General features: G+C 31.4%; 7 protein-coding genes, 1 long non-coding RNA gene and 1 other non-coding gene across 14 annotated transcripts; 3 read left to right on the plus strand and 6 right to left on the minus strand.

The window, feature by feature from the left end:
- Positions 1–919: 919 nt before the first annotated feature.
- Positions 920–1,643, plus strand: LOC103497119 (copper transporter 2-like). The gene has a single exon (XM_008459206.3). It carries the CDS (start codon positions 989–991, stop codon positions 1,565–1,567), a length of 579 nt encoding a protein of 192 aa, XP_008457428.2. The 5' UTR covers positions 920–988; the 3' UTR covers positions 1,568–1,643.
- Positions 1,644–9,804: 8,161 nt separating this feature from the next.
- On the minus strand, positions 9,805–12,508 carry LOC103497120 (uncharacterized). Of its 2 annotated transcripts, XM_008459207.3 has the most exons (5): positions 11,746–12,508; positions 11,365–11,643; positions 11,048–11,264; positions 10,463–10,573; positions 9,805–10,307 (listed from the first exon to the last, which is right to left on the minus strand). In XM_008459207.3, exons 1-5 carry the CDS (start codon positions 12,055–12,057, stop codon positions 10,180–10,182), a joined length of 1,047 nt encoding a protein of 348 aa, XP_008457429.2. In that variant the 5' UTR covers positions 12,058–12,508; the 3' UTR covers positions 9,805–10,179. The 2 variants fall into 2 exon arrangements, with proteins under 2 accessions (XP_008457429.2, XP_008457430.2); XM_008459208.3 differs by lacking the exons at positions 9,805–10,307; positions 10,463–10,573 and adding an exon at positions 10,580–10,863.
- Positions 12,509–25,040: 12,532 nt separating this feature from the next.
- LOC103497122 (uncharacterized) lies at positions 25,041–25,982 on the plus strand. Its single transcript, XM_008459209.3, has one exon. The coding sequence runs from the start codon at positions 25,168–25,170 to the stop codon at positions 25,705–25,707; it is 540 nt and encodes a 179-aa protein (XP_008457431.2). The 5' UTR covers positions 25,041–25,167; the 3' UTR covers positions 25,708–25,982.
- Positions 25,983–26,317: 335 nt separating this feature from the next.
- On the minus strand, positions 26,318–31,031 carry LOC103497123 (uncharacterized). Its single transcript, XM_008459212.3, has 7 exons — positions 30,367–31,031; positions 30,083–30,261; positions 29,270–29,357; positions 28,880–28,992; positions 28,694–28,772; positions 28,548–28,613; positions 26,318–26,513 (listed from the first exon to the last, which is right to left on the minus strand). Exons 2-6 carry the CDS (start codon positions 30,203–30,205, stop codon positions 28,597–28,599), a joined length of 420 nt encoding a protein of 139 aa, XP_008457434.1. The 5' UTR covers positions 30,206–30,261; positions 30,367–31,031; the 3' UTR covers positions 26,318–26,513; positions 28,548–28,596.
- Positions 31,032–41,120: 10,089 nt separating this feature from the next.
- Positions 41,121–41,202, minus strand: TRNAS-AGA (transfer RNA serine (anticodon AGA)). The gene has a single exon. It is a non-coding gene; the product is annotated as a tRNA-Ser (tRNA).
- A 768-nt stretch (positions 41,203–41,970) lies between these two features.
- LOC103497124 (protein THYLAKOID ASSEMBLY 8-like, chloroplastic) lies at positions 41,971–45,354 on the minus strand. 2 transcript variants are annotated; one of them, XR_539336.3, is made up of 4 exons: positions 44,518–45,354; positions 43,396–43,786; positions 42,522–42,588; positions 41,971–42,291 (listed from the first exon to the last, which is right to left on the minus strand). XR_539336.3 is itself a non-coding variant. In XM_008459213.3 (3 exons), exons 1-2 carry the CDS (start codon positions 44,893–44,895, stop codon positions 43,397–43,399), a joined length of 768 nt encoding a protein of 255 aa, XP_008457435.1. In that variant the 5' UTR covers positions 44,896–45,224; the 3' UTR covers positions 41,971–42,291; position 43,396. The 2 variants fall into 2 exon arrangements, 1 of the variants encoding a protein (XP_008457435.1); XM_008459213.3 differs by lacking the exon at positions 42,522–42,588 and having other exon boundaries at positions 44,518–45,224.
- A 20-nt stretch (positions 45,355–45,374) lies between these two features.
- Positions 45,375–48,730, minus strand: LOC103497125 (uncharacterized). Of its 2 annotated transcripts, none has more exons than XM_051080398.1 (4): positions 48,520–48,730; positions 48,231–48,336; positions 46,896–47,022; positions 45,375–45,941 (listed from the first exon to the last, which is right to left on the minus strand). In XM_051080398.1, the coding sequence occupies exons 1-3, from the start codon at positions 48,629–48,631 to the stop codon at positions 46,944–46,946; spliced, it is 297 nt and encodes a 98-aa protein (XP_050936355.1). In that variant the 5' UTR covers positions 48,632–48,730; the 3' UTR covers positions 45,375–45,941; positions 46,896–46,943. The 2 variants fall into 2 exon arrangements, with proteins under 2 accessions (XP_050936355.1, XP_008457437.1); XM_008459215.3 differs by lacking the exon at positions 45,375–45,941 and adding an exon at positions 46,632–46,771.
- A 2,814-nt stretch (positions 48,731–51,544) lies between these two features.
- Positions 51,545–53,640, minus strand: LOC103497126 (metal tolerance protein B). Of its 3 annotated transcripts, none has more exons than XM_008459217.3 (2): positions 53,537–53,640; positions 51,545–53,057 (listed from the first exon to the last, which is right to left on the minus strand). In XM_008459217.3, exon 2 carries the CDS (start codon positions 53,013–53,015, stop codon positions 51,843–51,845), a length of 1,173 nt encoding a protein of 390 aa, XP_008457439.2. In that variant the 5' UTR covers positions 53,016–53,057; positions 53,537–53,640; the 3' UTR covers positions 51,545–51,842. The 3 variants fall into 3 exon arrangements, with proteins under 3 accessions (XP_008457439.2, XP_008457438.2, XP_008457440.2); XM_008459216.3 differs by having other exon boundaries at positions 53,390–53,569; XM_008459218.3 differs by lacking the exon at positions 53,537–53,640 and adding an exon at positions 53,128–53,366.
- Positions 53,641–67,731: 14,091 nt separating this feature from the next.
- On the plus strand, positions 67,732–68,689 carry LOC127144445 (uncharacterized). The gene is made up of 2 exons (XR_007816084.1): positions 67,732–68,061; positions 68,563–68,689. It is a non-coding gene; the product is annotated as an uncharacterized LOC127144445 (long non-coding RNA).
- The last annotated feature ends 3,063 nt before the right edge of the window (positions 68,690–71,752 follow it).

The following is a 71,752-nucleotide window of genomic DNA, read 5'->3' on the forward strand; positions in this document are numbered from 1 at the left end:
CATTTAGACATAAATAACAGTTAAAATATTAATTTAACTTAATGAATTAAGCTAAAAAATTCTATTTTTTTAGTATAAATTGTAGTAAGAATTTGAACACGATCTCGGTTGAACTAATTAATTTATCGTTGGTTTAGAATCAATAGGGAAGAAGTCCCATTAATTTAGAATAAATAGACTAAAGAAGAGAGGTTTAATGATGAAATTTATTCCAAAAACTATTGTAAATTTTTTTATTTGAATGTTATGTTTTTAGTATAAAATTATGTCCAATTATTTTTCTTTGAATTATCTTTCGATAAACTTTCTACTTTCAATTAAAAGAATTATAAGAGTCGAAACAACGACAAGTGATAAAAGGAGACGAAAAGTGTGGAGGGGGAAAATGATAAATATTAATCTAGAACTAAAGTCTATTCCAAACAACCAATTAGCTAAAATATATATATATATATATATATATATATATATATATATATTTATATATATATATATATATTTATTTATAAAAGGTCAATAATAATATAATAAATAGAGATTAATTATGTGTTCTTAATTAAAGAATCAAAACATAAATGAAAGAAAGAGGGCATGAAGCATGCTATTTTATCTTCATCTTCTCATAGGTCAACCATGATATATATCCACTTCTAATTTAAGTTTTATTATTAAAAACTAACTACAAATTAGAAAACTATAGTATATATGTCATGAATATTTTTCTGAATTTTTTACTAAATTTACCAAATTAAAATGTTAATATAAGGAAATAAAAAAAGAAAGGAGTAATTAACCCTTTTAAGAGAACAAAAACTCATTTTTTTTCTTGTTTGTACTACAAATAATAAAAGAAGTACAAATACAACAAGCATTAGTACAACAATATTATCTAAATTAAAATTCAAAACTTCCATTTATAGCTATAAAATAAGTGAATTGGATTAATCATTTCTCTCAAAGTCAACAAACAAACCAAAAAGATTGCAAAATGGAACAAAAAACAACAATCTTAATTCTTTGTTTTGTAATTTTTCTGTCCGTCTTTTCCAAATCCAACGCTACCAATGTTCTTTTTCCCACCCACGACGGCATGCACATGGACTCTCCGCCGCCGCCGATGTCTCCGACGAGCAGAGGCTCCGGCGACGACCTGCACACTCACGACATGATGTCACCGGCAATGCACATGACTTTCTTCTGGGGAAAAAACACACAAGTTTTGTTTTCCGGCTGGCCCGGGGACCGGTCCGGCATGTATGCAGTGGCGCTGATGTTCGTCTTTTTGCTAGCGGTGGCGGTCGAGTGGCTGTCGTGTTGGCGGGTGATGACGGAGGCAGGGCCGAGAAATGTGGCGGCCGGAATCGTGCAGACGGCGGTGCATGGGATAAGAATGGGGATTGCGTATTTGGTGATGCTTGCTTTGATGTCGTTCAACGGGGGCGTTTTCATCGTCGCCGTCGCCGGACATATGGTTGGGTTTTTGGTTTTCGGAAGCAGAGTTGTGAAGAAGGAGAAATCATCGGCGTACGATCAGGGAAGTGCCGATCTTCCATCTAGGGTTTGCTGACCAAATTATATATTTGATCAAAAGTTACATGTGAATTTTACTAATTTTCGTTATTTTTTATCTAATATTCTCTTCTTTTTTTTCTAGACTTTTTTTATTTGATATATTCATAGGGTTTTGTTGAGTTTTTTTAAAAATGAAAGTAAACATTTATAGAGTCCAAAATTAGGTTATATTTGATAAATATTTTGATATATACAAGCGATTTCATGTAACTATTTTGCTTATTTTGCCTTTTTTTCCTCTTTTTTTTTTCCCCACATTTAATCAATTTATTAACGTCTTCTTTTGCTAAAAAAATATCAAATTTGAAAGTAAACTTAATTTGTAAATAGAGATGGTTGATACCAAAATTTGGTCAAAGAAATTACATTACCTTATTCTTGCTCCAATGGTAAATCTATTATAACTTTCGAGAAAAAAGTTAACCTTGAAAGGAAAGAGGAGAAAAGGCTTAATTTGGTGGCAAAATTAGATGGAGAAAATCATATAAAATATAAAACGAACATTTTCGTAAGAAATTGAGAATATTTATGGTTTTTTCAAATAAGACAGACACGACGGAAGTTGATATTTTATAATAAAATCTATAAAATAAATAAGAAAATAAGAAAATTATTTTTTAAAATTTCGTGGATAATTTAACAAATATGAGGTAAGTTATATTACATAAACACTTATAACTAGTAGCAATTCAGGGTTAGTATCTCAAACAATGTACAATGAGTGACATATGACACTTTGATACTAAACAACTATATAATAATATTTATGATAGATTTTAATTTATCTTCATACAATCTATATATATATATATATTAGTGTATATATAAAACTAATGGCAATTCAGGTTTATGTCAAATTTTACAATATTTATAATTTTTTTTATATTATTATTATTGTGACCTCTTAGGGTTATCTATAAGATTTAGGATCTTAGTAATTTTTTTTATTTTTTTATTTTTTTTATTTGGAGATCTATGTTACACATATCCTCTTTCTTCTATATCCATATATGTTCTAATGAATTAATTATATGGATCTTAATTTCTTTTTTATTGAAAGATAGTGACTAATATATTATAGTTTATCCAATCTAAGCCCACATACCCACTTATTAGATTTTAAAATGGAGTGTGAAATTCTCTATTTTGTTTATCGTTTTTATTTGTTTAAAATTAAATTCTACTTTCTTTTCCTGTCTTACAAAAAAAAGAAATAACTTTTGTAAGTTTAGTTTTTCTAATTTTCAAAATTGACTTGATTTTTCTAAGATCATTAATAAAATACAACAAAGGAAAGAGAGTTGAGTTGAGGTAGAAATAATGTCTTTAAGATTAATTTTTAAAAATAAAAAACAATTAAGATTAATTTATTTTTATATATTTATTAAATTTGTTTTTGTAGGGGAGAACATTTTAGAAATCCCAAAATAATGACAATATTGTTGATGGAAGGATTATTCAAAATAGGGTTTAGGGTAACAAAACTTAACCTTGAAGGTTTTGTTAAATGGTGAATTTGTAGATTTAAGGGAAGAGTTCATAATGAAGAGAAATGAGTGGTACGGGTACCACTCGTTCTGTGTATTTCAATCTCTACAAATTTGTATTTAGTTTTCATTTTATTAGCTAGATTATTTTTTATGATAACAACATTTTCTTTCTTGAGTATCTTCATTTTCAAGTGATTAATTTTTTTTCAACTGTTGTTTAAAATTAAATCAATAAATAGTTCTTAAAAAAGGAATGCTACGTGATTGTTAGACAATTCTACTTTGCCATCGTTAGAAAAAATGAATTAATTATATGACATTAGTTTTCTATGCTAAATTCTATAAACTTTTAGAAAAGAGAGTTGATGATGGAATAAAAATACAAATCAAGAGACGTGGCAAAAACAAAGTTTTTCTTTTATAAATGTACATATAGGTATTCTTAAAAGCATGCATGACAATTGATGGGATTTCATAATTCACTACTAAATAGCTATCAATTAAGGATGTATTGTCATTTTCTATTGTTGTTTGTATGGACCTTCGAATGTGCTTTCATGGATTTACATATTAGACCAAATTCAGAAACCTCTCTATCTAATTAGCTTAGTCTTGGATGGATAGATTGATTAGAAACTCGACAAATAATGAAAATGTTCTAAAGTGCAATTTTTATATTTCAATATCAACTTGAAACGTTGATAAGATGTAAACGATTTTCTAGAGATATAATTTTAAAACGAACACATCTAAAAAAGTTTAAAATAACTAAGATAAATAAATAAATAAAATAAAAGGAGAGAAAGAGAAAAGAAAAGTCTTACCTTGAAACTCTAGGATTAATTGAATGTTATTCAAATTGTTTGCACACTTAGGATGTAGAAAAAGGGGTTTTTATATCCATCCAATCCTCAACTAATTGATGTCATTTAAGAATTTCTAAAGTTTTATTAATTATATTAGTTAACCGATTTAGTTATTAATTCTTTGCATTTAATAGTTAGGATAAACTTTTCAGTTTGCTTAATGCTAAAAACTATTCATTAGTTACAAATTTATAAGAGGAAAATGAATTATTCATTATTTTCAATTTAAAAGTTGGATGGGCTTTGGGTTCTCTTGAACTATAAATTGTTCATGAGTTACAATTAATTTAATAAATACATAAGGTATTTATAAAATCCTCTCCTTCATTCTTCAATTACCATAAAAATAGAAAAGTGAAAAGACAAAATTGCTACCAATGCAATAATAGAAAATGATATAGTGGAAGGGCAAAAATGTCATAAAAATTTCTCCTCATTCAAGTTTTTATATATACTATAGATGGATGTATCCAACTTATGAAAGTTATATCGAAGATTAAATATTAACTAAAAATTGTGTCTCCATCTCATACTTATTTTAAAAAAGAGCTACTGAAATGAATAGTTTTCCGAAATTGATTTTTAACGATAATAATCCATTTTATAATAAAAGATTAGGGAAAAAGAAGACAAAGTTAAAATATCGAGAAAATAACAAAGCTTAAAACTAATTACAAATATAATAAAATTTACCTTTGATCCATGTAAAATATAACAAAATTTGCTATTGGTAAGTTTTGGACATTTTACATAGGGAAAAGATACATTTTGTGAATATATAACTAATTTTGCTGTGCCATTACTCTCACTTGATTGCTCTTTGTTAGGTAACTCGTTCTAGCCTTGGGCTTGCTTTGGTTTATAGTGTCCTAATGTATTGGGCCAGCCCGTGTATAGGCCCATCGCCAATTCTTGTGTATTTAAGTGTGTTAACCTAAATATACTTATACTTATATTAACAAACTTCTTCTATTGTTAATTTATTTTATCAAAAGGGAGAATGGAGGTTGTATTTGGTGACCTTATAAGATGAATATTTATAGAAAAAAAAAAATCTATTACTTTCATTTGTTACGTGACAATTTATCATTTATTTATTTTGTGGATTCTACATAATTTTTAAATGTTACTATCGTAGTCAATAATGAATAATGGAGGAAGGTATGAAAAATGTTACTCTCCCACACAAAAGAATCTTTAAACTTTAAATATGTTTCATCTAACTATGCCCTTCTACTCTTTAAATATAATGATATAGTTGAGGTTGCAAATGATGATCCAGAGACATATATTAATGCTATTGGAAGTTAGGAAACTCATTATAGAAGAAAGACCATAACTAATTTCTTGTAAATTAGAAGAAATGAGCAACTGTTCTCCACTGGAACTTAGAAGAAATGTTATAGTCGGATTAAAAATACCCAAAAAGATTTTTGCAAAAGAAACCGATAGAAAAGACAAAGGATTGGAGAAGAGAACAAAGAAAATCAAAAAAGACTACGGATATGATCAGATGATGATAAGATCATACAATTCAAAATTTATTTTTATGTTTTTTAAACGAAACACTTAAAAATGTATTTCAAACACACACTCGTAAATACAATATATATTGAATTATAACAAATTAACTCAATTACATCATATACACTAACAAACTAACCAAAGTAAAACATAATATGATTAATATATAATCAATAAACTTTGTTCCAATTAAAGGGAAGAGAAAAAAAAACCCCAATTTGATCAACTAGAATATATATACACCTTTGTGACTCTAAAAGAAGTAAGTAAACTCTTATTCCTAAAACACTTACTATAACGACAAAAACCTCTTAATTGGCATTAGAGTACACGTATAGTTAGTGTCTATCTTATATGTGTCCTTAAATTTAGGCTAGGTCATGTCATTCTCATATGCTTTATTGTCTATTTTGTAAAGTTGGAGTGATTCGAGATCTTTTTAAATGCTTTGAAAGATTTAAAATCATGGAACTAATCAAACTTTTTTTTGAGCAAAATCATACCTGAGAAGCAAGGAACAAAGACCAAGAAAAAAAACAAAGGGCAAGAGATAAGCCCCATACAAAAGATGATTAAAAAGTAGAAAGGTTAATAGCAATAGTGAAGGCACTATAGTTTGTAAAAAGCGGAGATTTGCTAGCCCAAAGACTCGAAAGTGCACGAATATCTTTTCAATTCAATAGAACTTAAATTGAGCAACCAAGATTCGATATATTTAAAGAGAAACATCTCAAAACAATAAGTTTTAGAGAAAAATAACTATAAAATTGGAAAGAACAAAAAATTTATATAGTGGTCAGATCAAATAGAGAATATATATATATATCTTAGGGATTCCTTCAAAATATATATACATTCGTAGACTATGTTGAAGAATAAAAATCTAAAGGAATGTCAACTTTGAGGTTATCAAAAAGAGCATATAAATGTGAGGTTGGTGTATTGTTTACGTGTATATACCATCACTTTTAATTTTTTGGCCAACCAATATGTATATATATCCAAAGTGTATATGATATATCTTTTAAACTATTATGTTTTGGATCTCTCCCACATCATGAGATTATCTTTTGCTAGATTTGTTCAAGTTGTGAAAGAGACCATTCTTTTCTTCTTCTTCTTTCTGCTTTATGTACAAAGATAATGACATTTTCTCTTTGTCACATTGTTTTCAACTTTAACCCTTTTCATTAGTACAATATTACAACTAGGGTCCTTTATATGCTTTCACTTCTCATCATGTCGAATATATATGTGAGCAATATGCATTTGTAGAGAAAACGGCACGATACGTTGACGTCTATGTAGGTTTTGATACCATACTAAACAAGTGTGAAAACCAGTTGGTAATAAGAAGAATCACGTGCGTATCTTATAAAGATTACGAAGGTCTCTGTTCTTTTTTATGTATATATAGGATCTTCAACTATATGCTCTCTCAAAGTAGTGTGCCTATTTGGATATATCATTCTTTTGATCTACATCGAACGTTCGTTTGGACTTAATTTAATTTATAGGCTTTGAATATAATTTGCATAATGAACATGAGGTTTCATTTCACCACACCGATTAATGACAATAATATGAGTAATTGGTGTAGCATATTACAAAGACGTTACTGCCAGTATTTCTATTTTTCTAGTGATTTGGGATCCTCCTATACATGTCATCTCAATGGAATTGAATCAATTTAAATTATTAGAAAACACTTTAAAAGACTACTATCCTTGTTTTTTTTAATCGATACTTGAAAGTGATTCAATATCTAATTTTACACTTCTAATACAGTTGAATTTCAATTATTAAAAACATTTTCATGTGTTATTTAATTTTTTAAATAATAAAAGTTATTTTAAGACCATTTCAAAATCACACCCAAACTTGACATAAAAACCTCTTAAAAGTCAATTTAAAATATATAGAGAGAATGATTTCAAATATGATATAAAAACTTCTAAAAAGTCGAAAAGAGTACAAAGATGGAACTAATTAAAGGTGAGGAATCAACAAAGGGACTATTGCATCTCTTATTTGGTACAAAAATGTCGACATTTATTTAAAGTTATTGTATCGACTGTAAATGTAAGATTATCAATGTCATAATTGGTTTTCTCATGATAATATAATAAATGTCGATAATGAATAATTATTAACAATCATAAATTATCATTGTCAAGTTTACTATAACATGTGTTATCAACACAATTCAAAGTGGCTTATTTATGTAGCGTTGCATGAATTGATGACGTTATAAAATGTCAAACATAATGAATGTATAATGAGATTTTTTTCATGTCCAAAAATATCTAAAATATGATATTTTATTGTCAATAATGTATATTTGAACCACGAAGAACATTTTATGTCAACAAATATTCTATCGCAAGACATTTTTATTGTAACAAAATTTTATATTTACGACCCTTTTGTATTGTCAATATATCCTTCATGATTGTATCAAATACGTTCACAATCTCCATTTTTCTAGCATTTAATTTTTTATTTAACGTTTTTAAAAAACCACAAAAATTATTACAAGTATTTAATCGATTTTCATAAAATTGACCTCAAATAATAGTATTAAATTTACATCGATATATGATATTTCTATGTTTCCATGAGTTTGATATCAATACGAAGGGTGAATCAATATTTCCATTAAATCGTAGAAAAGCCCACGAAACACAAAGAGTAAACATCAAAAAGCCACTAATATAAATATAATATAAATAATAGACATGTTTCCTGATTCATAAATAATAAAATATTTATTTACCAATTTAAACTTAATATTTTTTTTTTTTGTTTTTATAATTTTTTCAAAAATACCTAATGAAATCAACGTCTTATAGTTATTTTCATAAAATTAAGATATCAGATATTTTTAACCATATGAAACAAGACTAAGAAAACAAGAGCCAAAATTATATTTTTAACATTTATTTTAATACAAAAGCGTGAGATCAAAACACTTTCCACCTCTTAGATACCTCTTTCTAGTACAATAGAAATAGATGGTATTTTGAACCACATATGTCTCACGAGGCTAACGCACGTGTATTTAAACTATTGTTGATTTTGATCTTTTATTCATATAATTATGCTCGAGTTGACAATATTTATAATATATATACATTTTTTTTTTACTAAAACAACTTAAGAGTAGAGAGGAATTTTAACTCTTCGACCTTAAGGAAAATGGTATATATACATTTCTAATTCTTAAAGTTTGATTTAAATTGAATTCGTTGGTTCAAGTTTTCAAACTCAACAATTTTATCCCTAACATTTGAAGTTAAGAAGTCACCTAATTTTCATTGAAAATTTTCTTAATTTGTGGAATTACTATCTTTTTATATAACAAACAAAGTAAACTTCTACATATTTTTTTTAATTCTTATGTTCTCCATCCCTCCACCCAACCATCTCACGTTCTCATGACTGTCATCACACCAAACAATGTTGACTTTCATCGTGGATTGTTTGTATGTTTGTGTGTTAGATTGTCGATACAGCAAAAAAAAAAAAAAAAAGAAGAAGAAGAAGAAAACCTTTTCAAATTTGAAATGTATATATTTCGTCTGAGAACTAGTTAGGGGGCGTTTGGGGGAAGGGTTGGATTATGAGGGTTAGGGTTATGTAATCCAACCCCCGTTTGGGGGAAGGGTTATGTAACCCTAGTTTTAACTCCTTAATCCTTCCTCAACCCTTCTTCAACACTTCTTAATCCTTTTTCAACTTTTCCTCAATCCTTCTTCACAACATTATCATAACACTTCCTTCGTAACACTTCTCCCAAACACATCTTATCATAACACTTACTCCATAACCCTTCCCCCAAACACATCTTATTATAATCCTAGGTTTATCATAACCCTAACCCCCCATAATCCAACCCTTCCCCCAAACGGCTCCTTAAATTGAATGTTTAACTCAACAGTAATTGATACGATAAGATGAAAGGTTCAATCTTTCATCACTAGAGTTGTTGTACTAAAAAACCACTTAAATTTGAATACTTTTTTAAAAATAAAGGGAAGAAAAGATACAACGACGACAGTTCAGACTGAATGTCAAATACCGATTAACGGTGATAGGAATGATAGGTAGAATAAGATTGATGGATGGGAAAAAACAGAATTAGTTTTAGAAAAAAATGTTTTAAAATGAAAAATAAGTGTAGTAATAATTAATGGGAAAGGGATAAAATTAATTCCTTCTAGCTTATATGTGATATAAGTATAATGTGAGTGATTGAATGTAGGACTCTTAGAGATAAAATAAAACTCAATTCTATAATACGTTATGGATAGATATATAATTTTTTTTTTATTAATGGAGGTATTAGGAAATTTAGTTGATAACAAAAATAATTAAATTATTTAAACAATTATTGTAGAGTATACAAATACAACCTTTGTTTGACAAATTATTACTAAAAAGGAATTTTCATTTCCTTTTCTCCCATAACAAAATATTAATTTCTATTTCCCAAACATTATTTACGATTTTGCCAACCCTAATCGAAAGTCAAAGAAAACGACATCGTTTTCCGAACCCCTAATTTTATTTTATTTTATTTTATTTCGTCTTCTTCTCCGTCTACTTGTTGGGCTTTTATTCCATTCCATTAACGTCATCTCCCATCTTCACTTGCGAAAACCGCCAAAAAGCTTTCAGATTTGTGATCCACAGAACAAATGGCCCCTCGCCAGTTGTTGAAGTCATTAATATGTCCATTCTTGAGGAAGGCCCACGTCGATTTGGCTTGTCGCCGTCGTCGCCGTTGCCGCTGCAGTTCCCGTGTGACTTTTCTTAACGGTATGTGATGTTGTTCTTGCATTAGCTGCAGCTTCTGTTTGGAAAGATAAAATGGGAATTTGTTGTTATGTTGAAAAGAGAATCACCCAGATTGAATTGGGGGTGAACTACTAATTCTGTTTGGAACGACCACCGACTGTTTGTGAAAATGCCACAGAGAGAATTTTGTGATGGGAATTGAAATTTTACCTCTAAGAGCTGTGAAGCCAGTGATTTTTTGTCTCGTCTCGTCGTCCATTCTGTCGTAGTGATGCTGTAAGGCTTGTAAGACTCTCACGGGTATTAGTACAGTGGAGCAGCCTGAGATAGGGAGAGGGGGAAAAGGGCCAATTTGCTTTAGTGTTTATGCCTTGTAGAGGAAGACAACATATCTATCTACCCATTGAAAAATTTAACTGTAGTGGGGAATGCAAGTGGTTTAACGATTCAATTGGGTGTCGTTTTCAGCCACCTTCTTTTGACCCCAGAACGGCTAGGCTTAAAGAGATGCATGAAGATTCCATCAAAGTAACGGACAAATTTGGTTGGGCCAACCGTGTATGGTTGAAGGCCTGATAGATTCAGAGTGCATATGGGAGGACACGGAATCTCTATGAATCCAAAGAAAGAGAAGGGAGATAAAAAAAATAAAAAAAGGAGGAAAAGTCCAAAAATGCATCACGAGTAATAGTTTGAATGGCAATTCATTGATGGAAAAATCCCAACTAACGGGGTTAGCTAGTAAACCCGAATTGAAAAGGATGTAAAAAAAATTAGTTATCAAGGAGGAAGTACCCTTTTTCTTCGGCGGCTGTGGTGGCTGTGGACATGGAGCTGGACGGTTGTAGTTCACATGGCGAGGTAAGAACACGCCAGTCCCTGATGGGCCTCCTGATTTTGCCCCTGAATTTGCTTGTAACGAGCTTCCTTGAGCTTGCTTGACTTGTATGGCGCCTGAGCCTTTTTGCTTCATGAACTGCTGCTGCTGTTGGTTCTGCCTTCGTTTCTGATTCTACAAGGAGGGTTGAGTTTTGAATCAGGAAAAGGGATATGAGAAGAAAAAGAAAATTAAGAAACAGGGGAGATTTGGGGGTATTTGATTCTCATCTCACTTTGGGAGTTCTTGATTGGTCCTTGGAAGAGGAAGATCCTGTTTCTCCTATTTGGGTGCTTGTTTGGATTGATTTACTATTTATGCTCACTTTCTTCATCTTCTCCAATTTGCTAAAAACGTTGTGTGAAATGTCTAGCCCTCCACGCTCTTCAACTACCGGCGTTGATGGCGGCGATGGCTCCTTCGACGGCCCTTCTGGACTTCCATGGCTACTCCCAGTGCTGGAGCCTAAAGGTGACCACAGCGTTGAAATTGGCGAACCAGACAAACCCCAGGACTACCATAAACAAAACACACTCACAAAATCAAGAAAAACAGAGAAGGAACAAAGAATTTGACGAACACCCAGAAATCTCTCACTCCTTGATAAATTCAATACCTTGTTCTGAATCTCAGATTGAAAACTTGTAGTGGATGAGTTATCATCATCTTGAAGCATGTACTGAGCCATCCGTCGACTCAACTCCGCCGTGTAGTCGTCGCCATCGTTTTCTCCGTCATCTCTATCACTTTCGATTTCATTGGAACCAATCTCAGATTCAACCGGTGAATTAAAGCTGAGAAATGAATCAGACCGTCCAAAATAGCTTGACCAACTGTCTCCTTCAAAGGGGTTCTGCTGCTTATCTCCATGCTCAATCTGAAACTTAGAGTTAAACTTCAACTCTCTGCCTTCTTGGTCTGCCGCCATGGCCGCACCTTGGTGCTGACACAGAGTGAGAGAGAGAGAGAGAGAGAGAGAGAGAGAGAGAGAGAGAGAGAGAGAGAGAGAGAGAGAGAGAGAGAGAGAGAGAGAGAGAGAGAGAGAGAACAACAGAAAGAAAGAGAGAGAAAGAGATTGAAATTTGGAAATTTATGCGCCGTAGGTTTGGACTTTATAGAGAGAAAAGGAGAGAGGGACCTATCGAACAGGGAGTTTAGAGTAGTCCATGAACTACGGACTTGAATGAGTATTTTAAGTCTACAGTTGCAAAACAGCCATTTGGTGGGGGGGGTGGTCAGTCCGCTTGTCGCCGGCCGCCGAGCGACGCCATGAGGTTCCTTGAGGTTGGAGTGTTATGGTGCTTCATAGAAGCAAAACCAATAATATATTAGAACTTGTAGTATCCATCAAGAGTTGGGGCTTTTGGATCCCTCTTGGCCTCTACTTTCACTTTCATTGGATTTCTTTCCCATCTGTTCCTTTTTTTTTTTTTTTTTTAATTATCTAAAACAGTATTTAGAGTCCATTGGGATCCAAGAAATAATTTTAATTTAATTGTTTTGTTTTAAACGAAAAAAGATAAAATAATTAAAAAGTAAAAATAAGTTCAGAATTTACCAATATAATTGTTGAACTAGAAAATGACAATATCAATTATGTAATTCACTTTTATATAAAATTTGAATATTTTGACAATCAAAATTTTCAAGTAAAAACATAATTTGAAATAGTTTTGAATTTTGAAATCATTATCTTCTATGTGAATTGAAATTACATGATTCTTTCGAAATTCGTTATAAATAAAATTAAACTAAGTTTTGAAGTTCTAAATAAAATAATTGTCTTTTTTCCTTTCGATATTTTTTCCTTTTTTTTTTTCTTTTTAAATGTTTCTTAATTCAACTATTGTAGTGATGATAATCTTTAAAATAAGAATTGAGATTCTTGATTTACGATTGAAAATTTGTTCTATTTCTTTCATTTCTTGATAGTTGTATTATGGGTTTTTTAATATTAATCTCAATGCTTTAGATTGACAGTAAATTTTGTTTTCTAAAGTACTTAATTTTTATTGAATACGGTTAAATAAAAAATAATAATTTTCGTCCAAGAATCTATGTTGTAATTACGTTTTTATATGACAATATGATCTCATACCAACTCACACATATATAATGAAAAAACTCTTGGATGATAAAATTGTGTAGACAAAAATAATAATAAATAAACTAGTCGTGGAGGTTAAATTTAAGATTTATCGAAATTAGAACTAAAATGAAACAAAACCTACTAAAACAACATTGTATTTTAACCAACTTTTAAAATCTATATTCCAATACACCGGCAAACGTCTTTATATTTTCTTTAAAAAGAAAAATTATTATAAATGATCGAGAGTAAAAATATTTACAAAATGTAACAAAAATTGAACTTTTTATCTCGAAGTGATCAATACAACTTTTCTGTTATGATCATTTTGACGATACTTTATATATATAAATAATGTAAAGTTTAAAATTTTTTATTTATTTTAATTTTTTGGTAAATAACTTTAAGAATAAGATAAATTATTGAATTTTATATCTCTTGTGACATAGACCTTTAGTATATTGTTTTTATCAAAGGATTTATTGCATTGTTGCTTTTCAAAAAGAAAGAAAAGAAAAATATCAGAAGTTGTATAGTTATTATACTCATTTAATTGATATAGACATTGTTGATTTATGATTTAATTCTTCACATAAACACTTTTTCTCCTAAAATGATTTTTTTATAATTATTTTTTAAAATTTTGAAAAAGTATATATTTTGATTTCTAAAAATTGAGAATAAACTATTTTAATGAAAATAAAAATTCCTTGTAGAATATGAGGATTGCAAAGAATCTACAATCTTGTGAAGTTGAGAGGTGGGGGCAAAATGGGAAATTAAGTCAAATCAAGTTTTCGTTCGGTAACTATTTGTTTTTTTAATTTTTAAATCAGTTAAATATTATAACTTCTAAACTTTTAATTTGACTATTTTTTATGAACTTTTCTATTCACCAATTTTGTTCATGAAATTTATTCTTTTAAAGAAAGTCGCAAATTTATTAGACATAAAATTAAAATTTTAGGATATTATTAGACGTATGATATAAATTTATATGACATAAATGAATTGTTAATTTACGACTATTTTAATTTTTTTTAGAATAAATATTGAATGTTTAAAGATACATTAATCTTTTTTATTTTTAAAAATTATGAGTTAAACACAACTTTCAACTTTTAATTATTAGTATTAGTTTTTTTGTTTGTTGTTTAAAGGTAATCTTAGAATCCAAATGAATATTTAAAAAAAAAAAATTTAAAATTTTGTTTCACTTCTTAGCACTTAATTTTGAAAATAAGTCATTCTGTTCATTCTCTAATCAATTAAAAAAAAAATCTTAACTTTTTCTTTTAAAAGAATAGTTTATAATTCGAATGTTTACTTGAAAAAAATATGAAAAATTAGGACAAACAAAATATTAAAAAAAAAAGTCAAATGATTATCCAATTCAACTTAAAAGTTTCTCTATCCTCTTAAAATCTAATCGAGAAGGGAACTTTAAAAGGTAAGCCAAACTTTAGGTATAAATATTAATGATTGAATGTGATTTAAATTGACAATAAAAATTAATACACAATTGATATGGAATTTGACCATATGGCCTCTCCTATACAAATTAGATCAATTCTTTTTTTCTTTTAAAAAATGAAGGAATGAAGGAATGAAGGTCTTCATGTTGTCATTAACAATGTCCATTTGGTAGTACCAACCAACACATTACCAAACATGGTGGGAATTCAAGAGAAGGTTTGACAAATTTTTTTTACATATTTAAGGATTTTCTTTATTTCTTTATTTATTTTATTCTCAATAGAAAATATATATATAATTAAAAAAGCAATTAAAAATAATATTTTTTTTCCTAATAAAATAAAATTTGCAAGTCAACATTTGTAGTTGTAATTCTAACAACTTCCATTAACGACCAATAATTTTTTACCAAACTCAATTATTGTTTAAAGATTGTTATTCTTTAAAAAGAAGAAAAAAAGAAAAGAAAAACTAAAACTTTTAAGTGGGTTTGATGAACACTATTTGATTTTAATAACTATGTTTTTTTTTTCCTCACAAAGTTAAGTCAAAATATATAGGTTAAGTGTAATAGAAATTGACTTTTTAAGGTTTTTGTTAAGTTTTCAATTGTAATGTCTTAAAAAAGGGTAAACTTTAGTTTCATGATTATATAATAAAATTCATGATTATATAATAAAATTCTAACATTGTGTATAACAATAAATGTCAAGATCTTTGAACTAGATGATTTTACAAATTAAATTTAGTTAAAGAACAACATACCTTGATCCATGAATAATTTTCTTGAGAAATTGTGTTTCTCTCACTTAGTCTTCCTTTAGAACTTAATATAGGTTTCTTGATGAGAAGAATAGACTACTTAACCAAGTAGTGAGAGGATCAATCCTTAAGGTTCTATTTATAGACACCACCCCGTCCTGGTGTTTAATCAGGGCATTATTTTTTAACATAATGAGCCTAATAAAATAATAGACCCAAAAGAGATAAATAGCATATAATGCAATTGCGCCACATTAATAATAATATTATATTTAAAATAAATATAACATTCTCTCACTTGACCCATTGACATTATTTACTATATACGTTTATAGACATAATGCACAAAATTAAACTTCATAACATATCATGTCAAGTCAAAGAAACTACTAAAGAATCATGACGGTTATACATCATTGCATTAACATACTTCCTTCCATGTATCACTGAAATAATTCTTCTATTAACATGATCTATAATAATAAAGATAATCAATAATGGTCCAACAATAATTGTCTTTATCAAAGACAATGTCCTGCTTGGTTTACATAATTCATTTATGTATATACTAATCATAAGAACAGAACCATAAGATAAAATCAGAAACTATAAATAAACGAGCTCAAGTGTCAAATAACATAATCTTGATTTCAATTATGATATCTACTAATGCCCACATGTTTAACATGATCATTGAATGTCTATGGTAGCAATCCTTTAGTTAGTAGATATGCAATCATAAGTTTAGTGTTAATGTGTTTGATTGAAACTCTTTGTTTTTGAACTTCTTCTTTAACAACAAAGTATTTTAATTTCATACGTTTAGCACCTTTAGAATACTTGTCGTTTTTCTTTCAGAAGAAAACAGCTGCAAAATTATCACAATAAATTCTTAGTGGCTTGGCAATACTGTCGACAATTACAAGTCCTGAGATAAAGTTTTGCAGCCATAAAACATGAATTATAGCCTTAAAGCATGCTACAAATTCAACTTTCATAGTGGATACAGAAACAATACACTGCTTCATACTTTTTCATGAAATTGCTCCTTCAACTAATATGAACATATAACCAAAAGTGGATTTTCGTGTAACCACACATTCGGCAGAATCTGAATTTAAATATTCAATCACCTCAAGATGATCTGATCTCTTGTAAGTAAGCATATAGAACAAGGATTAGAATTAAACTTACTCCCATCGATTCTTAGGTATATACATCGATCAACGATGTTTTCTTTAAAACCAAAAGATGTGATGGTATCATTGCACTTACGATACCATTGTCTAGAAGCTTGTTTAAATCCATATATTGACCTCTTTAATTTACACACTATATATCCTTTCCTTCAACCATAAAATTTTCTTGTTGATCCATGAATATTTCTTCATCTAAACTCTCATTTAGAAAGGTAGTTTTCACATCAATTTGATGAATCTCTAAATTATAATGACCTACTAAATACATAATAATTTTTAATGAGTCCCTTTTTGAGACAGGAAAAATGTCTTTTTGTAGTTAATGTCATCTTTTTTAGTATAACATTTGGTAACAAGTCTAGCATTGTTATTGCCATTTAAGTTAAGTTTGGTCTTAATGACCCATTTACACCCAACTCTTTTACTTCCCTTTAGGCAATTCTACAAGGTCCTAAACTTTATTATCATTCATTGATTTTAACTATTTTTTCATGGCATCTAACCATTTGACTGAATTATCTTCTTTAGTGGCTTTTGAAAACAAAACTGGATCATTATTAATACTTAAGTCAAATTCTAACTCATGCAAATAAACCATATAGTCATCAGAAATAACTGATCTTTTTTGTCTTACAGATCTTTTTAACTTCATTTCTTGTGGTCCCTCAGTTATAGATTCATTTGTTATAACATCATTATGTGGTGTTTGACCATTAATTTTTTCTTATTGTGAATTGTTAACACAATCAACAACTACAAGAACAACAACTTGAGAAGAAGTTATAGATAAAGGAATTTCCACCCTAACTTCTTGAATTTTCACTTTACGTGGTTCCAAACTCTCACTAATTACGTTATTCTCAATTAGCCTTCCATTTCCAGTTTGAACTATTCACATACATGGTTAGGACAATAAAATCTTTACCTTTTTTATTTTTCTAGATAACCAATGATGAAACAACTGGTTGTTCTTGAATCCAGTTTTCTTTTGAGTGGATTATAAGTTCTTATTTCCACTTGACAACCCCAAACATGCAGGTGTCTTCAACTTGGTTTCCTTACTGTTCACAATTCAAAAGATGTCTTTAGAACTAACTTACTAGGAACCAACGGTTCTTAATGCATACATCCACAAGGACACAAGTAAAGACACAAATTAATTAACATGCTTCTAACCACATTCATTAATGTACAATATAATGTCTTTTTACAACACCATTTTGTTGTGGTGTTCAAGTTATTGTGTATTGAGCACATATACCATGACTTTCTAGGAATTTAGCAAATGAGTCAAAATAATGTGCTTTCTCATCATATTTTCCATAAAATTTTTAAAATTCTTGGCATTTTCAGTATTGTAATTGTAAACTTGATATTGTTTACTACAATCATTTGCACAAACTTTAGGCTCAATCTATTTGATCTTTTCCAAGCTTTATAGAAAGATCTATCCCCATCACTGCTAGCAGCTGAAGTAAGTGCAGTAAGTTTTTCACTTAAAGTGCCAAATAATCAAAGATCCAATTCAATGATGGAATCGGATTTGTTTGTACCAAACAGAGCAATTAAATGCATTAAACTTTATATAGATGTAGCATGCGAATGAATAGAAACGGGAGCAGATGATGCGATTACAAAATAGATATGCTTATACATTATTGCTTTGAGAAATAAACATAAAGATACAATACATATTCAAATAAACTTATATATTGAAGTTCTCTTTGGAAGGCACAACAATGTATAATATTTATACTTAACTGATGCTAGATTTAGTTTCATATAATTGGTAATTTTAATGCCCAAATTAGATACATTAGTTATCTTTGGATGTATTGATAATAGTTAACCAAACACCTCAATTAACCACAATAAGATTCAAAATTGTAAACTATTAATTACCTTTGGGCAAATTAAATATTTTATAATAACGAAAATCAATACACTCATGACAATTTTATAATGTTTCATAAAATCATCTCATTCATTAGCATCAAATGAACATGTGAGTAATTGAATCAACTTTAATTTGATATCTAAAGATAACAATTTAGCCACTTAGGTGACTAATAAACTGTTTATAACATAGACATCTTGATAAAACAATTCCAATTAACCATAACAAGATTCAAAATTATAAAATCACTAATTACCTTTGGGTAATTTAAATGTTTTATAATAATAAAAATTAATATACTCATAATAATATCTTTATGTTTCGTAATATAATATGATTCATCTCATCAGATAAATATGAGTAATTGAGTTTAACCTTAATTTGATATCCATTGAACTTACTAATTTGGCTACTTTGGTGACTAACAAATTATTCATAACATAGATATCATATTAAAATAATCACAAATAATTATTTCCTTAATTTGCAAAACACTATCGATAGAATATCTATAAGACTTACTAATTTGGTTACTTTTGTGACTAACAAATTATTTATACTACAGATATTAAATAATCACAAACAAATACATGCTTTTAAATTATTTGTGATTTAAACATAACGCAAAAGGACAACAAAACATAATTTATTGTACCAAAATTTATACAATTTAAATATGCATAATTTATTATATTTTAAATTTAAGAAAATAGGTAACATTAATGGAGTAATTAAGAACGTAATTAAATATGTGATAACTTTAAATCCTAAGAAAAAAAAAGTTTTGAATCTTGAAAACCATAATCTTGATAGTGTGACTAACAAATTATTCCTAACATATAGATATCAAATAACATAACTTTCAAGTGATTTTAATCACAAGATTTGCAAAAATATTAATATTGCAAATAATTTTATTAAAACTCTCGTTCACATAATTTAAATCACTAGGATAAATAGATACTTTAAAACATAATATATGCATAACACATAAAATATAATTAACTTATGATCTTCAACTTGAAGATAAATTAAATATATGCATACTAAATATAGTGATTTTCGAAAAATCATCGAAATCTAAATTTTAATTAGATTTTAGGATGAATTAGAATTTTGGCAATATCCTAACCTTCATCAGCTTTTAATTCCTTTAATTATGGATTAGAATATTGATCTAATTCACTCATGGCCTTCTAAAGAAATAATTGAAATTGGTATAATAATTCAATATCTTAATTCCTTAAATCAAGGAAGAAAGTTTAATTACTAATTGAGCAGTGGCCGACTGTGAGAATTAAACGTTGAAGAAGTGGCTAGCAGTGAGAATTAAACATTAAGGAAACAAAATAATGTGACCGTTAAGAAAATACTTAAAAAGAATCGACAATTATAAGAATTTTAAAGTTAATCGTGCTTCGTTTAATTTGGAGAAATATTATGTTGGTTGACCTCAAAATTTTTCGAAGAAACATGTGAGTGAGAAGAAAGTATGCATGATGAAAAAGTGATTTCACTGTTAATAAGTAGTAAAGACATGGTAAGAATGGTATAGTCGAAGTTGTAGAGAAATGTTTTGAGCCTAAAAACATCATTTTGCTAAGTAAAAATCTTGCACAAATAATGTTTGGTGGAGAAGTAGAAAATAGAAACTAAAATGCGACCTGAAGGTGACTGCATTGAAGCCAAGAAGTAGTTTGTAGTAGAGATTAGACCATCATACAAACATTTTCCTACAAAGTTGTAATGCACATGTTAAGGAAGAAAACAAATTTCAACATAAAGTTTGATCCACAACATGATTATAGCTCACTAGGTTGGATTCCAAAAATAAATAACGCGTTGTCTATAACTATTTATAACCTACACTTAAGTTTAATATTATTTAAAATCTCTATGTATTAGAATATTTAATACTTTTTACTCATATTCTCCTTTCCTTTTTGTTACAACGTATAATTTTGGAACGCATTTCATTAGAAAAGTTTAAATAAAATTGTCTTTTCATAATTCATGTTACATTATTAAGATACTTTGTTACATTATTTTCATAATTCATGTAAACTATTTTGTGTTGTTGAGTTGTCTTTTGTTTATTATAATAATTACAAGTTAATATGTCGTTTAGGATTCAATAATCATAGGATGGCCTAAGAAGGAAAGTATGTCCCCATCACCCTCTTATACTCTTTGACCGTTATATGCTTTTATTGATTCTTAAGTTTCAATTTAATTTCTACCTCAATTAGCCCCTACCTATCTTACCTTATTGTTGACATTCGATTTCCAAAAGCTTGGATTTAACACGATTTTTCTTAAACGCAATCTACGAAAAGTTACAACTTTGTTTTTTTTACCCGAACAAGAAATGTTGAACTTGACTCATGATTTCAAGTGTCGATTAGGATAGGTTGCGGAAGCATTTTAGTCGTGTTCTATTTGATTTGTATACAACTTTGAAAAGTACGTCCATGATAAATAGGCATACTTCCAAACTATTTGAATTCCCTTCTTCTTTTAAATGTTTACTTTTACACACCCCACGAATTTAGTATAGGTTCAAGGGCTCGAGCTCTCTCAACTTTATGTTATTTATAATACTAATACTAATAAACTAAAATAATACAAATACCAATAGCTATTCCAATGGTAAATTTGTCATCTAGTTCTTTTTAGATCTAATTTCAAACATAGCATCTTTTTCTTTTACTGAATTATAAAGCTCAATCAACAAAAATTTTAGCTTTGTACTGCTTTTACATTTATCTTTAGCCACATATTTTCAATATTAGAAAACTTTGTTTTCTCGAAATTCCGATGCTTGGAATAGTTTCGATTTTATTTATATTTTCTAGTGATGTGTATTTATACTAAGATGACTTTATCTCGAAATTCATCATAAATGAAAAAAAAAAAAAAAATAGACCTTTGTGAGTATGATATGATTATAATTTTGACCTCTTTGGCAACAATTTTTTTTATATATATAAAAATTGAACTCGTAGATTTTTTTGTACTCTTTTTTTTTTTTTTGTTGAACTTTTTCATTTTTTATGAACACTTTTTTTAAGAATACTATAGGATTCATATTGATAAAGTTTTGCAAAGGAATAAGATTCATTTTGTTTTTAAGAATGATTCTTCAATTCAAGTGGGTCAAACTAATTGATTCTATTCTCTCTTTTTTTTTAAGTAAACCACAATGGGTGAAATCAAAAATTTTGATTCATATTTTCTTTTTAGTAAATCAATCTTCAATTTTCTTTTATGAATATACAAACATTATAATTGTGGGTTGAAATATTAGTTTTGAAAGATCTTGAATGTTCTCTTTAAACAAACAACTTTGAACTTTGAACTTTCTTTCCATTATTTGAAAATTTTATGTTATAAATGATTAACAAAATCCAGGTCTTAATTACTTGAGTAATATATATGATTTCATTATTATTGTTTAATATTTTTCTTTTCATAGTTTTTTCACTTACAATAATTCTACTTTATGTTTATAAAATTGTATAGAATAATGATATTAGCTAAGAGAAAAACAATACTTTTTTCATAGTTAACAAAATAATAATAATTACAACTTCTCTTTGAACTGATTTGAACTCCATAATTAAGGTATAGTCTCTTACATGAGTAAAACATTATTCGTGAATATATTATCACATAGCATAAAGTTTAAAATCCAAAAAAAGTATGTCCTAGTGTTTATAATATATAATATGTTAGAATTATAAAAGATGTTGCAATTATTTTTTTTTATTTTACATTAGGTTTTCATACTAGACTTGAATGTTCAAATTAAATCTTCGAACTTCAACAACGGATTCATGAACAACCGAGTTACTTTTGCAATAATAATTATATTTACTTAATAGCTAGCTAAATGATAGAGATAAGTACACGAGGGCATTAGATAGAGCTAATGTCTACAAATAATTAATTCTAATAACTATATAGAATGAAATATATAAATCTAGTTAGTATTTAAGACACATTAGAATAACTTAAAAGAAATTAAACAAGATGGTCCTAGAATATATAAATACCATATGTTAGAAACTACTATTATTTAATATGTCATAAATAAACGATATATGATTCTATATTACAATTTTGTATGGATTCATCAACCCTAATAACCCTACCCTAAATATAAAGGTTGAGTTTTGTAAAAAAGATCAAATTGCAAGTGAATCATAACTTTTACATAAAGCCTTGTACTCTTTTCTATTAAACGCAATAAAAGAATTGTTATAACACACGTTATAATACGATTGGTGAAGAGTATCTCTATATTGCTTGAAGTATATACATAATGTTTTGAGACACAATTACTCTTCCTAGCTTTGTTGTTTTGTAAAAATATAAAATTGATTTTAAAAAAAAAAAAAAGAAAGAAAGAAAGAAAAAAGAAAGCCAATTAAAGTTAAAGTTTCCAATTAACCTAATCAACATTCAAAATGTTGGTTTGTATTCATGGTGTAGAAGAATCTATTTGGAAGTCAAAGTGGCCATTGCTAATGATCCAATTTGATTTTGAACTTTTCTTTCTTTATGTACCTTTTCATGATCTCTTTGTATTAATTAGTGGTTGAGCTAATTCTTTGAGAAAATGCGGTTTCCTTTTTTTTGCCTTTGTGTTATTTCTACACGCCCACTATCTTTACCAATGGTCAATATTACAATGAACCACTAACTAAAATTAAAGATTTGGTTATAAAAGTTATCAATCAAGTTTGAGTATACTATTGATTATTCTTATTTAATCGTTAAACTTTTAAATTCTAGTCTTAAAAGTATTTCGAAGGATTTTAAAATTTTCAATTTTGTTAATTATAATATGATGTTCCTGAGTTTTTGTTTTGTATATAATAGGTTTTCAGTATATTCCACTTTTTAAAAAGTCATGAATATATTTGATCGTAAACTTTAAACCTATGATTCCCTCGTGGGGTCTGCTTTTTTCTTGTCCCAACTCATACCTTCTATAGTTGGTTCAATTCACCCTATATTCATTCTCTTATAAATACAACATTATGGATTCATATTGGTAATCATTGTAGATCAAAGTGTCTAGCTGATCAATTGTTGTGTTGTTCAATTACCACTTTTTTGAAAACGATTTTATCTAACAAATCAATTGTTATGTATGCAATTGCCACATTCATGAAAACAATTTTAGCATGACCTCAATTTTAATCGTTTTCCACCAATGTTCTCCAAAGTTAACATAATAAGAGGCCTACAAACATTTGTGAAAAGATATTGGAATTAATGAAGTATATATGAAGAGACACCTCCATCATTCTAAAGAGGACAAAACATTCATTTCAAAACCATTTTTCGATCACAAAACTAGTCATTTCTATTTCATAAACGTTAACATGTTAATTGAAAAATAATCGTAAAACATCAAGTTAAAAAACAGCTACAAAATGTTTTCAACATATAAAAAATTAAATGGTGTTCACTTCTTGGTCGTTAACCTCAAATTGATCAATTAACATTCTAATAACAACAAACTTATTCATAATTACTAATGATTTTAGTGTTCATGAAGAGTATTATGTAGCACTCAAACAATGATCCACACAAAATTTCAATGACTCAAATTGGTATTTAAACAAAGAAGTTAGGCCCGAAACAAGTTTAAAAAAAAATGAATTGACAAATCTTATGCAATAGTGATATGGCAAACAGTGAAATTGAGAATGTGGCACATGGCAACTGGATGGTCAACAGTCCACTTGCAGACATGTCAAATGATGTGGCACCTCCAAAGCCAGAATTAATGACATGCCATATGACGTGGTGAAACCTGGCCCCATAATATTTTGACACGTGGGATAGAATAATTATATATATTATATTCACAACACACAAGAAAATTAAAAAAAAAAAAAAAAAAAAGAAATTCAACCGTCAAAAGCTTAAAACTTTAATATTAATTTATTTCAATTAATGAAATGTTGAGATTTGTCCCAATGAATAAAGTTATTGGTCAAACGACCGAATTATTTTATTTTTATTATTATTTTAAATTGATGAGTTAGAGACAAGTGGCAGGGTGGTGAGAATTTGGAAAATTTTATTTTAAAAAAGTCTTAAGATTTCAAGAACATAGCTTATTACAATTTTTTTTTTTTAGTATGTTTTTTATTTTGTGTTTTTGTATTAATGGTAATTACAAAGATTGTAAGATGATAATAGTATATTAATTATGAAATAGAGTATTTATGGTAACATTGTTCATCTTTAAATTAGTTGAAAGGAAAAAGAGCACATATAAGATTTGTTTGATCTTAAACTCAAAAACATATAGAATGAATTGGTTTGATCCTAATATACTAAAAAACATAAATACCTAAATTATACTTTATTTACGTTTATTACAAATACCTAAATATATATATTGGGGATTCCGACATGTTTCTTACTTGGACGCCACTCTTTTTAATTGCTTTCAAGAAAACACTTTTCCCATCCTCCAATTTAATCATAATCAAAATAAAAATTCTTTTTTTTTTTTTCATTTTTATTATGATACCTTCGTAATTATTTTTTTAAAAACGATTTTTCTTTCTTTAAACTTCATTTGGCACCGCCATGTCCGTCGTTCCACGGCGGCGATCCACCTCCACCAGAATCCACATCCTCGCCCTCGACGGCATCGTCAACGTCAACTCCCTCTTCACTTTCGCCGTCTTCCTCGGCGTCGCCTGGTACCCCACCGCCAACCCCGCCGCCAACCTCCTCCCCGACGACGACGACGGCCCCTGCGCCGCTGCCGATTCTGTCGCCCAAAACCTCATAGCCTGCCATGTTTACTCTTTCAGCTGCTTCTTGTTCTCCAGCCTAATCGCGTCGGCGCTGAAGCAAGCAATCAGAATCATCGTCGGCGGTGATGGTGGGCAGGGTGAGACCCACGCAACGGTGCTACGTGTGGGGATGGTGGCGTCTGCGGTTGGGTCGGTTCTCGGGTGTGGGTTTTTGGTGGCGGCGTTGCTGAATTTGGTTCAGATAAAATTGGGGATTTTCGGTTGCCGGCGGTGGGAGACGGTGGCGGCCGCCGTGCCGTTGGTGAGTTTGGTTCCTTCGGCGCTTTTCATTTACATCGCGCTTGTTATTCACGCCTTCACGCGCTAGCATTTTACAATTTTCATTTTTTTACATCAATATTTACTTCTTCTTTTTTCTTAATAATAATTTAGTTAAATGCTTCATTGTGGTTATAAGAATATGTGTGTGTTTCTATATATATATATATATATATATATAAACTCACATGAGCTTTTAAGTTGTAAATTCATTTGTAAAAATGTGATAGCTTTACAATTTTATGCAAGTTTTGAGGTAAACTCAAATATGTTCAAATGTAATCTCAATTTGAAGGTACAAAACACCACGATTTAACTGTTTAAGATTTGTTCTATTACACAGTTGTGTGTTGAGGTTGTTATCTGTTCGTGTATTGGTGTGATCAAAACCATAAATTTAAAAGAAACATCGAGATATGTTTGATTAATTAAGTAGATATGTATTAAGAAAAGAGAACCATCCTTTGCCCTTTATAAACTCTAAGTTTGTCTTTCACTTTATTTATATATATATGGACAGGATTCATGGTTTAATTATAACCATTTGAATTAAGGAGTTCTTCAGGCATGGACTTAATTAATTTGCAATTATCATTATATATGTGGAGTTCTTTAGAAGGATTATTTATGAGAAACTTTTCACCATAGACAGCAAAATATAAGAAACAGCAAAGCTTTTCTTTTTCTTTTTTAATAGCAGAGAAATCAGAGAAAAGAAAATACAGAAGACTACACACCTTTTTCAAATGTAAGTAAAAACCAAACAAGAAATTTGAAATAGTATACACCATATGTAATGTAAAACAAAAATCCAACTTCAAAGCTTTATCTGTGCTCTGCTGCTTTTATGAATTCCTGCATTGAAAGAAAATAAGCCATTTCAAGGATACCACAAATACAAAATGTGTTGAATAGAAACGTATGCGATAGGGGAACAGAGTAAAACGACCAAACCAACCACAAAAACAAAATGTGTTGAATAACACAACCTGTCCCGACTGCCCACACAGCTTGCTTCACCCTCGGACCATCGCATAGCATAATTAAAGACTTTTAACGAGCCACGGTAGCCTAACTCAAACCAACAAAGGGCCCAACCCATGATTGAATTCGAGGGTTTTTTTTTTATTTGTGAAAATAACCACTATATTGGAGAAGAAATGAAAGAATACGAGGATATGCAAAAAAAACCAAGCTCACAAAAAAGGGAGGGACCTCTCGATCTCTTTACAAGAGAGGTCCAACTATACGAAATCGTACCTATAGAATAACTACAAAAGAAAACTTTGACATCAAAAGCTCATCGGAAAACATGAAGGCAAACAAGGCACCATAACTCCCTAGAATCCCTCCTCTCAATAGTCAATGCCCCTAAAAATCCAATTGTTCAAGATTAAAGCTAAATAAGGAGTGTGTTCAATGTATTGTAGCCACCTACCTAGGATCTAATAACAAGTTTCTTTGACGCTCAAATGTTGTAGAATCGGGAGGTTTGTCCCGTGAGATTAAACAAAGTGTGCGCAAGCTAGTCCAAACATTCACAAATTTCAAACAAAAATAAAACTTCCTAAGCTAAAAGAGAAAATTTTACTGCCACCTAAGCTTTTTTCTTACATCTGTTGAACATTTTGGAAGTAATAAGAAATGATATGATATACTTTTAGTCATGTCTCGAAAAGTTGAAAAACAGGAAAAGAATTCTACCTTTTTCCCTGAGATCTATATATAATTGTAGAAACATTTCTTAAAACATAAGAATTGAATCATCTTTCATTCCTTTTTCCTTATACCACGAAGAGTTCGGTCTCTCTCATATAAATGTGTTCAAATGCTTTGCAGCCATCCTTTAAAGTAAAAGATTCTATTGGTCAATCCTATTAAACCAAACACTAAAGAATATATGGGTGGAAAGTGATTGATTTTCCTTTTCCCCACAAAGCCAAGAGATTGGTAGTGGGAGTAGGAGGAATGGGCAAAATTCAACGAATCTCTTGGATATTGGGGCAAACAAAGAGTCTTTGTATTTATCTTTTTTTTTTTTCCTCTTCTCAAGTTCAACTATTGCAGACTTGAAGGATCCATCCAACCATCAAGCAAGGATAGTCATTAATTCCGCATCCACTAAGATATACTCCGATAATCAAGAGTCTTGTAGTTATACGCCTTCCAATATCGACTCAAATCAAGGAAGAAAGTTTGAAGTACAGTTTTTTAAGAAATAGTTTTATAGTTTATGCATTTGTTCATAATTTTTGACATACTAAGGAAAACCTTGTTTCAAGGAACATCATTAAATTTACATATATCTAAAACATCAAAAATAAGAAACAACTTTACCAAACAATTCCTATACCTTCGCACAACAGTGACATAGAAAAGTCATATGGGATTTAATAAATAATATCATAGATTAGATGACAATTTGACTAAATGTTTGAAATTTCCTATTTATTTGGTATATTAGTGGGCCTACAGGAAGCAGCTTTTAAGCTTTCACATTATATCAAGTGGGTGAAAACTGAAAATACATGGGCGATGGAAGTTTAACAACGTTGGTCCCAGTTGAATTCTCTATGCTTAAAATAACTCTTATGCTCCCAGCTCATGGAATCAACTTCTAACTAAGAAAGGCAAGTCCAGTTCTTGATGGACCTTATTCTAATGAATCAAGCTCAGTTAGATATTTCACTTTCAAACAACCAATGTCACTGATTGTGGATTCTAGTATTTCGAGGACATTCAATCACGGGGTGTACGTAAAGGCAGCATCATTGCATGAACCTCTCAAATTCAATCTGAGTTATCGTAACTAACAAAAAGACTTTGAAATATACATTTATGTAGACAAAATGACATCATAAGATAAGTAATCAACGACATCTGACATACCTTAGAAAATAGGTGGGAATTCATGTGCCACCAAGGCAAGGTAGACGTTCTAATAATAAAGAGAACCTACAAAAGAATTTGAAATCAGAGACTAAAACAGTTAAGTCAACAGATTCCTACAACTTCGTACATTACATTATTGGTACCTTGCCACCAATTTCCCCTAGAAGCAGGTTGAGAGTTGTTTCCGTTTGGATCATCTTGTTGACCCCCACTTTTCTTCATCTGGATCATCAATGAATTGGCAACACAGAAGAAGAACAATCAATTTGACTTTCAGTTTTGGATCTGCCTGATGAAATTAATTTGGATCATTGTTAAAGTATACTCACAGTGTGGGGTGGGGGTGGAAGTGGGGATGGTCCAGCTGATGGGGCCTGAGAATAACCATCTTGTCCTCCATAGTATAGAGATGAACTCAGATGACAAGGCTCCAAGCTCCCTCCTTCAAATTATCAGATTTAGTTTTTGTTAGGTATGACTATATTTCTTGTTTCTTGGGAACATTCTAAAATTGAGGATCATACTCCTGTGGTTTTTATTTCCTTTTTATGGTACCTTGCACTCTTTGCCCTTATCCCTTTTTAATTATTAGAAGTAGTTACAAATTATATTCTTCCAGTTTACAAATGGTTTTAAAAGATCTATTCCTGTCTGTGAATTTGGATATCGTACCCTTTTGTCCTTCAATTTTAACAGGATTGGTATATCAATTCACACACCTGAATTCCCTTGTCTGGTGTGATGTGGTTGATTTCCATTGGTCTGTTTTAGCCAATCCACAGAGCTAGAAGAATTCCTACCTGCTCCCTGAAAATTAGAAAAATAATAGTGTTAGAAAATGATGCTTTGACAATGGCTCTATGCCACTTGGCACCTGAACCTCATCCAGGTCCATAAAGGAATAACATGTATAAATCTTATTCTAGTCTTCACATCGGTCTCTCTATGTAGTACGAACATCCAAATTTATTTTTGAAGTAAAAGTTCATTTTAGTTTGAAGTAAAAGTTCATTTTAGTCCTTAACAATAACTTTTCATATTACGTTTCAGTACAAATGCAGACTCAAATCCTGTGCCACATCAGTTAAGTTTGATACAAAACGTTGTGACGGATGCCCAAGGATCTCTGCTAAATATAATTATATCAATTGAAGAAGATTTGTAAAAGTTTAAGTATCAGAACGAAAGATTTGGAAATATAAGAATTGAAATGGAATAAATATACACGAGATTCCTGCAACAAAACTTGCAATAGTAGTCAAAGTGGGAATTCAGGACAAACATATATCATCATTGCTAATAAGCAAAAAATAGTAGGGGGGCCCTTAAGCAATGAACTTCAGAAAATGCTACATAAGTTTCAAAATCATTCTCTTAGCACTATGCAATGTAACTTCCAAAAACTCAGTACTTAACACCTTGATGTATGTTTTTTCTTCCAAGTCATGAGGAATTCTTCGACAAAATCTGAACATATTTGAAAAGGAGAGAGTTTTAAGTAAAACGGAGCAGTTCAAAAAGAGCAGCATTACCTTCTGTGGAGATGGAAAGATTGTTGCAAAGGCACCTGATGCGGAAGACAATGGCGCCTCCTTGACATCGAAAAGATCAGCAACGAAAGAGGAGGTTTGATACCCTTTAGACTTTCCCTCCATTTTCTCTCAATCTTTCCTTCTTACCAAACAAAATTACTCTCCTTTTCCACCACTCCCTATTGTGAGTAAGAAATGAAAGCAAGAAAATATGCTTGTAAAGATCTACTGAATCAAGTAATCTGCTATGAATGAGATATGTCTAAATTGACTCCTTAACTCACAATTTATAAGAAGAAGGGAATGGCTGTTGCTTTGTCACCCATGTGCCATCATCACTAGTAGGGAAAAAGAAGAATAGAATAGAAAAAAGAAAGAGAAGCCGCCTCCTTCCAATTAGTTTAAGAAAGATCTTATTTGGGAATTTCCTTTTGGAAATTTCCTCATTCACTTTCTAGTCTCTGCATACAAAAAATAATAATATCATCCATGCCTTCCTGTGAGAACATAGGAAGATAAGTGCCAAGTGTGGTCCACATATGATCCTAATTGGATATATCTTGTTGTGCCACGTGTTCTTTAATGGATAATGCAAATTCACAGGCACAATTATGTTCTTATATTATCTGACCCAGGTTCTCTTCTTCCCCACACAACCAATGGCAATCCCTAAGAGTGGTTTTCTTCAAGTCCATGTTGAATATGACTTATGAGAGACAATGAAAGTAAAAAAGAAAGAAAAACTGGTTGCAATCCCACATGTATATAGCAGGTGATAAGATAAGATCATCTCTAAAATATGCCCTTTTCCATATCTAAAACAGATGAAATCGACCGTTTTTAACTCCCTAAATCATCAATATCCCAGTTGATTCCTATACCATCAAACTATCTGATCTATCTAACTAAAATGATTCCATGGGTTCAAACATATTCCATTACATTCTACAGAACACCCCCCCACCCCCCATAAAAAAAAAAAAAAAAAAAAAAAAAAAAAAAAAAAAGGAAAAGGTGGGCTCTCAAAAGAAGAGACATGAAGAAAAAGAAAGGAAGATTCGTTCAAACCAGCCCATTAATGAAGATATGATAAAAACTCCCAAAAATAAAATCAAAATACAAAACAGTACGAATTTTTGGATAAGGGAAATGAAATTAAGAGCCAGAGAGGTGGTACAAGTCGAAGAACAAAGCAACTTGTTAAAAGGGTTGTGGGGGTTTGTTTGTTTGGTCGTTTCTCCATAATTACATTGAGAAAAGATTTTGATGAAGAATATTAAAAGAAAAAAAAGCCATCAATCATAGTTGAGAGAGACATGAAGCCACTCGGCAACCACTCTAACGCAATCGATGAGAAATAATATCTTGAAAATAAAACTTTACTAACAAGAAAAAAGAGGAATTGAAAAGGTCGAGTCCACGAATATCAGCCATTGATCGATTAATCAAAGCAAGCAAGCGTGATCTTACCAAAAGATGATCCACATTTTCTTCTGGGAAATCATGGAAATGGGAAAGAATCGTTTCAATTTCGTTTTCTTCTTTGTGAAAGGCGAAACCAAGCTGAAATTTTGGGTATGGAACATGGATGAAAAAGAAAAACATTTTGAAATCTTAATCGATTTTTGCTGTATAATAAGTGGGTATATCTCCAAATCTAAATGCAATTGGATAGTATCATAAAGTTCTAATTTTTTTTATTTTCTTTCTCTTTATTCAAGTAAGTGAACTTTATAATAGTTTCTAATTTTGAATAAAAAAAGAAGAACAAGATAACTTAATGATTTTAAAACTTTGTCACAGTCATAATTGTTACTGAGTAGAAATTTAGGTTTAGGAGTTTATTATTGGTTAATTTTGATAGATATAACAAAACAAAAAAAAATATTTACAAATAGAAAAAAAAACAAAAGTCAATGAGTAGGTTCACTATTTTTTATTTTATTTCAGATTTGCCAAGCAAATGATTTGTCACTCTCTTTCTTCCGCTCCACCATTTATTAACTTCTTTTCCATATTTTCTTTTTTATAATTTAAAATGGTTTATTCTTATGTTTAAATCTCATATTTCATCTTCATCATTTTTCGGCAATATTTTTTTAACCTACTTTATTTTTCTCATCTTAAAAAAATATCAAGATCGTTTAAATATCACGGTGACATGATCAACTCAATCGTTTAAATTTGAAGTCATTTTTCCATAGTTTTAAAAGAACTACATAATCGTGTGGATATGATCTAAAAGATCTTAATACTACCTACAGGACTGTGTATCATTATTTACACGATCGCGTATTGTGATCGTTTTTAGAAAAAGATTACACGCGCGCGTGTAGTCGATTAGTCGTATATTGAATATGTCATTTTTTTATATTTCCCACTGTAGGTCTTTTTTCGTTTTTAAAATTGTTGTATACTATGTAAATATTTTGCCAATTTATTATATTTTTTAAAAAATCATTTATTACTGTTGAATTATAATATATAGTTTTTATTTTGAGGTATATATTATTTAAGTTTTGGTTATAATAATAATAGATGTTTGAGATCTAAACTATGAAAATGAAATGTAAAATAGGAAAAATTGTAACCGGCAACAAATATTGTTGATTCTAACTAATTAGAGAGTAAAAAATATCATATTTAGCGTAGTAAAAGATGATTATTATAGTATTTAAGTCAAACATGACTAAAAATCAATAACCCAACGATTGTAAAGTAGAAATAAAAGGGTGAAAAATTCTTAAATGACTTTAGATGTGGATCCTAAACAAAGATAGCAGTAGAAGGTAAAAAAAGTCAAATAAGATATTATTATCAGTTAAAAGTGGAATTTTTTAGAATTGATGGGTGGAAATTAAAAGAAGAAAGGATGGGGAGTGATTTTTGGAATTTCAGATGTCAATTTCATCAAATCAATATGTCTCATCTAAAAAAGTTTTTCAACATTCAATTTCATGTAAAAGTGATAATTGGTTGCTTTGTGGGGTGGAATAAATTTGTTGTACTTTACTTGTCAATAATAATAATAATAGGAAATATTTTCTAAAACTGAAAGATAGAAATAAATAAATAAAATAACTTGAGCAGAGCGGGTGGATTCGAACTTGCGCGGGCATGACTTCTTTGATTGCCTAATAACTGTTAAATGAAACTTTCTTTATGCGATATGTGATAAGAATGAAGCTATGCAATTGATAGTTTTGAGAATCCTATGCGATAGAGTTATCAAATTTTGTAAATTATGTTATATTGATTATGACTACGCAGTAATGCTAGCTGTGCGAGATGTTAGAATATCTCATTGCATACGTTGAGGCGAAGATGGTCAAGCAAGATGAGATATAATAAATGATAGGGGTGTACATAAGCCTGGTTGAGCAGGAAAATTATGGACCAACTCAAAGTATTCGAGTCGGCAAAAAATGAACCCTATCGGTTCAATATGTAAGGGTCAACCCAACCCAACCAGACCCAAAAAATTCGGATTGGGTCGGGTTGGGTTGGCGGGTTGTTTTTTTTTTCTTTTCATCTCTCCATAATTTATTTAGACAAATTTTCATATTATTTTTCAATATACAAGGTGCACAAATTGTTATTTAAGGTACAAGGTGACAAATATAATATATATATATATATATATATATATATATATATATATACATTCAAATTTCAAGTATAGAATGTTCATTCAAAATAAGGTTTACCTTTAGGTTTTAGGTGTATATATATGTGTATCTATATATGTATAAATAATCAAGTTGGGCCGAGTCAACCCTACCCCTAACTTGGACAACCTCGACAACCCGACTCAACTTTTTTTTCTCCAATTTTCTAACCCTACCCAACATAAAATTTAACCCAACCCAACCCTTACGGTTTGAGTTGGGTAATCCGGTTTGGTCGGGTTACCGGTTTTTTTGAACACCCCTAATAAATGACATGATCCTTATTACATAATTAAAGAATCAAACGTTTTATTATCATTTTACATTTAATTCTCAACTTAATCTTCCCATTAACTACAAATGTTTTGATAATTAAATCTTCATATTTAATTATGAACGGCTCTATTTTGTCTCCTCACTATATAAGCTCATTTCATTCCACATTTTGGAATATGAACAAAAACATACAGAAAACATATACTATGATTTCTCCCAAAATTCTCTTTCAGTGTTCCGAGCAGCAGAGCATCTATTTTTAAGTGTTGAGAATTTCGATTAGTTTTAGTGCAAAACTAATTGAAGAACGAGATTGTTTTATTTTAGGGAAGGCGAAGCAACAAATCTGTTTGCACAAAAGAGCAGAGCCATGAGACTTCTTTATAAAGAGAGCGAGATCGGCAACTCAACCTCTCTAACCAGTTTTTGTTCTTGCAGTTTGCGTTTTGCATTTTGACTAGGTGATTTAATCAGGCATTGTTACCACTAGGCGTTTTGGTCATTTGGCGAGGTAATCAGTTGGGGTGGTGATAAGTAGGTGACTTGACCAGGTGAGATACCGGTATCTTACGCGAGATACAAGGCAAGGAAGCACACATTTAGTCTAGGCTTTTTGTCTAGGCATTAAGGGTTCTCAACGAATCACTCCTTCTAGGCGATTTACTACAACAATAACCACACCACATCTAATTAATTATTTGATATTAATTAAATTTAGAATTAACCATCCAAGTTTAAGAGTACAAATTGATATTTTTCCTAATTTTCTATAAATTTTTAGATTTAAATATTAATTTGATCTATGTACCTTTTCAATCTTTCTATTTTAATCTTTTTGTCATTTTGATATTTGTATTCTTACATTACCAATTGATTTAAAAATTTAACCATGTAGATGAAGGTAAATTTAATTATATATCACTAGTTGTACTTTTAGTATTTTGATTTCACTATTTTAATCTTTCTTTCATTTTACGGGGCTAAAAGAAGTACTTTCTAAAAGTATATCGACTAAGATGAACTAAAATTTGAGTGTATTAGAATTAAAATAAATATAATGTATCGACAAAATAGTGTTTAAAAAAAATATTTATCTCTTTACCTTGTTTTGGTATAATTTTCCTAAAGTGAATGCACAAACTCAAAAAGTGAAATTTACTTTTTATTTTCCATTTTTCATCCTTTCATTCTTTCTTTCTTTGGTCTCTTTGGCTTTTAGACGTTTTGTTACATTGAAGATGCCTAGGAATCTAATATATATATATATATATATATATATATATATATATACACATATATATTTATTTATATTGATGAATCAAATTTGACTTATGGCATGGTATCTGTTTAAAAAATCCAAAATTTTTAACTCATCAAACTTAATTAGGTTTAAATATTACTTTGAGTAACCACCTATTTTTGTACACCTCTGTATAAAATTAATTAAATTATTAGATTAATTTTTATATTTTTTAATTTCGTGATTTTGAATTTTTTTTTAACTAAATCAACTGGTTAGACTAACTATAGTAAGTAGAGAAATAATAAATGTGGTAACTTTTTAAAACTAATTTTGGTGGTCAAAGATTCCTAGGGTATGCCAAATGTGATATTATTTCAAATTTAAAAAAAAAAAAAAACTAGCAATTTGAATTTTTAATCATTTAAATATTTTTTTTTCGCTATAAATAATCTCTTCTTCATCAATAGGGAATACACAACACAAAGAAAAAAACCATACAAAGAAAAACTCTAAATATTTTTACACAACGTCGTGGTCCCCTCTTCTTCATCCAAACCTGTAGCTTCAATAGCCATTATTTCTCTTTGCCTTCACATTTTTAGGTAAAACCAAGAGATCTACAACTCTCTACATCTACATTTTTCTCACAAAAACTATCTATAATGCCAAAAATCCAACGCACAAGAAAAATTAGAAGTGTCTGGTAGGATTTTGGCCCGATGATCCACATTTCAAACAACTAATGAGTTTATGTAACGCCCCAGCAAATTAGAGTTTCATTTGTTCATCTCAAGAGTTTTTTTTTCTTTAATTCAAATTGTTATAGAATTGGATTATTGTGGACCTTATACTTAATTTAAGGGTAAAGTTTTCATTGGTTGATTATTTTAATTATTGAAGTTAAGGATGAAATAAACTAATTAATTGTGAAGTAACAAATTAATTAATTGCTTTGGAAAGGGTCAAATGTGGCTTTAATGAAGAGAGAGAGAGGAGGGTTGCCATTGGATTAAAATAGAAAAGAAAATAGTAATAAAAGAAGGAAAGAAAGTTTTTGTGTGGGTTTATTAAATTTTATTTATCTTAATTCTTTTAAAAATGGGGCATTGGGAGGCGTGAAACTCATCACCTTCCCAAGAAAAAAAAAAACCCTAGCCCCACCTTGCTTCCACCATAGCCGCCGCCACCGAGCCGACGCCACCCTCCCAGCCGCGCCGGAGAATTCAACCGAGTCAAGCCGCCGCACGCCTAGGAATAGCTACGCACGCCGCGCCGTGTCTGCAGCCGTCTCTCGCAGCCGTCGCCCGAAGCCGAGTCAGCGTCACCTTCGCGCGTCGGAGAACAGATCAAGCCGAGCCGCCGCACGCCGCGCTCGCGTCCGTCCCGCCGACCTCCAAGCCGTCTGACTCGCGCCGTCAGCTGCCCGACTTCGCCAGCCGATCTTCCATCGTCCGCGTCGCGCCGCAGCCAAGTCGCAAGCCGCGTCGCACCCCGATCCGAGCCACACCGCCCCGCGCTGGCCGTCGGAGCCGCGAAGCCCGTCGCTCGACCCGCGCCATCTTTCGGAACCCGACCCACGTCCGCGTGCAAGCCGCGCCGCGTGCATCCGCGTAACCGAGTCGCGTCCGCGTGTGAGCCGCGCCGCGTGCTTCTGCGTAACCGAGTCGCGCCCGCGTGCAAGCCGTGCCGCCTGCACCGCAAGCTGAGCCGCGTCTCCCTCCTGTCGCAAGCCGAGCCGCACGCGCAAAGTTCTGTACCGAGTCGAGCCATGCCTGCGCCAAGCCGAGCCGGTCCCTGTCCTTTTCCAGCCGAGCCGCAGGACTAATTTGGCTCCTTCCACCCAATTTGTGGTAATTAAATTAAATATTTTGGTATTACCCAGTAAGACTCAATGTATTTGGACACTAAATCATTTAATTTGGAATTAAATTAAATTATTTTCCTTAAGGGACGTCTTGGACCAAGTAACTGCTGCAGCGTGGGATTCTCCCTCGGCTTAAAGGGAGTTAACGCAACCTTGATTTTTGGGTAAGTTGCTTCAAACGACCCTTGGATCTCTGTTCCTTGTAGGTTAGGTTTAATTGTTGTTTTTAACCATTTAGGGCCCTGCTGCTTGGAAAGCACACCTTCTCTTACTTTTAGGACTCGACAACCAAATCTCCAGGTAAGAGATTCTACTACCAGCTCCATGTTTAGAATTATGAGATTACGTATACCTTCAATTGTGCATGTTGAGGACTAGACTGTACGATGCATGAAATCAATGATAGTATGATGCAAATGATGATATGGTTATATTATAGCATGTTGTGTGATGACGAGGACTGTTATGGCTGTACGACGGGTGTCGAGATGGAGAGTGTAATGATGATTTATCTGTTATGTTATATGCTAATGCCATGTGTATGTATACTGCGATTAGGGTACCTGTTAGCTTAACCTGTTAGAGTCGTACCTGCATGGGTGTCCTTCGGGATCACCACCTATTGAGGACTGTGCGGTCCGACGGGACACCAGTCTAGCATGGATATAGATATGACTCGAGTGACTCGACGGGGTCCTCGCATCCCGATTGTCCTAGGTGTCCCCCGGGGCACCGAAGACCAGAGTTACGTTCCTACGGGAGCGCATGTTGCACGTGTTCGGGAACGTGCCAGAGATTGGGTATCAGTACAGGACTCTGACAGGAAGTTAACAGGCACCTAGTGGGACTAGTAGTGGGTCCCTTACTGAGTATTTTATACTCACTCTCTTCATGTAATGTTTTCAGGTAGAGGACGAGGCAAGGGCAAAGGCAAGCTGGTGAGCGACCCGAAGTGACCGTGGCGGGCCATAGGGACTTCTGCTTCCGCTTATTCTTGTTTTTTACTTTAGTACCTGAGTTTGAGTATTCTTCATTACTTACCATCTTTTTATGTAGATAGGGCCCGAGTAGGACTTTAGAACGCATTTTTTTTTTTTTGCATAACTACCTTGTTTGGATTTTCATAAATAAAATTTCTCAAACCTTATGCGTTTTACTAAATTTTATGACTTAAACCACTTGTTCTACATTTAGTAATGACTTCGACTCAGTATAAGGAGTTGGGTTGTTACAGTTTAGTTGTTAGAATTTCATTCATTCTTTCTTTCTTTCTTTCTTCTTCTTATTTTATTTATTTTTCTTCCAACATTTATAAAAGAAATTAAAAAAAATTAAATGATTAAACGTCCGCTTGTTGTCTAGTTCTTAGTTGTTTACTTATCTTTCTCTTATAATTATTTCTTTGTTATCGTGTGAGCTTCCTTTTACATTTTTTTTATTTATATATATTGCCGCACATCTTGTTGTTTATCTCTTTATTTATTATTATGTCTTTCATTTGTTAATTTCTTCTTAAACTTTATTATTTATTTAATTATTTTTTTCTATAATTAACATTTTTATTCGATTCTTTTTTTTTCTCACAACATTGATTGTTGTTTCTTTAATATTTTCTCATCTTTCGCTTGTTATTTAATATTATATTTTTTCCTTCTTTTGTAGTCAATTTAATATGTTATTTTTCTTTTTTAAAATTTTTGTGATGAGGAGTTAATTCTTTTAGAGTCAGAGATCGATCTCCAGTATTTTTTCTCTAAAATGTTATTGTGTTTTTTTTTTCATTAATCTATTTGATTTTTTGAGAGTCTGGGATCAAACTCCAATATTTTTTTCTCTAAAAGGTTAATGTGTGTTTTTCTATTTTCATTAATCCATCGTTATGTTTCTTTAAATGATATTTGTTGTTTATATAATATTTTGCATGTTTAATTTAATATTTCTCTACTTGTTAATTTTTCTCAAACATTCAAAATTTAATCTATCATTCTATAAAGTTCCTAATGAATCTTTTATAATAAATTATATTGTTTTTCTTAAACAAAATCTTTCGATAGAGTTTAGGAAATTTAGGAATCCGATTTTTTTAGAATTCTTGAGCTAAGTGATCACATTTTTTGAAGTCCGAGATTTGATCCCAAGAAAAAAATATTTTAATTAATGTTTTTTTTTAAAAAAAATCTTTTTATTAAAAAGTTATTATTCCTACGATGGATTTTGAGAAATTGTATTAATTTCTCAATGAGAAAATTTTCTTTGGTATAGTCTAATTGATTAATTTTAAAAGACAAAGAATATTTTCAATTCAAGATTTGAAATTTGACCGCATTTTTCTAAATGGGTGTTGTGGGTCCTAATATCTTCCTCGTACATAAATAACTATCGAACTCAACTTTATTTTTTGCAGATCATTTTTTATTGTATTTAAAAAATGTTTACTTTATTTTGGTGTCGAACCACACCGTAAAAAAGATCGATGGCGGCTCTCTTTTTTTTTTTTTTTTTTAAATTAACCCATTTTGATGGTCGCTCCTCGTCGTCTCGGACACATGGTGACTCTTATGTTTTTTTTGGATTTGATTCATTTTGGTCCATTTTTTTTCAAATGTTCATTTTGATTCCTATAATTTCAACCTAATTCTTTTTTTTTTCCTTTACATTATTCGGTTAATTACTGTGGTTCTCACACTTTTAACTTTGATTTTTTAACCTTGAACTTACAAAAAAAAATTATTTGTATGCCTTAAAAAATAAAAAATGGATAAAAGTAATCGCAACTTTCGATTATAAGAACCAAATAAACCAAAGTTAAAAGTTCGCGAATTCAAAATTGAACATTTTATAAGTAAAAAAAAAAAAATTGAAGTTAAAAATATAGAAACCAAATTAAACATTTTCAAAAAAAAATATAGAAAATAAAATGAAACAATAGCAAAAGTATAGGAAATAAATTCGAATTAAAACCTTATAAAAGAATTCAAACCTTATGAAATATGAGAATCAAATATCTATCTTTTAGGCAAACTCAATAAATATCTAGAAGGCTTCTCCAATTGAAATAAAAATGATTTAATTTAGGATCATTAGGGATTTTATTTATTGGTGGGGATATGAGATTTGAGGAATTATATGCTTTTGCTTTGTTCTTAATCTCCACTTGGTTACTATCCCATATATATTCTCTCATTATTCTTCTTCATCGAATATTATTATCTACAACGTTTAAATTTTGTTTTAATCCTAAATATATAAGTTATTTTTATCGTTTTATTAGAAAGTTAATAAAATTCTAATTGTGAAGATCAAAATATGCTATTTTTTAAAATTCAGTAACTAAAACCAAAACATATACATTTCTAAAAGGTTAGGGACTAAAATAGAATACGATCAAAAGAAATATGATTTAAACCTAAAATCAATTATCCACGTTATACTTATCCATAATTTCAAAATATTAATATTCATTAGCATTCACTTAAATTTCTTTTAAATTTTAATCAGCACAATGCCAATTATTTTAACCTTGAACTTAAATAATGATGATGATAATAATAATAATAATAATAATAATAATAATAATAATAATAATAATAATAATAATAATAATAATAATAATAATAATAATAATAATAATAATAATAATAATAATAATAATAATAATAATAATAATTTTGTTCAAATAAATTTCCATTCATGCAAGTGAAATATTATATTAACCAAAATTGAAAAAAAGGAAATAAATTTCCATTCATGCAAGTGAAATATTATATTAACCAAAATTGAAAAAAAGGAAATAGTAAAATTAGGTTACCATTTTAGTCTCAAAATCTTTAAAACTTTAATCCTTATAATTAAATTTTTAGTGATATCTTAGCCAAAAATAATCATCAATTTTAATTGTTTGGTGAACTTTCTATATTTTAAAGTTGATCATAATGAAGTGAAAGGAATCTTTTGTTGAAAAGAAGGAAATAGTAAGTAAATGAAAAACGTGAGCGGCAGGATTCGAACCTGCGCGGGCAGAGCCCACATGATTTCTAGTCATGCCCGATAACCACTCCGGCACGCCCACCTTCTTGGCCTTTGAATTGTTTTTCCATTACTTTTTACATCTTTTGTTATTATTAAAAGACGTCCAAATTAGTAGTTTTCTATTTATTAGAAAAGAAAGAGAGGATGAGGAAGAATAATAATGTGAATATAAGATATTTATGATGTGGGGGAACATAGCATCTTCCCTCAAATCATCCCCCACTAATAACGGGAAATAGAGATATAACCTAACTATACATAATTCACATTTTTATTTGAACAAGATATTCCTTTTATTTTTAATAACAAATAACCATCAATTTTGACAACTTAATTGCTTGTAGAGTTCCATATCTAAGAGTGTGGATTATAGTATCAACTTACATAACTTGTGTTTAGATGTGCTTAGACCGTAAGAAATGAAAGAATATTTAATATAACTTGATACATCAAAACTATTTTTTTAGAAAAATAAAATAAATTTACATAATTTTATAAAAGCTCATGTGATAAAATTTCAAAAACTCAATTTCTATCATCCCAACATTGTCAAAAAAAGTGTACATTTATTATAGAAAAAAAAATTGTCTAAACACTTATTTCAAAAAATCATCACAAAAATCAAGATAAATAATTTCTCTAATGATTAGGAAACCAAAAGATTTGAATCTAATTTTGATTACATATACCTAAATTGTACTCAATTCGATTTCCAAATCTCAATTTTATGCCTTTGAACTTAACAAAAGGGTTCAATTTAATAAACTTGAAAAAGAGTAAATTAAGATTTCAAAAGCTGGAAGGATAATTTAGACATATGAATTTCTTTGTGGCATTCAGATTCGTCGGTTAAATAGAAAATTTCTGGGCAATGATCCCTCAACAAACTGCACTCTCTAAAAACAGAAATGAACACCAACATTTGATTCAAGTTTTGGTATTTTCACCGTTTCCTTCCCTTCTCTGAATCCCAAGTCGTCATAGATCCAGAGAAATGTTATCAATAACAACTCCATCTCCTTGCAGCTTCATATCGTCAAGCTTCACACACTTGGTTGTTTTCAGATTCAGCAGGGATAAGATCAAGAAACCGGAATAATGTTCGTTGACAAACCGTCATGTTAATTCACTGAAATGAAGCGTAATACAACATAATTTAAAAAGAGAAAAAGAGAAAGATCAGATGTATAGCATATTACGATGAATTCAGGGCCAATGAAGTACTTGAAAACAAGACCATGCAAGATAAAGGGCTAAAGGTCGATTTGTTATTGTTAAAACACTTTTTACATTTAATAGAACTCTACATTGCCAAAAGAATCTACTAAACCAACAAAAGAGTGGACAACCAATGCATACCACTTTTCATCTTTTCATCATGAATAAACAGCAGAATACACGCCAAGCTACAAGCAAGGGCTCCAGCCTAGAGCAATATGATCAGGCAAATAGTTACAACTTACAAAGAGTTTAGAAAAAGAGAATCTAATGAGGGACTAAATATCGTTTTAAAAACTATCCTGCCCTTTGAACACTCTATTGTCTCACTCCACAAATCCCCAACAAAATAGCATGTACCCCAGTCTGTTACAAGAAAACGCCCCTGAACACGAAAGGGAGGGTGAAGGATAAGCTCCTCACCAGTCGAATAGAACTCTATGTTTGGTTCATAACCTATAAATTGAAGACATACACCGGGTGATCTTGTAGTATGTAGTTTCCATAGAGCGGAGACAATGGGGTTGATCTATGAATTTTCCTTCCTTCAGTTTTGCTGCATTTCATTTGAAGGGCTGGAAGAGGATAGTATCAAGTTCTAAACACAAGGACAACACGACTCAATTGATCCTCTTCCCAAGAGATCCAAGACAAGAGTATCCTAATTCCTAAGACTAAGAGCATTCTTGGCTCCAACTCAACTACTATCCACATGAGACTCGTTTTATATCTGACCGACTCTTATCCTACCTTCTCTGGGTTTCCCAAGCTAATTTTACTCACAGGCACGCTTTGGTCGTTTCTTATTTCTTCAAAAAAGTGAAAAATATTTGGTATGTAAAAAGTCATAAGATATTAAATGTCACAAGGAAGCATATAATGGCAAATGGCCTACTATTACTGCCTATTAAGTGGTACTGGTACCAAGTTACCAACCTTCAGAATACAAGAAAAAAAATCAACATTAATTGAGAAGAAAGAGCTAAAGGGGAAAAAAGAATTGCATAAAACATACCTCAACGTAGGCTGAATATCTCTTCTGGGGGATCGAACACATGCTGGTCAGGAAAGAGCTCCTCAAAGTCTTGCTTTACTCTGTTTCTCAAAAGGGGGTGTGGCAAAAGGCCTTTCAATAAAATTCTAAATGGCAACTCGTCTGGTGGCTCTGGAGACTTCTTCATATCCTCATATACGTTCATTGCATCAGAAGGAGATCCATATCTCAAGAAACCTCTGATGACTTCAGTATACGTTTGAGAGTCGGGGAATAAATTTTCCTCTCTCATGCTTTCCCATAATTTCATTGCGTCATCCATCTTTTTACTTCTAGCTAATGCAATAATCAAGTCTTTATATATATAAACATCAGGCTTGTACCAGTCTTGCTTCCGAATCAACCTAAATATCTGGGAATTTCAACAAGCATGTAAGATTCCCAGAAACTAATGAAGTAAAATCAATTCAATCTCGAGTTGGAGATAAAAAGAATGTAAAAGAAAATGTTTCCATACGCAACTAAAATGAACTAGATTTCATATTTGAGATCTTTAATCATTCAAAAGGAAGAAATAATTTTGAATGCAAGAGCAACATCGACATAAATCAAGCTAAACTATTAAGACAAAGTGCGAAAATAACAATATCATTTAAAGGAACCCCAATTCACGAGTTTACTTCCTCTACGACCTCCCTTAAGCATTCTTCAATTACTACCATGAATAAAGAAGGAAATAGTTGAAACTTAAAAAAAATTGCACAAGAACTCCATGAAAGGAGGCAGGGAAAAAGTCAAGAACATCAAATTCATACCAAGGAAGCTAGAAGCTGAGAAACATAATTTTCCAAATTGAAGAACAGAATAGAACCTCACATGCAGCAGTAGTAAAGTAATTCAAATAAAGGAACTAACCATCAATAACATAACAGTTAAGAAGAAAACTCACAGTATCAACTAACAAGATAAAGAAGTTGCAGTGACAACAAACAAGAGCAAGACAGCGATATTATGTGTAATGTACAGAAGCCCATTATCAATTTCTGAGACGACCCATTACGTAAAATCTAAAATGAACGTGAAGATCCAGAAAGAGCAACAAAAACGACAGAACATATTGAAGAAAAGGAAATGGAAATAAACCTTGACAGCTAAAGCAACCTCCTCCTGCCGCTCAAGTTCACCAAGCACAGCAAGCATATCCAATTTCAAGAGCCTTGAAACATGACTCTTCATGAACTTTCCGAGTTTCTCTTCATCTTCCTTGAATCTCTTCAATCCCTGAATAACGAAAAGTGCTTCTTTACCAATTGCTTTCCGGCTTCTCCAAAGGGGTCCCCGAGGCCTCCCGTCGTGATATAGCCGGAATCCCCATATGGGTCGGCTCGAATCCGGCTGAAAACCAGTAATCGTCGATGTAACTGGTAATGGGACATCTCTAATTGGTCTCCTCGTTAAACCCCGTAGGAATACCAAAGCAAAAATGGGCAATTTCGACCTGGAAAACCACCGAATTGCCATCTGATTATTGCAACCTGAATTCAAAGTGGAATGAGGAGATTCTTCAGGAAGGAGAGGAGGAGAGCAGAGAGGGTTTTGTAATTTATGAGAGGCATCAGAACCAGGTGGTATCTTGTTTACAAATTGGTGACTCGAAGAAAGAAAATGAAGATGGGCAAAGACTTATCCCTGCGAACTGAGCGACTGAAGGAGGGAGGGGCTGCTGAAGATAGAGTGCGGTTTTCGTCTTTGGCGGAAGAATCCGGTGGGTAGTGAGCGACGAGTAGAAAAAGGTTGGGCAGTCGCGAGTGCCGGAGCAGTTGAAGCAGAGAGGGATGAAAGGGGATATTTCCGGCGTACGACTGCGGCGTAGAGATATATACGGAGACGAAGGAGAAGGAGCAAACAAAACGGTGGAGAGAGTTGGTAGTGACGGCGGCGCAATGAGTTGGAAGAGGAGAAGGAAAATAGGCGTGAGAAGGAGCCAAAGAGGCTTTTCCTTTTTCTTTCTTTCTTTCTTTCTTTAAATCTATTTCAGGGCCTGTTTTTGGGCTAAAATGACAATGGGTCTAGTTTTTCTTTTAGAAAAATAACACATGAGACGTTATCGACGAGTGAAGTTATAAATTTGTCATTTCTCTCTTTTCTTCTTCTTCAGTGTGATTTCCTTTTCTTCTCTAACTCCAACTTGATTTCTTTATTATTCTTTGATGAAATGATGAAATGTGATCTGCATTCCATGATTTCGACGACTATCATCTGTTCTTCTATTCCTCGATCACATCTGGCTGAAATCAAAGTTCCTCTTCTTATATGATCGAGATTGATGACCCTCCTCCGTTCCATTATTCAAATCTATCCGAAATCAACAATCCTCTCCCATTCCGTTCTTCAGTGATATCGTGTTCAATCGTGTTCACAAACGGACATTCAATAAGAACAAGATACAGCTTTCCTCATGCACAAGTTTATCTTGATAGTTTCACCCAAATTTGGTCAACAAAATGTCATTCAATTTCTTTTTATTCAAGTCATTTGGCATTTTGAATCCAAATTTTAGATCATCCCTACAAATTTCCCATTTTAAAAGGGTGAAATCAAATGTAATCTATCAATCAAAATCCAATTTCTCTAAAAAAATTTAAATCTCTAATTTTTAGATGTTTTTATTTTTATTTTTATTTATTTATTTTGGAAACTTAACAAAATCTTTGCCTATGAAGATTTCATACAGATGTCAAAACTAAAACAAACATTTAATCAAAGTAGTAATTAATATGTACTTTTTTCTAAGTTAATAGGAACATATAACTCAACTCACATTAAAATACATTCCCAATCAAAATGTTAGAAATTTTAATCCCTAGCATATGTTTAAACTAAAAAAGACACACGTGCAATTTTAAAAGGAACTAAATTTTCATTAGCATGTCAGTTCACATTTTCACATGTTCACATGTCAAATTATTGGCATATCATTCATGCAAATATAATATTATATAATGAATATTCTTAGAAAGAAATAATAGTGATTTGACTCCGTAAAGTTTGTTAGTTGATATATACAGTCCTACAACACATGACTTTACCAAAATGTAATTTCTGATGATTCATGAAACAATATCTCCTTAAAACAAAAACATTATGAAAACATAGATGCTTTTAAGTGTATACTAGAAGCTGGCTAAGTACTCAATAGATAGATTCTTTAATCCCCAGCTACAATTGATGATCTAAGAACTTGAGAAGTTAAAAGATAGTCCAAGCACAAAAAAATGCGGAGAACATTTATCCCTAGAGTAATGTAATGACATGGAGTGAATTCCAGAGCTCAATAGTTGACAGGGAGTTCCAATGAGTGAAATGAAACAACAATGTCATCCACAAGTATGAATTCCTGACCCCCCCAAACCAAAAAAACAAAAAGAAAAAGAAAAAAAAGGACAAGGGTAGTACTGTTATGAACTTTACTGACAATCTATTAGTCAAGGAAATCTATTTCTATCACATAAAATTGCCACCTGATTACAATGTCAAATGGGTGGAAGAGTGCATAGAGGCTACATATTTCATGTATGGAGATAGTTGGCAGCCATCATCAACTCAAGAGTCAATTCAGGTTCAATAGGGAACTCAGTCTCTTTCCCGCTGACAAAAAGGAAGATATCAATGTCGGTGACAATGGAGTTAAAGAATGAAACAAAACGAACTAGATAAAGAGGAGTACACATAAGTATTAACAACATAATCTTTAATCAGTTAACTCCCCTTAAGATTGCCAGAAAATAAGAAGTACATAAGTGAAAGTTTAATTTCATCTGTTGTCCGACAACGAGCAAATGACCAAAACATTTACCCACTCGTCCATCCAAAACTTTGTACAATATTTACCTAAATCCATAAGTATGCACTCCCCCACATGCCATAGAAACACTGGCAAGTTGCATTAATGAGAAGAGCTTACTCTAGCCTAATTCTGTATACATATGGATGAATAATGATTTAAATGGGCGTGAGAGAGTCCAGGAGGCTTGTCGTTCAAAACTTTCTACAGAATTTGTCACTCTCCCACATGCCACAACAACACTTTGGGAAGTTACAAGTTACAAAATAGTGAGAAGAGCTTACTCCGTCTCAATTCTGTATACGCATTTATGAATAATATTTCACATGGGTGTGAGAGGTAAATTATAACCTAGGAGGCATGTCCTTATCAGCATGCCTACAACACCTCTCTTACAGAAGAAACGACAAAAAGTATGTAACTATAGAAACATGGATGGTGACGGGACAAATTAATCTGGATTAAACAGCGCTGCAGTTTTCTATCCAATCTAGTTCCTCAGAAGATTTCTCTTTTTTATTCCATATACGAATCTAAAATTTCAGACTAACAAGATCAATCTGCACAGGGAAAAAGGCAGAACTAGATGTCCTGCACCACACCAGTTTTCTATTTTCGAAGAATGAAGAAGACTCGGTCCTCCATTAACAAGCCATTCCAAAAATTAAATTCAGAGGACCAAGATCATGGACAAGAATGGTGGCAAGAACTACAATAACATCCATAACTCATATCTTTTTTAGAACTAATTTGTGAGGTAGGTTGAGAAACTAAGGACTATTTGTTGCTTGAAAGGATTATTTTCTTTACGCCTAAAAGCACTCTTTTAAGCACTTAGAAAGTCTATTAAAACATACCTTAAGCATCAAAATTTTCAGTAAACAATATACATTTTCAAATAGTAACCATCAAAATATGGCCAGTTTAAGCAAAATAACCAGAAAGTAAGGCAATTCATCTCAGATTAATCAGAAACAGAGAAAATTAGACACAATAAAGAGGAAATGAAAACCTGGCGAATTGAAGATTCCAGTGAAAATATTGGCAAATTTTCTCGAGAATGGTGGTACTAATCTCAGGAAAAGTCACTTCTCTATGCTGCGATTCAGCAAAATTTCCTATACATGAAAACGAAAGCAGTAAAACAAAGCCCTAAACATGGAAAAAAAATAAAAAATAAAACACCCATTATTCCAAAATTTCACCAAATTCATCATACATAAACAAGAATTGAAGAAAATGAGATCGTATGCCTCAAAAAATGGATTGATGTACAGAAAGTGAGAATGAAAAAGGGAAACCTGGGGAAGTAAGCATATTTCGAATCGTTTGAGAAACCATGGCAGCATCCTTGTGAATCACGAACTCGAAACCCTCAGCGCTGATCAATTTGACAGTGTCTTCCTTCTTCATTTCGCTCGTACTTGAGAGAGATTCTTGTTCCCTCTCCCTTTGAAGAGAAAGCTTTCGATTCTTGTTTTGGTCTTCTTTGACATCACATTCACATTCACATTCACAACAAACTTTTAGCTAAATTGTAGTCTAAGTCATCAAAAAGGGTAAATTACGCCTTTTAGTCCCTCAACTTTTACGTATTTGTCTTCTTTGTCTTTGAATTTTTATAATTACAAATTTGGGGTGAACGATCGAATCGAAGTCGTTGATTGTTGGTTTGTAATCTTTCATGGTCGGATTTGGTTTGAATTTACTTAACCGACTATAGTTTGTTTAGTGACAGTTTGGTCGGAAAATTGACTTTGACCAACTAATACTCGTCCTTATTTTGAGCTTTTGGATTCTTTAAAATTCACTAAGGAGAGTTAATATATTAGAGTAAGTAAATTTGTGTTTTATGTGTAAAGTTGTAAGAGTTTAGGGTTATTATTATTTGGAGAACGACAAAAGTGACATGAAATTCTCTCACATTCATAGTGATAGGGTTATCAAAAGATTCTAAACATGAAAAATAATAGTTTGGTTAATGTTTTTTGTGTTTTGTTTAATATACTTTCAAAGTCCATTTTAGTCCTTGCACTTCTCATAGATCTTAAAATGTAGTTCCTATTAACATTTCATTCATAAAAATGGAGACAGGAATGAGTCGTCCCTTCTTTGTTGGTCTTTCCTTTAAATAAAGATATTAACTCTTATGATTTCAACATTTTTTTCCTCTTTATGAACCACCGTTTTCATTGAGAAAGAATGAAACAATACAAGCGCATCAAAACACCCCTACTAACAAAAAGGGGACCAACTAAGTAAAATTTTACCTATTGAGTAATTACAATAATGCTTCAAAATCAAAGTCTAAAGGAAAACCTGAAATCTAGTAAAAAAAAAAAAAACCAAATCTCATTATGATTTAATGGTGTGAAATCATTTCTTCATAAATAAAAATAATTATAAACTTTGAAAGACTAAATTCAAGATTTGTAGAAGTTATATGGACGAAAAGTGAAGCATAAAAAATTTAAAAAGAAATAAAAATTAAATCTTGATATTTTCAGTGTTGTTTGTTTCTACCTAAAAAATAATATTATTTTAAAAAGGAAAAGAACCCATTTCAAAATCTAGAATGAATTTTGAGTATCTTTGTCCCCAAACATAGAGAGATTAAATTTTTATATCGAGAGAGATGAGGTTTTCTTTTGAAATGGCAAAGAGTATCACACATTTTCATTTTTCTTCTTTTAACTTTTTTTTGTTTTGTTCAATATTCCCCTTTTTTCCTCCATAATGTTTATTCTTTTACCTTTGTCTTTTCTTCTACACTTTTGGCTCCATACAAAAATATAATATCAATACATATAGATTTTATTCCACTCTTCATTCCAAAATGATAGTAATAAACCAAAAAGAGAGAATATATTCTTTCTTGGAATTGAAAGAGAGAAAAAAACCAAGAGAAAAAATTTCTTTTAAAAGAGAGTTTCAAAAACTATTACGAATAATTTTAAAAATAATTTCTTTTGAAAAATTAAGGTGTAAAGGTTTTAAACCAAAAACTATAAAAAGAACAAATTTCACATTGGGATAAATATTTTAAGGGATCCAATCTTCTATACAACTTGAAAAATAGAACATTTTCTTTTAACCCTAAACTTTAAAAACCTAAAAAAAAGCAATCAGCACATAATTTAATTAGTGATTACTACAAGAAATTTCAGCTTTGTCAAACACCAATTTGGCTTGAGCATCTATTTTTATCACAAACAAAAGATGACACAATGAAGTTGACTAATGAAGAGATGAAATGAAATTGACACCAACCAGTATATGATTTTTATTTTTTTTTTAGACCATTAAATGTAAATGTTGACAAAATGTTTGTAAAAGTTGGAAAGTCATAAATATCTCTAAACCAATTTCATTTCTCAAATTTAAACTCTTTTTATTGTATATCCAAACTTTTTTTTTTTTTCCTTTCATTTTGGTCATCATTTCCGAAATCTTAAACCAAATCTTACATAAATCTTTTTCAAATTTTCAGACTTTACTTTTATATGAATTTTTAAATATTTTTTTTCAAATCTTTTTGTTTCCACCATTATCTTAAATGAAAAAGTAGTTCATAAGGATGTTAGATGACTTCCCAAGTAAATTTAAGAGTTTTGATGATTGATGTATGATATTTGTTTTAGAAAGTTGAATTTTAGGAAATATTAAGTAAGAATCGAAAAAAGATTATATACAATTTTGATATGGTTGAGATTCCATTGAAAAAAGTTCAAAAGAGGATAGTTTGGACATACAATTAATAAAAGAAAAAAGTTGAACTTTTGTTCTACTCTCAAAGTTCATTTCAGTTGTGAAGGATCAAGGAAAACTATTTCAACTGTTATGAGATGATTTTTGCTGTAATTCGTAAGAGTTAAATTCAATATTTAAAAGTTTCTATTCCGAGAAATATATGATTTGAAACCATTTAAAAATTTGGTACCATCAAAATTTAGAAAACACATGTTATCTCCATACCAACAATCTATATCAAGTCATCTAACATCAACTCTACTGGAGACCATTTTGGAACAAATTTCAAACTTTCTAAGGACTACTTATAAATCAAGCAACATGATACTTTTAAAACTAAATTCCAAATAGAAATTAAATTATAATCCCAATGAAAGAAAAAAGTTTTCTGAGTTCAAACCTCTCAAGTGTATTTTACTCCTTTAAAGATATCATACATTGGTTTCAATGTTTTAGAGACATTTATCAGATCATAAGCCCATAGTGAATTTTATCAAACTTCAGAAATTTGTGGGGATGTGAGATCAGAAAGTTCATCCATAGAACAATTATAATTGGTGCTTGGAACTTCAAGAATAATGAACAAATAAATGAATGTCCATTCGTGTATAAAACTCTTGGTACAAACCTAAAAACATGTCAATGTCAACTTTTCTAATGCTCAAGAAATAACAGAGGTTGTCAACACGAGCATAAAAATAATCTACTCCCGGCCAAAAGATAAGAAATTCAAGTTCCTCACATCACATATTGTTGAACTCTTGAACTCGAAGAAGAGTAGATGTTATGCCACCTGAATGATAACTCAATTATACCAAGGCAACAAGTACAGTTTGTTACATTCCCTTTCTTTTGCTTATTTCCCCCTTTCTCCTTACTCAACTTGTATGGTGGTATGGACTATATTGTATCTCTTTTCACAATGGCTTTTAATCTTCAAAATTAGCTCCCTAGAACAAACTCCGGCTTCAGCAACAACATGGCACGACAACACGACTTTTCCAACCGTTATGGACCAAATGTGCAAGTCATGCAAATCATGGACTCCTTTTATGTTCTTGATGTCATTTTCTAAGCTCTCAATATGGACCTCCCTAGGTGTTCCTTCCATCAGTATAACCGCTATATGTCTAAGCATAGAGAAAGTAGTGGCTAAAGCAAGAACAGAAAATACAAGAGTGCAGATTAAATCGACGACGATCCACTCGGGTTTAAACCAAAGAACGAATCCAGCAATCATCACACCAATAGATTGAATCATATCAGTTATCACATGAAGGTAAGCACCTTGGAGATTTATGTTCAACGTTGAACTATTGTCCTTTGATCCCAAAGAAGCACCTTCTAGTTTGGTTAATGTGTAAATCTCCTCTTTTTCATGGTCAGACTCATGACCCAAGTGATTCTGATCAGAATGAGAATGAGAGTGATGATCATGATGACAACAATGAGATGAATGAGAGTGATGGTGGTGGTGGCTATGGCCAAGCCAAATAACCATAAACAAGTTAAGAATGAATCCAAAAGCTGCGACGGCAAACATAAGGAAACCATCCACCTTAGTCTTTTGTGCAAGAATCCGGTCGATCGCCTCGTAGATTAATACCCCAGAAATCAGCCATATAAGTTGTACAGACACAAGGGCACCTAAAACTTCAAGACGGTTATACCCAAACGAGTGTTGCGGTGTCACCTCCCAACCCGAAACCCATACTGCAAAGAGGGAAACAGAGAAACCAGCAACATCACTGAGCAAGTGAGCTGCATCTGTCATTACAGAAAGACTATTAGCTCTAAAACCACCAATAATCTCCACTACTATAGCTATGGTATAAAACAATATCATTCCACCAAGCTTCATAGCTGATTTAGAACGTTTTAATGACTCCAAATTACTATGTTCTAATCTGGAAAAAGCACAGCCAGAATTGCAACATTTAACTTCTGAGGAAGTGGGAATAACAACATTCCTCTTCTTAGCAACTATTGGCATCTTAACTTCATCCCAGTGTTCTGTCTTCAAAATAAGAACTTCCTCCTCCGCCATTTCCTTAATCTATCCAATATATATAAATCAATATGAAAGAACCTGCAAAAAGAAGAATCAAAAGTAAGATTCATTAACCTACATAAGAATATCTCAAGAAGAAAGAACTAACAATTCAAAAATGTGCAAAGGTTCAAAAAACCAAGCCCCTCCAAGAAAATATGCAACAATCGCTATTCTGGGTCGACCAACCCCAAAACGAACTAATGAACAAGGAATAGATACAATACACAATTTAAACATATAATCAACAAGAAGAAAGAGGTCCAGGATATCGATTTCTACAAAAATAACCACGACCCATTACAAAAAGGAAACAGACGAATTCATAAAAAGGAAAGTTACAGAGCAATACAGCAAAACAAATTCATTACCTAACAAAGAATCAAAATCCTAAAAAGGGTAAACGAAACGAAAGGGAAGTGCGATCGAAGAGGGAAAAAAAAGGAAATTTTGGGTTTGATTCAAAAGGGATAAAATTTCAAAGAATTTACAGATTTGGTAGAAAATGGGGAACCTACCAAATCCTTTTTTATTTGTTGCCTTGAACGATTCGTCGTTAATTTGAAGGAGGAAAGAAAGGAAAGAAATTATAATAATTTTGATCGTTGCGTTTCGTTGCCGGCCAACTACTGAAAAGGGAATCCCTTTCTCACGCACTTTTTCAAGCGATTGTGAATCCTTTGCTCGAATTATTGGCGCGTGACTTTGACGACCTGTCGTTTGGTTTATTATTATAATTATTGAAATATTGTTAATGAAAACGACATATCGTTCAAAGTTCGTCAACGCCGAAACGACATAAAATATTAGTTGACGACAGGGCGACCACATTTGCACGTCGTTTTGGGTCCATAAAGAATAAGAATAAATTTAATGTCATGGGGCGGTTAGTGGGATAAGTTTTATTGAAAATGATATATTAGTAAGATAACAAAATTTTGAGGGGAAATTGCCAAAAATAGGTTAAAAAAAGAGATTTAAATGAATTTTGGGACAAGTTTTCAAAAGAAAGGCTTTTAGGACAATTTGGGTGTGAATGGACAAAAATGCCCTTCCTTTCCTTTCCCTCTTCCACGTTTGCTTTCCCTTCTCTCCACGATTGATTCCTTCTCTTTCGCGTATAGTTCCCTTTCCCTTCTCTTTTCTTTCGTGTAGAACACCTGAACCTACTCCGGCCATCGTCTCTTGCCCATCGTCACTTGCCCATCGTCGCTTGCCCATCGTCGTTTGCCCTTCGTCGCTTGCCCTTCGTCGGTCGTTGTCCAGTGCATTTCGTCGCTCCTATTCAGACCATTCAATCAACTTCGAGCGTTTTCTCTTATTTAGGTGAGTTTCATGTCTAACCGATTTTCAATTTATCTGCTGTAAGTAAATGTTTGGTTGGGGTATTTGGTGCTATTTTCATCCGTAATTGTCTGGTTTTTGAAATTGGACTTATTTGCCGTAAATTAGTTTAGTCAAAGTTTGGTTTTAGGTTCTTAGAAAGTTCAATGGGTAGTGAAAAATGAATTGAACTAGAGGATGAGGATTTAGTTGGATCAAATAGAGGAGGAGTAAGCAATAGGAATAGAAGGAATGAAGGTTTTTTTTTATCTCGCACGTATTTTTTTTTTATCTCGCACCTATCTCGCACGTATCTCGCACGTTCCAAACTTTCACTATTTATTTCAAAATCAACTTGGTACACCTCCTAATCCATTTAGAGCTATTCTTTGCATGTTTAGTAACTCTCTTAGGCCCTCATGCTTTATCTCGCACGTATCTCGCACGTTCCAAACTTTCACTATTTATTTCAAAATCAACTTGGTACACCTCCTAATCCATTTAAAGCTATTCTTTGCATGTTTAGTAACTCTCTTAGGCCCTCATGCTTTATCTCGCACGTATCTCGCACGTATCTCGCACACATCTCGCACGTTCCAAACTTCCACTATTTATTTCAAAATCAAATTGGTACACCTCCTAATCCATTTAAAGCTATTCTTTGCATGTTTAGTAACTCTCTTAGGCCCTCATGCTTTATCTCGCACGTATCTCGCACACATCTCGCACGTTCCAAACTTCCACTATTTATTTCAAAATCAAATTGGTACACCTCCTAATCCATGTAGATCTATTCTTTGCATGTTTAGTAACTTTCTTAGGCCCGCACACATCTTGCAGTTATTTTTTTTATTTCTTTACATCTTGCACACATCTTGTAGGTTCTTAAGTTCAAATCAATTTTTGAAGATACAAAACTACTTAAGGTAGTTTAAGGATGGCACATGTTCGGATTTTAGTGCGTCACGGTGGTGAATGGGATGAGGGACGAAGAAAATATGAAGGAGGAGTGTTAAAAGGCATTGTTGTCCCTAAAGAAATAACACACAAAGATTTACAGTCTGAACTATATGACCTTGCAGAAGTTGACCCTACAAAGTTCGACATAAAGATAAGATGTATATATGAGATCAAAGGGGAAAAGGAAGCTCCTCCATTTGAGTTAAGCAATGACCGTGATTTGAAGTTTTATATTCTTAGTGAAAATCCATTGGAGGTCCCCCTATACCTATCTTTTGAGCCTACAAGCAATCGAAGCATGAAAGTGTTAAACAAAGATTACAATTCAGTAACTGGGAGCAACCAAGTTCAAAATTTAAACCCTCATCCTCCTCCAATTGGAATGGATACATTAGATGAGAATGAAGTTGATATTGGTGAAGTTCAGGTTGGCTTGTGTGATAACATGATAGGGACCAATTCGGCTATATGGGAATCATATGAGTCATATCATTCAATAGATGATACTTTTACATGGGAGTCAGTTGAGATGTACAATGAATTGTTTGACATCCCAGAACAAAGAGATGCTCCTACAAAAGATTGCAAAGGAAAAGGTAAAGTTGACTACAGCTCCTCTAGTCGGAAGTTGAAGACAAAAGGAAGTGGCTGGTCGGAAGAAAGCTCTACAAGTGAAGAGTTGGATTTAGGACAAATCTTTTTTTGCAAGAGAGATTTGTCAATGAGATTAAGTGTGTTGGCAATGAATTTTTTTTTTTCAGTTTGTAGTAAAAAAGTCTACAAAAGAGGTGCTTTTCGTTAGATGCATCGACAACAAGTGTGGTTGGAGATTGCGAGCGGTTAGACTAAAGGATTCAAATATATTCAAGATTAAAAAGTATGTGAAAGTTCATTCATGTTCTCTTGAGTTTTTGAATCGTGACCATAGGCAAGCAAAATCTTGGGTTGTTGGAGAATTAATAAAGTCCAAATTCAAGGGACCCGGTCGCATATACAAACCACGTGATATCATAGAAGACATGAGGCAAGACTATGGCATAAATATGAGTTATGAGAAAGCATGGTGTGCCAGAGAAAATGCATATGAACGAGTGCGAGGGTCTCCTGAAGAGTCATATAATCTTTTGCGTAGATATGGTGAAGCACTCAAATTTACAAATCCAGGTACAATATTTCACATGGAACTCGAAGATGATCGTTTCTTTAAATATCTTTTTATGGCTGTTGGTGCATGTGTTAGAGGATTCTTAAATTGCATTAGACCGGTCATAGTCATGGACGGAACATTTCTTAAGAACAAATATCGGGGTCAGTTGATAGTGGCCATTTGTTTAGATGGTAACAATCAGATCTATCCTCTAGCCTTTGGAGTAGTTGATAGAGAAACAGATGACTCAATACAGTGGTTCTTAGAAAAATTGAAAGGTGCAATAGGGGAGGTGCCTGATCTAGGCTTTGTGACAGATCGAAAAACATGCTTCGCCAAGGGTATTTCATCAGTTTTCCCCTCTGCATTCCACGGCCTTTATGTCCAACATTTGAGTCAAAATTTGCATGATAAATATAAGAATGACACGGTTGCTACTTTGTTTTATAATGCATCGAGAACATATCGTGAGTCAACGTTTGTAGAAGCGTGGAGACATCTTCTTGCATTTCCTAATGGTTCAGGGAAATATTTAAATGATGTTGGAATAGCACGGTGGTCTCGTGTTCACTGCCCAGGAAGACGGTATAACATGATGACAACAAATATAGCAGAGTCCATGAATTCTATACTGAAAGAACCTAGAGATTTGCCTATTGCTTCATTCCTTGAAAATGTTCGAGCTTTGCTACAACGTTGGTTTTGGGAGCGTCGAGAAGAAGGCATTAAAGTGACGTCTACATTGACCAAATGGGCAGAGTTAGTTATTCAAAAGAAACAAGAAGGAGCTTTGACAATGAAGGTCAACCCAATTGACTGTTACCAATTTCATGTCAAAGATTTAGATAAGGAGGAGGTCGTAAACCTTCAGACTAAAGAATGCACTTGCAAGGAGTTTCAAGCTGAGCAACTACCATGCTCACATGCCATTGCTGCAGCACGGGATCGTAATATAAATGTTTATAGTTTATGTGCTAATTATTACACTAATGAATGTTTGTTGGCTGCATATGCGGAGGCCGTCTACCCAGTTGGGAATCAGTCAGATTGGAAGACAAGCGAAGACTACGTACATATGACTGTTTTACCTCCAAAAGTAGTCAAAAGAGTTGGTCGACCGAAGAAAAAGAGGATTCCAAGTGTTGGTGAAGCTCTGAAATTGCATAAGTGTGGTCGGTGTAAACAAATAGGTCACAACAGATTAACGTGTACCAATCCAATTTCATATACCGACAAGTCGAGCATACAAGATTAGAAATTTCTCTACCAATGTACTAAGTATTACACTAATTAATGAATGTTTGTTAATGATGTGTTTTCTTAATGATTTGTCCCAACATTCTTACTTTCTGTGCTTCCAGATGGATGAAGAAGACGAAAATAACAATTGACTTATTCATTTAAGAACACAAAAACTGGTTTTAGGATCGTTTAAAAATAACTAAATGTTCGTTTAAAAATATCTAAATGATCGTTTAAAAATAACTAAACAATCGGTTAACAACAACCAAATGATCGTTTGAAAACAACTAAACGATAGGTTAAACAAAACTAAACGATTGATTAAAAACAAGCAAAACATCGTGTAAAAACAACCAAACGATCGTTTGAAAAAAACTAAACGATCAGTTAAACAAAACTAAACGATTGGTCAAACAAAACTAAACGATCGTTTAAAACAACCAATCGATCGTTTGAAATTAACTAAACGATCAGTTAACCAAAACTAAACGATCGTTTAAAACAACCAATCGATCGTTTGAAATTAACTAAACGATCAGTTAAACAAAACTAAACGATTGGTCAAACAAAACTAAATGATCGTTTAAAACAACCAATCGATCGTTTGAAATTAACTAAACGATCGATTATACAAAACTAAACGATCGTTTACAGAAACTAAACGATCTTTTGAAACAACGAAAGACACCCGCGAATTGTTTACAACCGCGATTCAACATTTCAAAAAAAAGTACGCGAATTTACAATATTGCCCTTTTGGTAAAAACGACCGATATATACGTTCCGCCTTCTTCGTTCGTTTTTCGTCACTACGCAATACACAACCGCACTGATCACTCACCTTCGTTTTCTCTCAGTCCATTGTTCTCTCAGACCATTTTTGTCTCAATCCATATTTTTCGTCAACGTTAAAAGGTATTTTCCCGAACTTTTCCTACTATAACGTTACACTTTTCCTTTCTTTATATTTCAAACGTTTCAACTTCTGTCTTCAAAAACTATCATTGTGTTCTTAAATTATTATTGTGAAGCGTTTAGGGTTTCGGATTCGACTTCTGTCTTCAATATAGTTCTCCAGATTGTTAAATTTATTACTTTTCGATTAACTATCATTTCAAGATGGCTGTACCTAGCGACAAGTATTTCCCTGCCACTGTGTCATGCCAAGTGCACAAGATCGACAGTCTTATTAAGGATAAACTGACCAAGGACCAGCTGCAAATGTTCGAAAAAACAATTTTTGGTCCATTGCTGAATGTGAACATGGTCTTCAACGGCCAGTTGATCCATCATTTCTTGCTGAGGCAGATACCTGAAGACGGTAACGCAGATGGAATCTGTTTCTCAGTTTTAGGGAAGAACGTCCATTTTACCCAAAAGGAATTCAACATCATAACTGGATTGTGGCCAACAAACAATCCATTGGAGAAAGATTGCGATAGCAAGCGCCTACAAAGTCTTCTATTCGGATCAGAAAATAAGAAACTAATAACATGCTTGGAAATTGAGGAAATTTTCAAGAATTTTGAGTTTACAAATGATGACGATGCTGTGAAGGTCGCCTTGGCCGTCTTTATAGAAACTGTGATGGTCGGGAAGGATAAGAAAACACAGTTTGACATGGATATTTTGGGAAGAGTTGATGATGAAGAAGCATTTAAAAGCTTCGATTGGTCAACTTTCTTCTACACTCGTCTGCTCAACAGTTTAAAGACAAGTCTCCAAGGAAAAAAAGAAGCATACGAGCTGAAGAAGACACGAAGTTCCAAAGCAGTGTCATACTACAACATCAAAGGCTACGTGCTTGCTTTTCAGGTGATTTTTATTTGTTCATACACTTTAAGTAAATGCCAATTGAACATCAAAGTTTAACATATTTGTTTAAATGTTGTAGGTGTGGGCTTATGAAGTACTCTCAACTGCAAATGAGCACCTGGCCACAAGAAACAGTAAGGGACTAATCCCTAGGATATTGAGATGGAATTGTACACAAGCTCCATCTTACAAAATGCTGCAGAATAACATATTCGACAACAAAAATGTAAGTAAAACCTGTTAGTCATCGTTTAATATAATTACACAATCGTTTGATACAATTACATTGCAGACTGTTGTTCAACCTAAACTCAAGATGTCAACCCAAGAGAAGGCTTTCATGGAGAGTCGAATTCGAGGGGATGATAACATGCAAATGGAGGACGATGAATCCATTGGAGCAATGAACAACAAATCATTGGAGCAATCATACTCATCTCCACAAAGAGAACAACTGTCACCCCAAAGAGAACAAAGTCAAACAGTGGCTGACGAGTCTGAAATGCATCCAATCACCAAGAAGAAACATTTCAGATCAAAGAAGTCCAATGACAAAGAAGAACAAAGTCATTCAAAATCCTACAAGAAACTGAAGAAGGAAATAAAAGAAGTTCGTAAGAATTTATCCACACTGACTTCTATAGTCTGTAGGATGGATGACACAATCACAAAGCAGTCATTGGAGCTGTATGAAATGAAGCAGATGCTGGAGAGATTGGTCCAGGTAAAATTTGTTTTCATAATACATTAGTTACACGATCGTATAACTTTGATAGACGATCGTTTATCAAAGTTACGCGATCGTTTACTTTTATATACACGATGGTTTAACAATACATTATTTTTTTAATTTTATGTTCGTTTTTATTTGTTTATTAGAATCAAACTGAAAATCAAGGGAATGATCATACTGATCAGAATGACAATGAGTATGTTGTTCAAGAACAACATACTGAACAACAACCTACTGAAGAACAACATACTGAACATCAAGAGGAAACCCAAAGGTTAACATTTCATTCATTGTTTACTAGTTTATAAATACCTAACAATTGTATTTTTTTTTTCTTATTCTCATGTTTTTTCTCATTTTGTTTAGGGAACATCAAGAGGAATGTGGTAGTGATATAAGCATAGACGGTAGGGATGCAGACTTGCTAATGACTATAAGAGATATATCGAATAGTCTAAGTCATCAAATTCAGAAAGAAACAGACCTGCCACAAATGATTACTACCCTTCCATTTGTGAGCCAACCTCTTGCACTTTGTGAATTGGCTCCATTGGATCAAACTGTACAAATTGTAAATGAAGAATCTCAACTGGTATGTATACACAACAAATTTGTAGTCGTTTGAATGAATAGTTTGTTACTTGTTTAATACGATTACATTGCAGGAAACAACAAAAAAACAGGTTGAGATTAAAAAAAATGATGAAGCAGTTACTTTGGTTGAAAAAGAACCAGTAACTGTGCCTGATAAAGATGAACAAGAAAAACCAATAAAGAGAAGAAAGCTATGTAAAATAGCAAATAAAGAGGTGCAAGATGAAGATGAACAAGGTAATCCACCCACAACATCTGCTCAGATCATATCAGAATCTACAACACCTGTGTCAACATCTTCGGTCTTAGCATTATCCACTTCTTTACATTCTAATGTATGATCTACTAAGCCTTCAGACACCTTTTGGTCCCCTTCGTCACCCTATGGAACCTCAAAATGAATTAGCGAGAACATGCAACTTAACGTATGAGTAATTACCAAATATGAAACAACTAACGTCAATACACTTAACAGTTTCATTCCTAACCTTTCTTTGAAGTCCAATGTGCTTCAATATGGTTGACATCATGCCCTTCAATTCGTCAATATCTGATTTTATACTATTAAGTTGCCCTTCAACAATCGCTACTCGATCTTGGAGATTTCGAATAGCCTTTTTCATCTTAATCTTGGACTTCTGTTTCTTACTCTTTTTGAAGTCATCTTCATCATTAACAACTTCTCTTACTCTTTTTGAACCACCATTCTTCGACTGAATAATGGTAGATGAGCGGAAGTTTTCAAAAAGTTCACCTGAAGCAATTTTCAACTGCTCCTCTTCAGGTGTCATCTCAATGACCGCCTTAATTATAAACTGCAAATAGAAAAAGGCAAATGTATTTAGGACAAAGAAATAAGCACAAAATCACGCGATCCTTAAGTAAGTTACTATTGCTTGCTACTTACCATTGGCGAGTCAAACACCTGGCTTATAGTTTGGGACTTTGGTGATTGTTGGCACACCCACCTCAGCATTCGTGGTATGGCATGATCGTTTACTTTATCTACACCACATCCAATGATGGTTGGTATAGACTCATATACCCAAACCTATTCGACATTTGACAAACAAGTTTAGATGTGCCACAAGATATATATAGATATATAAACAAGTGGTTATACAATCGTTTGAAAACAACTATACGATCATTTAACATAACTAAACGATCGTTAAAAAAACAACTATACGATCGTTTAACATAACTAAACGATCGTTTAAAACAACTAAACGATCGTTTAAAACAACTAAACGATAGTTTAAATAACTAAACTATCGTTTAAAATAACTAAACGATCGTTTTAAAGTTTTGAAGTAAGAAGTAAGAAGTCACATACCTGTAATGCGTGCGGAAATCCATTGATAGTATATTTCTTTGTCTGTGTTGATTTCTTCTTTCCCTTGGCATATTGCTTGTCCAAGGCTCTTTTCAAGGCACTTAGCGTGCGTACAAAAACAATTCGACCCCAATCATAATTATTAAATGTATTCCAATCATCAGCAATCTTGAAAAAACCAATGTCCACTTTGGTTCGCCTATCTTTTCCCAACAAAGATATCTCTATAAAGTAGACTAAAGCTAATTTCACAATATCATCGTCATCACCCTCGTATTCCAAAAATATATCCTCTAAGTCGCTAACATAAACACACTCCTTGTCTTTGAAAAACTTCTCCAACAGTCGACTATTCCCAACCAACTGAATATAGTCCTCTTTAGGACCCCATATTCCAGTTATGATGTTAAACTCTCTCCTACCGAAAGTACAAACAACGCCCCCTAGTAAGAAACTTATAGAATCCTTTCCTTCATCTTCCACCTCCCTTAACAGTAAGTAGTGGATGAGTGGCCCATTAAAGACAATATTTAGGTCCAAAAAGTGCCCAAACTTTGTTTTCCTAAATAAGGCTAATTGATCGGGTTTGAGTTTGGCCTTAATATTATGTGTTGTCTTTTCCAAATGAGACAGACAACTTACTAGGGAATAAAAATGATGGGAAGGATTAATCTTGTACAAGGGTCCGTCGGTTGATATCGAAGTCGATGTCATGATTGAAGCCTGAAGAAAAAGGAACAAATTCCAACAAATATATTGAAAATGGGTTACAGATAAAACTCACTGAAATAAGAGAACACGGTCAAAGTTGATTCTTAGGTTCGAAAAGGAGAAGCGACGAAATGCACTGGAGGACCGACGACAGACGAACAGTCGGAGTATCTTCGAAGAGCAGAGCGGGAAATTTCAAAAGCCAACGAAAGGAGATGTTTTTTTTTTTTTTACTTCAGGTGTTCTATGCGAAAGAGAAGGGAAAGCGAACGTGGGTAGGCGAAAAATTAATAGAGAGCGATAGAAATTTAATGAAGGGCATTTTTGTCCATTCACACCCAAATTGTCCTAAAAGTCTTTCTTTTGAAAACTTGTCCCAAAATTCATTTAAATCTCTTTTTTTAACCTATTTTTGGCAATTTCCCAATTTTGAGTATATTATAAGTTTTGTTTATTATCTTCTATCTATTTTATAGTTGAGAAGTTCCATTAAAGCTAAATCAGGAAAATAGATGAGTTAACTTGAATCAAAACAGCACCCTAAGGTTAACATCTTATGCTTTGTTTTAATAAGATGAGGTTGTGACTAACCTTACAAAACATGGGACATACCTGATGCATGTCTTGATCTCGTTGACCCATAAATTAGCTTTGTTTTACCTTAATTTGGTGATGTTTTATCTTAAACAAAAATATTCCACTATAACTCAGGAAAAACAAGTTGATTTTCTCACACAAATCCTAGAACTGCTACTCTTTTTACTTCTTTAACTTGACCATTATTAAAGTGGTAAACTTCCCACTGGATTTTTCTCAATTTTTTTCTGGTTCAAATGTTAAGTAAAGTCCAAATGTAGTTGAAAGTATGAATTTGTATCATCAGAAGTGTTGGGACAAAGTGGTTTCTTTGTTGGCAAGGGCCATATTTGACAATGCAATTGCTGGGTATCACTATTAATGGTGTTGCCTTAATCGAAGGAAAAAGCAAGGGTGTGTATAAGACAGGGATTTTGTGTGGTGCTCAAGCTTGAAGTGGTCAACTTAATTAGATGACAAAGTTAAGTGGAGAGGTACCTCATTAAGCATGATGCACTCAAATGGGTTTATGATGAAATGCTGATAAATCTAACCATTGCATTTTGATGAAAGTGTGTCACTTTCATCAAAAGTTGTACTAATAAATCGAAGGGGCTTATTTAATAAACACGTATATTATGTTATTGTATGTCTTATAGAATAAGTTGAATGAATCTTTTCAAAAAAAAAAAAAAAAAAAAAAAACTCATACTTTAATTGCAGGAATAAAATCAGAATAATCTAGAAATTAGAATAAAATAAAAAATACTTGACAAATTTCAAAATCGAAAAAAAAAAATTATGGTCCACCAAATGGAAACTTCATACACTGTAAAAGAAAATAAGAAAAGAAACATCAGAAATCGTAAGAAAAAGATGAATAAAGTATTTGCATTATTAACCTAATGTTGCAAGGTCTTGTGATGATATCTTCTAACAACTTTGGCCATAAAATTATGTTGTCAAAGTGGAAGAGTTTGTGTAGGGAACTTGAAGACCTTGAATTTCAAAGACTAAGATTATGAATAAGGTTGTGTTGGGCATAACTTTTAAAAATAGAAAAAAGAAAACCTTATAATAAGAGAGAGAGAGAGAGAGAGAGAGAGAGAGAGAGAGAGAGAGAGAGAGAGAGAGAGAGGGCACAAATGTAAGACCTTGGGTTGGGCTCAAAGTGGAGGGCCCACCAAAACCAAAGCCCATTAGGATTTTAAAGCTAAATGGGGGCACCAATCACTTATTTAAGTGTGACAACCAAATGAAAATCAATCCAATTAATACATAATAATAATAATAATAATAATAATAATAATAATAATAATAATAGTAGTAGTAGTAGTAATAATAAATAAATCAATTAAGTCTTGTAATTTCAACTTTATTTATTTTCAACCATATAATTTTTAAAAATAATCATTATAGTATCTTCATTTTCATTTTCTTTTATTTTTAAAGGATTAAATTGCTCTATTTTAAAATTAGAAGACCAAATTGAAACAAAAATGAAAGTACATCCATTTATATTTTAAGTAAATTTCAGTTATAAATAAACTCTACTTTCACCATCTAAATATCATTGTTATGCTACCCACTTTCCACCAATGTTTTAATTTTGGGTAGTTTTATTTTAAAATTTTTCTTTTATTGATTTAAAATGTAAAATAAAATGTGTTGGTTTTTAAAATTAGAAAAAAAAAAAAAAACTTTGGAATTTAGAAAAAGACTGAAGAGCAACCAGCTGGTGCCTAGTCAGCGTGTAGACACACGTATAGTGGATAAGACTTTTAATAAATAATGCCATCTATACACACACACACACATATATATATAATAATAAAAAAAAAGAAACATAATTGTTTTGACAAAAGAAAAAGAGAACAATTAAAAGTTGGAATAAAATCTTTTTTTTCCTTAGTTCAAATTCCATACATAGATATTCATATGAACTTCTGTCAATATCTATCACTTAGTGGTGAGTATCAGTCGATTGGAGTCAATTTTTCGATCAAATTGACTATAGTTGATTTAATAAATTTTCAAACTTATCCCAACTACGAAAGAATACGAATCGACTATTGATCTATCGATTTAGGTCAATTTAAATCTTTGAACTTTTTTATAAGATTGTTATCAGTTTTGATTTTTGCCAAACTAACACTGATCATACCTCTCCTTATCTCCAATCGATCACCTTTGATTTTGTCGACTTGGTTATGTTCACCTTTACTATTGATGTTACTTATACATATTAATAAAAATCTACGGTGTTTATCATTAATAGAATGTGAAATTTTGGTATATTTTTTTATAAACATTTTTATTCATGTATATGAAAAGAACCCAATTTTAACTTTTTCAATTAATTTACAATTATTTTGCTAGATATATAATTAAATAATAATAATAATAATAATAATAATAAAGAGGGAAATGAAAAAATATTTATAAAACCATACAAATTTAAAAAGGAAAAAAGAAGATGTTTAATTGGATGGAGTTGGTGGTATTTTATTTGAAAAGGTATGTAATACCAAACTTCACACTAAAATGCCATGTGGACAAGGAATAATTGAATATGACAACCATTTCATGGCTTCCCAAATTATTTCTAACCACATACTAAAATCAAATATATATATTAAATTGGATGAACATGAGTCTAAACCTTACTAAAAAATAACAATAGTCTATATTATACTCATGACTCACCTTTCTATTATGTATAAAATAGTTTTAATCATTTTTAAAATAATAATAATAATAATAATAATATACATTTTGGAGTGAAAGTAAGAGATTTTATGTGTTATTATGACTCTAGATAGCCTAAAATGAGTAAAATATACAAGCACTGGTTTTTGAATTGTGTAAAGTTTTTGGACTAAATTTGTAGGTTTGATCTACCGGGGCTTTTAAGAGTTATATGAAGGAATTTGTCTTGATGTGATTACATCAGTTTGGACAATGTGCTTGCATTGAAAATCCTAATTTACTATATATCGAATATGCTTCATCTCTTTTATCCAATAACCCCATTTTTTAACGTTGGAATTGTATGGGAGACATTCAAAATGTGATTTTTGGTTACCATTCAATAGCCACTTTGGCCTATAAAGGGTTTGATCAAATGCGATTTTTCACCCCCTCCTCCATAAATTATATATCCAAAATCTCTTTAAGAACGAGAGTTCTTGAAGAGATATTATAGGTCAACCTTATCCATGATAATGCATGTGTTGCAGAGTGAGATTTACCCTGAAGAAAGGATAGAAAACAAATGTGACCAAATTACAAGAGTTGAAACTCAACCACAAAGTGAACATCAAATAAGAAAAAGAAGAAGAAGAAGAAAAAAAAAAAAAAAAAAGACAAGCTCACAGCTGAGTTGGAAGAATCAAAATCATAACAAAAGAAATTATTTTATTAGTTACAAAGTAACATTCAACTACAAAAGTAGAGACTTCATCTGGGGAGAACAACACCAAATTACAGTAAAAAGCATGTCCCTTGTTATGGCAAACATCAAGTCTCAACACTACGAACGAACGAAGAAACATAGTTTTTACGATTGAAATTTCAGGAGTGTTTTATATATATATATATATATATATATATATATATATATATATATATAATTTGCCTAAAATTTATCAATAAATTATCGACTAACTTTGTTTAATGGTAATACGAGAAATTGACCCAATTTATTTATATATAATAATGAAACTTGAACTTCACCACATGATCAGTAATCAACAAAAACAATCTTATCGCAAAAGAAAAGGTCAATAATCAAATTACATTGGATCAACTAGCTTTATCGTTACCATTTGGATCGAATAGCAACAATAACATCAAATGTCAAAGATTCATAATTCTAAATAAACGTGACCAAAAGCAATTCAATTATGTTTGCGATTGAGATTCATTTCGATTATAATAGAATTCTCTTACAATTACAACGATTTTTATTTAGAACTATTTAAAAGACAATAATAAGATGAGTTTATATTGTAATGTAATCCAACAACCACGTTTGAATTAATCGCTTTGAACTCAACAACGTAACCCCAAACCTATTTTGTTTGCATAGTTTTCAATCCTAACCCATTTTTCCACCGTTTTGATGCATCAAAGTTCCATTTTGATTCCGTTATCGATTCTTTCATACATCTCAACAAGGCTCATATTTTCAATAATGTGTTTCCACCTCTCTAAACAATCCATTTATGAAGTGGTAAACGAGGTCAGAGTGTGATGTGTGATAATGATAGGCAGAAAGAGAAATATCACACATGATCCTTTACTCCAATTGTAGTTTCGATATATAGTGGAGTACAGTTGTGTTTTAGGAGAATAGAAAAAGAAGATAAAACCCCATAAAATCAGCAAAACAAATCTCTACTGCCACACCCACTCACTAACTCTATCTCTCTCTTTCTTCACCTGCACCTACACATTTCCCACCGCGCCGGCACTGAATCCTACGTCGCCCCGCAATTTGCCTTCCATGCGCCGCTCCCCCCCTCCACGTATCCCTCTTTTCCCCAACTCTCCCCTTTCCCCCGCGACTCGTGTCGCCGCCGTATCGGAACCCTATTGCCACCTGGTTTGTTTCTCCTCTTTTACTCCTCGTAGGAAATTAACGGATGGATGATGGCTACCCTCTTTGTTTCTCCTCTGTTTCACCAATTACACGTTCCCACGGTTATAACGGATTTTAGGAAGCTTCCTTCCACTCCCATCCACACACACATTTAATCGTTCATTCCCACTTTACTCTCCTAATCCAAATCGTATTAAGTCTTAAAATTTTTAAAAATATCTATAAATATAGTCGACCAACGTTTCTAACAAATTTTATGATAATATAACATTTGTTACCTTAATTTTTAAATGGTAAAAATAACAAATTTAAAAGCTATTTGATAGTCGTCTGATATAATACTTATTATACTTCTCATAGTTGCAATATGAAAAAAAATATATGCTATAAACTACTTTTTTCTAAATTTTGTTATCATTTGATACAATTTCTCTATAATAAAATACATTTATTTGATGGTCATTTGATATATCTAATTACTTGTCATACTTGTAAAAAAAAAAGGTACGGTGGACGATTTTTTTTTTCAAATTTTGTTGTTATATGATGTAATTTTTTTATAATATAATACATTTATATCGTTAGACTTTTATCGATATTTATTATTAATAAAATCCAAAACTTTGTTGTATTGTAAGCTTTTTCAACATTTTGTCAATTTTTTACAACTTTTCTGAGAACAATATGATATTCTAAACTAATATGCATACAAAAAATTTTAACATCAAATATATTTATAAATTAATTAATAATTACTGATATATTTTAAATATAGTAAAATAAATTAAAACATTTTCAAAATATAGTAAAATTTTATATTTTATAGTTTACTAATAATACCAAAGTCTAGTATTTTGATTTGATAGAATCTGAAATTTTGTTATATTTTGTAAATTGATCATTTTTGATAATTATTAAATATTTGCTTACAAACCCAACTTTAGAATTCAAAAACAATTTCTATGGTTAAATCACTTAAAAATATCAACTACCAAACACAAATTTAAAATACGAAACATAACTGTTATTACTTTTTTCATTAAATCATTTAGTTTTATAATTTTGTTTTCAAATTACTTACCAAACAATCTTTAGCAGTCGCAAATTCGATCCTCCAACCTTAAGATTATTATTATTGTACTAAAATTTCAAAATAAAACAAATATTGGGCAATGATTGTGATATTCATTTAAAAAAAAAAAAAAAAAAAAAAATCATTTTGTAGCTACCCTTTCTCAAACTAATATCTACCTTTCTCACCTTACTTGTTGGGATAATTGAAGTGTTAGAATAGGGATGAGTTGGACCTCTTAATAAGCCAAAGAGATAATTCTTTAAAAAGAAAAGAAAACCAAAGAGATAAATATTAAAATATTGAAATATCTTCTTAAAGAGAATCTATATATTTGTATTAATAATAGAATGTCATTGGTATTTTTGTAATTTTAACATTATTATTATTATTATTAGGTGGAAGGGTTAGGGTTTGAGTGAAAAATGAGATGTCTTAATTACAAGAATTGAATTATTGACATAAAAATCTTAAAAAGGGTGTAACTCAAGAAATCAAATTATATTGAGTCTATTGAAAATGTGGTATGTGATGATGACACTTTCACATGTGCTTTTAATTTTCTCTTTACCAATAAATAATAATATAATTTATTATTGATAATAAAAGGTTTGATGTCAAAATTAAGTCTTTTCTTTATAAATAAAATATTCAAGATTTATATTATTATGTCTTTAGAATTATGTTATAAGAAAGTACCAAGTTAAGAATATAGGTTTTCATTTGTAATCTATTTTCTTTTCTTTTTTTTTTTCTCTTTAGAAATTTTCTATGTTTAACTCTATAAAAACATTCGCAAACAAGGTTAATTTTTCAAAACAATGAAATATATAAATATTAGCTGAACAAAATGATCTTTTACCTCTGATTTATCAATAATTAAATTTATATACTTTATCGAGGATGAACTATCTTCTTAAATTTTTTACAATATAACAATTCAACTTTTATAGAAAATAATTTAATTTACATATTTTATAAACGGTAACAATTTATTTTGTATATTGAAAAAATTTATATTTATAGAGTTTTTAAACATATAGGTTGACAAATTAACGAAAGATCGATTAAACTTGATTTGATTTTAAAATACTTCTAAAATGCCTATAGTACAGTAAAGAAAGCATTAAGTGGAAGTAGTATTAGTAAGATTTTCAAGAATCAAATAATTATTAAAGCAATTAAACTAAATTATTAATTAAAGACATTTTTTAAAGATAGAGAAATAAACCAAAATATAACAAACTTTCATATTAATCACTCATCGACAATCACTAATAAATCTTAAATTTTGCTATATTTTGTATAAATATTTTTAAAAACTTTATCATCGACAATAAACCTATCATCACTTATTAAAATTCAAAAATTTTTAAATCTATGTTCTACTAACATTTAAGAATTTGAAAATATCTAAATAAACGTAATTATTAGGTGAATATCTATACTTATAAATATTTTGTTTATTAGGATTGGATAGTATATATTTTCTCAAATACATTTAAATATAAATGATAATAATAATAAATAAATAAATAAATAAATAATATGTTTGGAAAAGGGGGGAAAAGAGAGGGGGGGAGGGTAGGGACGCGTGTCAGGAAAATGGAGAGTTCAAATAAATATTTGTCTTATTAATCACGTGGCAATTTTTGAAATGACATGTCCACGTCAACTCCGCTAACCGAAACCAAGAATCCCTACTTTCCACGTGGAGCCATCTCCTTATTCCTTCTTCCGTTTAAAAGAAAGAAAGAAAAAAAGAAAGAAAGAAAGAAAGTTTTTTAACTAACCGGTCCCACCACCGCTTCTCCTATCATATTCCGCCACGTTCCCAACATAATCTCTCCTTCCATGATTTCTTTTCCTTTTCTTTTGCCTACCGTTTTCAGGGTATTTTCGTCTTTCACATTCTTATTATTAAATTTGATCGTGATGTCTTCCATTCCCCTATTCCATCTCTCTCTCTCAACATTTTCAAAATTAGTTCTTTTCCACCAACATAAATGCAAAACTTTTAGAAATTTCTTACATCCTCCACAACGTTCAAAACAATGAATAAGTTTGTAATTTTTAAATTTTCAAGACAATCTCGATGGTCGATTTTGTTTGAGATGAGTAAAGAGAACTTATTTCAATGATTTAGAAAAAAATATCTAATCTATTAAGACTAAAAGTGTGTTAGTTTTAACAATTTTGTAAAATATTCAAATTTAGGTTTAGATTTTTAACGTGTTACATTTTTATGGTATAATTTCTATTTTTTAATACAATTCAAATTTTACTTACTTAACTGACCTTAGCAAAATAAAAAATGTTTCATGCATGTTTCTAAACTCAAAACATCATCGTCTCAGTACCAAAATGAGCCTAGGAAAAATATTGGATGTGACAATTAGCCAAATATGAAAGTAAGCATGTCCCTTAGGTAATAGGTTATGTATCGTCATAAAGTGATTTTGAAAATTTAACAAACCAATCTAGGTTAATCTCGCTTATACATACATAATTATTACTTATATGAGGTAACTTGAATCCTACCATATGAAACTTTTTTATTCCATATTGCTGGATCACGGTCTGTGTGACAAACACCAGATCAATATGTAGGTTCTTTCACCT

The sequence above is a fragment of the Cucumis melo genome, chromosome 12 (assembly GCF_025177605.1).
Source record: "Cucumis melo cultivar AY chromosome 12, USDA_Cmelo_AY_1.0, whole genome shotgun sequence".
In the NCBI taxonomy this organism is placed as follows: Eukaryota; Viridiplantae; Streptophyta; class Magnoliopsida; order Cucurbitales; family Cucurbitaceae; genus Cucumis; species Cucumis melo.

Bases quoted from the DNA above. Each gene is read 5' to 3' on its own strand.
- LOC103497119 (XM_008459206.3), top strand. From the start codon at position 989: ATGGAACAAAAAACAACAATCTTAATTCTTTGTTTTGTAATTTTTCTG.
- LOC103497120 (XM_008459207.3), bottom strand. From the start codon at position 12,057: ATGGCGGCAGACCAAGAAGGCAGAGAGTTGAAGTTTAACTCTAAGTTT. The intron at 10,574-11,047 runs GTACTTCCTCCT...TCCCTATCTCAG, and splicing joins ACAGCCGCCGAAGAAAAAGG to GCTGCTCCACTGTACTAATA. The intron at 10,308-10,462 runs GTAAAATTTCAA...CTTTCCAAACAG, and splicing joins TGGCTTCACAGCTCTTAGAG to AAGCTGCAGCTAATGCAAGA.
- LOC103497122 (XM_008459209.3), top strand. From the start codon at position 25,168: ATGTCCGTCGTTCCACGGCGGCGATCCACCTCCACCAGAATCCACATC.
- LOC103497123 (XM_008459212.3), bottom strand. From the start codon at position 30,205: ATGGAGGGAAAGTCTAAAGGGTATCAAACCTCCTCTTTCGTTGCTGAT. The intron at 28,993-29,269 runs GTGTGTGAATTG...GATAATTTGAAG, and splicing joins CACCAGACAAGGGAATTCAG to GAGGGAGCTTGGAGCCTTGT. The intron at 28,773-28,879 runs GTGAGTATACTT...TTGATGATCCAG, and splicing joins TTCCACCCCCACCCCACACT to ATGAAGAAAAGTGGGGGTCA.
- LOC103497124 (XM_008459213.3), bottom strand. From the start codon at position 44,895: ATGGCAATTCGGTGGTTTTCCAGGTCGAAATTGCCCATTTTTGCTTTG. The intron at 43,787-44,517 runs GTTTATTTCCAT...TGAAATTCCCAG, and splicing joins AGGTTGCTTTAGCTGTCAAG to ATATTTAGGTTGATTCGGAA.
- LOC103497125 (XM_051080398.1), bottom strand. From the start codon at position 48,631: ATGAAGAAGGAAGACACTGTCAAATTGATCAGCGCTGAGGGTTTCGAG. The intron at 48,337-48,519 runs GTTTCCCTTTTT...TTTCATGTATAG, and splicing joins AAATATGCTTACTTCCCCAG to GAAATTTTGCTGAATCGCAG. The intron at 47,023-48,230 runs GTTTTCATTTCC...CCTTTTTGTCAG, and splicing joins TGGAATCTTCAATTCGCCAG to CGGGAAAGAGACTGAGTTCC.
- LOC103497126 (XM_008459217.3), bottom strand. From the start codon at position 53,015: ATGGCGGAGGAGGAAGTTCTTATTTTGAAGACAGAACACTGGGATGAA.